Below are 60948 nucleotides of genomic sequence, written 5' to 3' on the forward strand. Positions count from 1 at the left end.
GAATATTAGCCTTAGGGTTCTATTCAATCTGTATCATGGAAGTTCAGCGTTACAGTGTGATTTAAATTTAAAGGCAATGTTCCGCATTAGTGGAGACTGCATTCTTTTTATATTTTTTTATATTTTTTGGGAGACTGAATTATTGGTAAACTCTAGATATGTCGGCTCAATCGGAAATTACCTTTACATTTTTATCGCACAATCTGTAATGCTTCAGCGATACAGACTGAATAGAACCCAAAATTGAAGCTTACCTAATTTAGCCCAGCAAGACTAGCTCAACTTTAAATGGCCCTTATAAATGTTCTCATTTGCTAATTATAACCATGATGAGAAAATGGTGTAAAACATTTACAATGTATTGAAAGATAAGAAAGAATACAAACCCCGAGCGCACATAATGACATCATATATCATTGTCATCACAACCATGTTACAGAAAGGTACATTTACATTGTGTGTTCGCTTATATACCCAGCTGCTCCTTGCTCCTACAATTCTCCTCTCGTAGGAGTGACTTGTCCATTTCCCCAGCAACGGCCAGACTATTTCTTGCTGCCTGGGAAGGAAGAGGCATGTGGGCATGAGGTGCCCTGCCTTGGGTCAGAGGCCAGTGCCAACGCAGACAGCACGGTCTAGTGCTCTGCATGGATGGAAGGAGAGAGAACAGAGGGGAAAGGAGAAGGAGGATGTGCAGTGCTCTATGGGGTGTGATTAAGCAGACTTCAGTCCCCTCTGGGCCTATGGAGGGAGGAAGTCAAACGTGGTGAAATGCATCTGTTGGTGGAGGGAGCACCCTATGGCCACGTCTCCCCCATTTAACAGCTGTAACTGGCAGGGTATTGTCATAGTCGTATTTCTTTATGAATGTAATATTTATCATATAATGCAGTAGAGGATACATGGTTACAAGTCTACACATACTCTCAGTTAACACCGTAAAGAGATTCATCCATTACAGCGAATAAGGAAATGACATGCTTAATGGAATGTTTAAACTCAAGATATACTGTAGACTTAGTATGACTGAAGTAATGTTGACTTATAGAAATAAAGAAACACAGTTCATCACACAAATATGATTACGAATGAAGCATCACTTCAAGTTCCCCAATACTAAAAAAGAATCCCTTTAACAGGCAGATGCATACTCTATAGCACAACAATTAACTTTTTACATGGAGGCGGTAATTAAAAACAAATCTTAAACAGTAAGGGGCAGTTTCTCGGACACAGATTAAGCCTAGTCCTGGAATAAACAGTAACCTGAATAGAGAATCTCCATCGAAACCATTTTTAGTCCAGGACTAGCCTTATTAATCTGTGTCCGGTGAACCGTGCCTAAGACATTGCAAACTGGTTCATATGGTACCTGGGCTTGAGGCTGTGATGACGTCTTGTTGTGTGTAGGAGGTCCAGCGTCCATGGTGGTCAAGGGGCATCCATGGTCAATAAGCAGTTGATGGGTAGGAGTTGTGTAAGTCAGTTCAGGCACATAATTCGAGCCGTAGACAGTGGGCACCTGAGCCTTAACCAGTCCCATGTCAAAGCACACAGCCGATACAAGGGTAGAAGAAATTCCTATTATAGCTAACTGGGATTCCTCACCTAGTTCATATGAATTTTGCTTCAGAATAGTTACTGTATTAAAGTAACTACATATAGGGGGGATGTATAATACTAACTTGTTAGCATCATCTTGAGTTATTGCCAGCAGATACTTATGAAGACCCCATACTGTGCAATTGTAATAGACAACGGATTAATGTTCCCGCAGGTTTCTGCTAAGCTCTCTAAGGACCCTGAAAAAGACCACTCAGAGATGCCATGATGAATCGGTCTCTTGTTTTCATTAACTCTACTGTACAGTGACATCAGGGCAATTGGCTCTGTGAAGTGATGGCTCAGCCAGACCTTTGATCCTAATTCCCTCAATCTTAAAACCTTTTATTCCAATTCGTTGGTTTCAATAAAGAAATTGAATTTTCCATTCAACTTCAAAAAAAGTTGCGTAATTCAAAGAGATGACATGGAAGTTGGCAGTTATAAATCAATTCCCATGCAGTCACTCCTCTCGTCTACTCCTCTCTCCTCCCCCTTTCTCTCTATCACAATGAGTACTGATTAAATGAGGAAGTCACACTCTAAAAATGCACTTAAAGCACTATCTTTGTTCAGAGCAGCGGAGTGAAGCAGGGATCAGATCTGTTCTGATCACCGCAGCGCAACGGGGAGGTCAGTGTTCACTTAAGGAAAGAGAGAGGCATTACATCTCATTACAGCCCTGCCCTTTGACAAGTCCCACTCCACTGGGTGCATGGGAGACAGCACAGCACAGAACTACTGGGGCTGCTGCCATCCACACACACTAGTCTACTGAGAGACAATCTGAGGGGAATGTGAGATTCTGCCTGCCTGGCACAACAACTAAAAAACTAATGTTAACAGCAATGGGGTTTCTTATGACAAGAGATACATCTTTTGATTGCTAGCTCGACAGCTAGGGGCTGTTGTAGCAGCAGTCTGGTAATGGTGGGTGGCTCGATGTAATTGGTGTTTCTGTAATTTCAGATAATGTCAGCAGGGGTGGTATAACATCTGATTTGTGCTGACAACTTCATTCACTCTTTTGGCTTTTGGGTGATACTGTGTTTGTATACATTTGTCTCACTCATAAACATTAGCCACAGCTATCCCACTGGGCACAGATGTCAATTCAACATCTATTCCATGTTGGTTCAACGTAATTTCATTGAAATTATGTGGAAACAACATTGATTCAACCAGTGTGTGCCCAGTGGGATGTCATCACTGCATAGTTAAACTGGCACAGGTCTACAGCCACTGCAGAGATGCAACAGGTGGGCACTGAACATTGCAGTTAAAATGGGAGAAAACTCCCCACTTTATTGAGTTTTGTAAAGTGCTTTGGTAGATTTCTATCACTTACAGGCTGATGAGGACAGGACAGAGCCGTAATGGTGAATGGTAGTGCAGGGGTGCAGCAGTCACAGGAAAGAACACTGGGTACTGGGGGCACTGCCAAGCCTGCCCTGGGCCCCTCCGCTGTCCCCTCTGCCCCCCTACCAGCCACCATCTGTCACATATTTCTCCACTGGTCGTCACAACGAGAGCTGCTGATTGGGTGTTTATTTATTTCACCCTTATTTAACCAGGTTAGTCTCGTTGAGATACAAATATCTTTTTTAAAGAGAGAACTGGACCAAGACAGCAGCATCAACATATCCACTCCAGACAAACCAGACAAAGATATATGTTGTGGTGTTCTGTTCAGGTTCATAGGCAGAGGGGATCTCACAGCTGTACTCTTCCCTAATCCTTTAGGCTGACCTCTGAGAACCCTCCGATTGAAAAGCAGAAGGGAGGCTCTTAGCTGCTTTACATATTGTCCACTTCCATAACTCATTTACCATGTTCATTATAAAAAGGCACAGGCCACATCAGCTCACTTCCCCGTTTCGCATTTTAAAAAATAACAGTGGGAGACATAGGCTTTAGGTAAGATACAGTATGGTAACTACAGAGGATTGTCTCTCTCATTCCTAGTCTTAGAAACTCATTCATAGTCCTAGAGAACATCAGTTAAGCCAGTCCCTATATTTTCACTATCATATTCCGTCGACCCTCAGAACAGGGCCTTGGCTTTAATATTATGGATGGACACTTACAAGAGGAAAATTAATACAGGGATAGGTTAAAGTGGAGGAAAGAGGGGGCAAGAGGGAGGTTCGGCTGTGTGCTTGTAACTAACGGGTCTTAGAAGGCACAGGCGCAAACCACTGCTACCACTACTATGTTGCCGATGGTTGCAATGACGGCTACCCAAAGCCAGATGGCGTCACTGGAGTACTTGCCCTCCTCTTCCACCTCGGTCGGCCGGGAGAAGTTGGCGTTGAGGTTGGAGGTGGAGGTCTGGAGGGACGTGTTGCCATTGTACGGGGAATCCATGAATGCCCCACTCACAGACGGAAAATGCTGAGGGACAAAAGAAAGAGGAGAGAGATGAGAAAATGACTTGGATCAAGGCCAGCATAATCGCCTATCAGAGATCAAGGCCAGCATAATAGCCTATCAGAGATAGCCTATATGTACAGCAGCTCTGTAACCCAACTGAATGCATTCAACTGAAATGTGTCTTCCGCATTTAACCCAACCCCTCTATATGTACAGCAGTTCTGTAACCCTGTGTCCAAAAATAGCATCTGGAGGGTAACAGATATCATAAGGTATCATAAGGTTGTAGGCCGTCAATGTAAATAAGAATTTGTTCTTAACTGACTTGCCTAGTTAAATAAAGGTTAAATAAAAAATAAAAAAATAAAAATGGTCCACTACTCAGTTATTGAAGTACTGAATACTAAATGTGTTTTTAAGGGTATATCAAGTTGAATAGCGAGAGGGAGATGAGACTAGAAACACATCGGTGAGACATGTAGGTAATTAGGAACATCCCACGTATAATGTGAACTGTATGACGTGAACAGAAATACCCTCAGTGCTGTGAGGGCAGACGGGGGAACACAAGAACAATCCAGAGCATCTGGTTAGTCACTGTGGGGTTTCTACCCTGTGTCCTATTCTGACGATCACAGCTGCATGACCTATATTATCTAACACAGTCAGGCATTGTCTCCTTCTCTCCTATGGGACTCACCAGTGTTTGTATATAAGATGTCCTCAAATAACTTACTGAGTCAAACTATACTACTCACAATTAAAACCCATTAACAATTTAAAGGTGCAGTAAAAAAAATAGTACTTGTGCTGACGTTGCTTCCAGAGGCAATTTGGAACTCGGTAGTGAGTGTTGCAACTGAGGACAGACGATTTTGACGCGCTACACGCTTCAGCACTAGTTGGTCCCATTCTGTGAGCTTGTGTGGCCTACCACTTCGCGGCTGAGCCGTTGTTGCTCCTAGACCTTTCCACTTCACAATAACAGCACTTACAGTTGACCGGGGCAGCTCTAGCAGGGCAGACATTTGACTAACTGACTTGTTGGAAAGGTGGCATCCTATGACGGTGCCACGATGAAAGTCACTGAGCTCTTCAGTAAGGCCATTCTACTGCCAATGTTTGTCTATGGAGATTGCATGGCGGTGTGCTCAATTTTATACACCTGTCAGCAATGGGTGTGGCTGAAATAGCCGAATCCACTAATTTGAAGTGGTGTCCACATACTTTTGGATATATTGTGTATTTGGAAGAACGTTCGGAGGACACGGCCAGATTTGTTTTCTGTCTTCTTCACCCGTCTTCACCTTGCCTGGCTTAAAACGCACATCCATTTATCAGCTAAGTCTGAGTTGGCCCTTCCTGCTCTAACATATGGCAGGACCAGCCAGACGGGACAACTGCACCCAGTGATGGCCCAATCATTTAGCTGTTCCTTGTCCCCGCGCCTCATTGCCCAGTCTAGATGGGGACAGGCTCGATCCATCAGGAAGGGACAGGTTCATCATTCTCTTCCTCCCATCTGCCACTTATAAGTAGAGAGAGGAAGCAGGAGGAACCACCGGGCTACCTCCACTACACCTCCTATCAGGAAGAGTGATCAGGGAGAACTTGGTGTCCACCAAAGTTTCAATTGAACAACAATTAAAGTTGTGTAGTGTTGTCAAACTGTCAGAAACCGTATCAGGGAAGCTCATCTGCGTGCTCATCGTCGTCACCAGTTTGGTGTCGTAACTGCATACTCACCAGACGTCACCCATTGAGCAAGTTTGGGATGCTCTGGATCGATGTGTACGACAGCGTGTTCCAGTTCCCGTCAATATCCAGCAACTTCGCACAGCCATTGAAGAGGAGTGGGACAACATTCAACAGGCCACAATCAACAGCCTGATCAACTTTACTCGAAGGAGATGTGTCACACTGCATGAGGCAAATGTTGGTCACACCAGATACTGAATGGTTTTCTGATCCACGCCCCTACCATTTTTTTAAATGTATCTGTGACCAACAAATGCATATCTGTATTCTCAGTCATGTGAAATCCATAGATTAGGGCCTAATTAATTTATTTAAATTGATTGATTTCCATATATGAACTGTAACTCAGTAAAATCTTTGAAATTGTTGCATGTTGCATTTATATTTTTGTTCAGTGTATCTTACGTCTATTAAAACAGCTGGACATAATGACGTCACACCCCCAAAATAATTGTGTTGAATAAAAATGTTGTGGTTGAAGTGTTTCCATTACCTATTTAGGCAAATTGCGCATTAATAAATTGGCAACATCCTGTATGCCCTCCCACCGATCTGTTTCATGTCTCAGGTATCCTGCATGGATAGAATGCAATAATTGACTAATATTTGCCATATCTAATCATTATAATATCTAATCATTATAATGTGCCAATGTATCGCACAGCCTAGGTAAGTCTGTGCCATGGTGAAACTTTCACTCCTGAAATAATTGGATGGTGAAACTTGCCAGCCAACCAGGAAAGCAAGGCGAAGCAATTCAGTTATTCTTGAAGGTCAGGACAATCCTGGTCTTGCAAATATTTTTTAAATAGTTAAACATTTCTATTTTGCAAGCAGTAGGCATTTAGAATTAAATGTAGAGTGGAGCTTATACAGTAATTACTTGATGACTGTCACGCTCTGGCTCCGGGACTGTGTAGTTTGAGCCAGGGTGTATTCATTTGGTTGTGTTGGGTATAGGGTGTGTTCATTTGGTTGTGTTTGGTTTTGGTTGGTGTGTCTGGTCTCGTCATGTGACTCCCAATCGGAGGTAACGAGTGTCAGCTGTCGGCTCGTTATCTCTGATTGGGAGCCATATTTAAACTGTCAATGTTCACCTTAGGGTTGTGGGTTTTTGTTCCGTGTTCAGTCGTTGTTACTGTGGACTTCACGAGTCGTCTTTTGTTTTGTATTTAGATACTTTAATATAAATAAAGTCATGTTCATTTCACACGCTGCGCCTTGGTCTACTACTCCTTACCCAGACGATCGTGACAGAAAAACCCACCAAAAAAGGACCAAGCAGCGTGTCCAGGAGCAAGGAGACTGGACATGGGAGGAAGCGCCGGGTAAGGAGATCGAGAGGCTGGCGATGGCCCAGGTGGGCAAATCGTGGTCCTGGGAGGACATGCTCGGGGGCAAGGGACCTTGGGGGAGGATCAAGGCCCTGGCGAGAGAGGAGCAACGGCGTCAGCAGGGCCATCGTCGGAAGGACGAGAGGCAACCCCAAAAAGTTGTTGGTGGGGGGCACATGGCTTGGGCGGCTGGGCAGCAGGAGGCTGCCACAGGGAGACGTGGAGAGAAGGCTACCGGATTGCGGGAGCCATTGGCGAGTAGAGGGAGGGAAGTAGTGGAGGCACGGCGTGAGAGACTGAGGTGTGTTACCAGTCCGGTCCGGCCCGTTCCTGATCCCCGGTTAAGGCCAGTGGTGTGTGTTCCCAGTATGGACCGGCCTGTTCCTACTCCACGCACCAAGTCCACGGTGTGCGTCGACAGCCCTGTCCGGCCTGTTCCTGCTCCACGCACCAAGTCCACGGTGTGCGTCGACAGCCCTGTCCGGCCTGTTCCTGCTCCACGTACCAGACCTACGGTGTACGTCGCCAGCCCAGCCCGGCCTGTTCCTGCTCCACGCACTAAACCTACGGTGTGCGTCGCCAGCCCAGCCCGGCCTGTTCCTGCTCCACGTACCAGACCTACGGTGTGCGTCGCCAGCCCAGCCCGGCCTGTTCCTGCTCCACGCACTAAACCTACGGTGTGCGTCGCCAGCCCAGCCCGGCCTGTTCCTGCCACCCGCACCAAGTCTACGGTGCGCGTCGCCAGCCCGACCCGGCCTGTTCCTGCCACTCGCACCAAACCTACGGTGCGCGTCGCCAGCCCGGTCCGGCCTGTTCCTGCCACCCGCACCAAGTGTACGGTGTGCGTCGCCAGCCCGACCCGGCCTGTTCCTGCCACTCGCACCAAGCCTACGGTGCGCGTCGCCAGCCCGGTCCGGCCTGTTCCTGCCACCCGCACCAAGTCTACGGTGCGCGTCGCCAGCCCGACCCGGCCTGTTCCTGCCACTCGCACCAAACTGACGATGCGCGTCGCCAGCCCGGTCCGGCCTGTTCCTGCCACTCGCACCAAGCCAAGGGTGCGAGTCGTCAGCCTGGTCCAGCCCGTTCCTGCTACTCGCACCAAGCCAGGGGTACGAGTCGTCGGCCTGGTCCAGCCCGTTCCTGCTACTCGCACCAAGCCAAGGGTGCGAGTCGTCAGCCTGGTTCAGCTCGTCCCTGCTACTCGCACCAAGCCAAGGGTGCGAGCCGTCAGCCTGATCCAGCCCATTCCTGCTACTCGCACCAAGCCAGGGATGCGAGTCTTCAGCCTGGTGAGGCCTGTTCCGGCTCCACGCACCAGGCAAAGGGTGCGTATCTTCTGCCAGTTCCGGTCCATTCCTACCTCACGCGCCAAGCCAGGGGTGCGCGTCGGAGGTCCTGATCCAGCAAGCTGGGTCAGATCGGACCGGGGGCACTACGGGGGGAGTGAAGTGGGGTGGTGGTCAAGCCCGGAGCCGGAGCCGCCTCCGAGGAGCAACACCCACCCAGCCCTCCCCTATTTTGGGGTGTAGGCGCGGTCGGAGTCCGCGCCTTTAGGGGGGGGTACTGTCACGCTCTGGCTCCGGGACTGTGTAGTTTGAGCCAGGGTGTATTCATTTGGTTGTGTTGGGTATAGGGTGTGTTCATTTGGTTGTGTTTGGTTTTGGTTGGTGTGTCTGGTCTCGTCATGTGACTCCCAATCGGAGGTAACGAGTGTCAGCTGTCGGCTCGTTATCTCTGATTGGGAGCCATATTTAAACTGTCAATGTTCACCTTAGGGTTGTGGGTTTTTGTTCCGTGTTCAGTCGTTGTTACTGTGGACTTCACGAGTCGTCTTTTGTTTTGTATTTAGATACTTTAATATAAATAAAGTCATATTCATTTCACACGCTGCGCCTTGGTCTACTACTCCTTACCCAGACGATCGTGACAATGACATCACGTGCCCCGTGTACTTTCAAAAGTACAATCGTCATTTATTGGAAAAACAGTTTCCATCATAATTTGTCACAATAAAGAAGTTAGACAAAATAAAAATCCACCCCTGTCGAACGGATAAAAATGTTGTTGATCTTTAGAAAATGTCTCCTATATCTGCCGTTTCCATTACACATGTCGCAATGATTGCTTTTGCTTTTGTCGAATAAATCAGGGTTAATGGAAACCTGCCTAATGTCTCTCAATGGTAAGGATGTGTCTAAGGCCTTCTGCTACTGTGAAAGACCACAGAGACACAGACCCGGTGAGGGAATGAGACAAGTTACTTTGATTGGCTCACAATGAGCTATGTCTGTCCCTGGAGGCCAATGAGAAACCTATTAAAACAGACAGAAGGAAGCAGCAAATTAAGACTTGAGGTTCATCAATAGAGACCGCTGTTAGGAGTTGTAATTAATACTCTCTAACAAGGCAATGGGAAAAGATCCAAGCATTCACTGGCAGGCCGGGGAGCCTAACTGACAGGCTTCTGTTTCCTGTCACAGAGGAGATCCCAGCTAAATAACAACCATGTCTTTGATTATGTCATCCCAGTTTTATTTCAGTGTGCTATTAAACCCCGGGAGGAACACGCAGGGTGTAAGGGCACCACAAGGCCACCAGAGAGGTGTGGCGTCATGACAGGGATGATCAATGTTGACGTAAATAACATACAGGCCCCGAAGCTGTGTTGTTTTGTATGATGATCACACACACATCAAATCAAATGACCAGCTGCCTCCAGCTTTGAGTTATTGTTTTTTGGTTTATCCAAATGCTATTCACCAGACAATGATTACAGTTACATTTACATTTTAGTCATTTAGCAGACGCTCTTATCCAGAGCGACTTACAGGAGCAATTAGGGTTAAGTGCCTTGCTCAAGGGCACATCGACAGGTTTTTCACCTAATCAGCTCAGGGATTAGAACAAGCTACCTTTCGGTTACTGGCACAACGCTCTTAACCACTAAGCTACCTGCCGCCCGTTGGTGGTATCAGGTGTTTAACTGTGCTGAAGTGTGTGCCAAAAGTGTGTTCCACTGAGGCAACTAAAGATGAACTGTCCACCAAAACGTATATCACAGTCAACAAACATCTGGGTCCCAAATAAAGCTCTGATGGTACTCCACAACATTCAGACCCCCGTATAGAGTAGGACACTGGATATTCATAGCAACTCCTTTCAGCAAAGTTAATAACCTGCTTAGGTTCCAGGGAAAGTTCTGAAGGTGTCATTCCATCCATACATGCGCTATATGTAGATTGACCAATCACCATGCATACCACAAAGGGCCTTAAGACCTTACACTTTTCCCGACTACTTAACTTAGTTTAAAAGCAACCAGAGGTGATGTGACCTGCCGCGTTTGGATGGAAGAGTTGTCTGCGGACGTTGTCACTGAAGTGGAGGCAGGGTGAGAGTTCTCCATTCAATTCTTCTTTTAATGATCAGTCGGTCTGATAACGTCTCCCTCACCTCACCAATTATCAGTAAAAATAACAAAACCTAATCTAAGGCTCAGGTACAGCCATGGTGTCAAAGCGAAAGTTCTAAACAAGGACATTTCTTACAATGGAAGATTATTTGTATTATGGAAGATAATATCCAAGACAATATCCAATATAGATTGGATGATATCCAAAATCCAATATCCAGATGGTTTAGATATCATCTTCTAAGAGAGAATAGAAAATACCAACTCACATGGTCACACAGGGGAGGCCTGTGTGAAGGATGACTGAACATATTTATAAAACATCATGAACATCATAGTTATTCATGTATGCATAGCAGCACTTAAGTGACCTCTTACCACAAATATTCATCATATGTCTCCATTTAAGTGTTGTGCTCCAGATACTCATTTTTCCAATAGGGATGACAGGGAAGAAGAACTAAGATGCAATTTAGACTAGGAACAATAATTTATAAGAAACCTTTAAAAGGAGCTTTTTTACAACCAAATTTATATTTTTGTTGCGACTCGAGCGATACCTCTCCATCCAGTCTACAGGTAACTGCCAAAATAAAGGAAACAATTGAGTAAATGAGGGGTCCAGAAACTGCTTGTTTTTGAGGAACTTACCCTAACCAGCGATTAATTTCCTCATGTCCGGAGGCTCTGAAAAAACATGAACAAATGATCCAAAACACCCAAATACGTCATTTTCTAAACGCTCTCAGTATAGTGATGCAGGTCTTTAGATGTTGTACACATGGAATTGTGTCATTCTGAACTTTTCCCGCAACGTTATATTCCATTTTGTGCAACACGAACCGTTTCCCCTATCCGGCTGTTCCATTCTCCGTATAACCTGCTGCTACAGGTAACTTTCAAAATAAAGGAATCACCAACATAAAATGTCTTAATAGGGCGTTGGGCACCACGAGACACCAGAACAGCTTCAATGCACCTTGGCATAGATTTTACAAGTGTGGATGCACCTACTTCCAATATACTTTGTACCCCTCATTTACTCAAGTGTTTTCTTTATTTTGGCATTTACCTGTAGACTGGACGGAGAGGTATCGCTCGAGTTGCAACAAATTGGAATATAACGTTGTGATTAAGGTTCGGAATGAAACTATTTCATGTGAACAACATGCATCACTATAATGAGAGCTTTCAGTTTCTAAAAATGAAGTTTTGGGGTGTTTTTGGAGCCTTTGTTCAGGTTTTTTCAGAGCCCCCATACTGCACAATGACGATTACGAAATGAATCGCTGGTTGTGGGTACATTTCTCAAAAACAAGTGAAATTGTAACAAAAATAAATGCCATTTACATCACATTTAGAATTGTTTGTAAAAAATATTTATAAAATCTCCATAAACCTCTTAATATGTATATTTAATTAAAGTGCCAAGATTTTCAGAGAATAAAGGAAGGCCCTTGAAGAGATCTGAGTGCTTGTAGTTCCCCTTTTTGTTTTCATAGTTAAGACTGAGCCCGAAATAACTATATGTGGTTGAACTATCTATATATCCTCATTACCCCATATTGTATCGCAACATCAATGAGTAAGACAACTAGCAGTTGTGACCTATTGGTCTTGTTTGTTTACAGTTTGAATGCAAAGTCATGCTTCTAATTCCAAACATCTTAAGACATAGGGATGTGTCAGAATAATTCTGAGAATAACATTTCAAGGTCAACACACAGTCCCTGGTCTAATGATTTATTTACCACGTCTTCACTCTCACGAGAGAGAAATGACTGACATAAATGGGAATGTGGTCAACCCAGCAAAAATGGAAGTGATGGTTATATCAGCTTAAATGTTAATACCACCATGTAAAGTCCGTCATGAGAGTCAGGTCATTAGTCTACCAGCTTAGAAGGCTAAAAGCCTAGGTCATTTTGCCATGCATCACTAACTTGCCAATGCATTTCACAATTCACATGCACCAATCGTACTTTGTTTAGCATGTCCCAAACATGCTCTGCCCATGTGTTCTTTCTTCAATGTGCATTACAATCACAAGGCAGAGTGATTGAAAGCTCAAGAGCCGCTTCAAGTGAAACTAACTGCACTGTGAACCAAATACCCCACACTGTCAGCCAAACAAGCAAAGTACAAAGTTGAGTTGTGTTAGAGGATGCAGGGACAGCGAAATAAACAAAGTCGAGGGTCGACCCAAGGAAACGGGTGATGGGGACGACAATATTTGAGGAGGGGGAAGAGAGTGGGAAAAAGAAGAGTGCAGGAGTACCTACTGTAGGCTGTTTCAGTAGACTTCTCTACCGCTTGCTGAATCACCGAAGGCTGCGCTGTGAATGTTGATTCGCCACAGAGAGGGGGATTAAAAGGAGAGCGCTGTACTCAGACAGCACTGAGCAGCGATTGGATCAGTGCACAGAGACTAAGTCATGACTGTGTGTGTGTGTGTGTGTGTGTGTGTGTGTGTGTGTGTGTGTGTGTGTGTGTGTGTGCATGAGGGAGGGACAAAGGGAGCAGAGGAACAGGGGTGAGTCTATAATTTAGCAGTGGGATTTCAGTAAACACATTGAGGTCAATCTACAACGATGTGGTCGCTTAGAGCTAACTCTCTGGGAATCTAAAGCCCAAACAAACAAAGTCCACCTGGTCCCTGTCCAAACCCTGGATCTGACATGTGTACAGCCACACTACGTCACCATTTCCCCAGCCGTCCCCCTTTTCAAATAATATCATCATTACACTAATGTATAAAGCCTTGCAAAGACAGTTGACACAATGGACAACTGACATGCACAATGGACATCCTGACATGCAAATTGCTGTGGGCTTTGGCTCTGATGGACAAATAAGGTTAAACTCACTGTTCCATTCAGAGAAGGGGAGAGAAGGTGGCTAATCAGGCCATGGAGCGGTAGTTGCATTATGATCTTATGTAATATTACTTGGTTGAGAGGAGATGGAGTCACATGAAAAGAGCCTGTGGTGATCTTTCATCAACCTGAGCCCTCTGAGCCAACGTCAGTGAAATGATCGTGAATCGGGGGGAGCTCATCTTGGAGAAGGTGTGGGGTCATACTAATGGGCAGTATTTAGGTTGAATGTATTTGAAATACATATTAAATAACTTTTGAGTATTTTGTAATTTGTATTTCCCTGGCCTGAACTACAGTCCAGTGTATTTTGTAACAAGATACTCTATAGAACTGTATTTTGTATTTTGAAATTTCAACAGTCCTGATAGAAAATGATATAGGGCCTATTCCTAAAATAAGTTGAAATTGAAAAACACTTTGGTGTTCACACATGTATTTGTTCGATTTACAACTGCACAGGACATTTGACTTAAATAGTCTATAAAAAAATCTTATACTACTTTCAATTTATTTTCTGTATTTTAAAAATGTATTGTTGACAACAGTATTTAGTATTTTATTTTCATACATTTTGATTGATCTTTTCCCATCTCCAGTCATTCAAATGTGGTCTTGTTTGGAGGTGGAGCTAATTAGAATAATAATACCCTGCATGCTTTGCAAGTTTTTTTTATTTATATTTAGGTCATTTAGCATCCAGAGCAACTTAGTCAGTGCATTCAACTAAAGTAGGTAAACAACCACATCACAGTCATAGCAAGTCAAATGTTTTTGTTCCCATTACTGAGAATGTTGTTGAGGTTAAGGGGGGAAATTGCTAATGTATATTGAAAATACAAGATACAGTACTTGTATTTTAATTAAATACAATACTTCACAAAAGTATTTGGTATTTTATTTTGATACATTAGGCTGTGTTGTAATTGTATTTCGTAAATATCTGACACTAATATTTAGTCAGCATCGTGTTTAAAAGGGGGAGAGAAAAAAACAAGTAAAGGAAAATAAGAAATGTTTATATGTAACCACCAGGGAGTTGCGCCTGCATTAACATGAATTATGGATGCCGTCAAAAAAAGAAGCTAAAATATTCAAGGCACCAATTACGTAATGACATTCTCCGCTGGGAAACAATGGACCAACTCTCTCTCTACTGTCACATGTTAACAGCATCATCACAGCTCCTTCTACCTCTGTCATACATTTATGACAGGGTGGGTGTTAAAAATACATTGACACCCACAAAAACAAGCCCACTTTGCTACAGTACAAAGAAAGCCCTTTTACCCAGAGCCAACATTTTACAGTGCAATTAGCCAGCTCTAAAGTGCTGTTGTGTAGAATAAATTGCACTCTCCGTGGGCTTGTCTCCACAGCCCCTTCTGATAAGCGAGGGGTAAAGGCTGCAGAGCAAGCAGATGTTTTCCCCCTCTGTAACATCTGTCTGAGCGATAGGTAATCAGTTGCAGAACTTTACGGTTTGTCCCATTTTAGTAGTACACCTCAAAACAAGGTGGTGGAAACATTTAAAAGGTAACAGCATCGGTAAGAGAAAAGGCATCAAAGTCTACAATGGAGTCTTGGGCATACTTATTCTTCAAAAATGTGGAATATAAATATTGTATGTTTCATGCAGCTTCAGCTAAAAAGAGATGAGCCCTGGGGCGAATAGTGTAGCGTTCTGTTGTCTTAACTGTCAATGTGACAAAAAGCATACACAAAACAAATAGGAAAAAGCGCTGACCCAGTTTCCTATAGATAGATTACCCCAGATGAAAAGTGTAAAGCACTGACACTGATGAATTTCCGACACTGATCTAAACAGATTTTGGGAGGGATTATAACTGTCCATCTAAATGTCCTTGAGGGTGAAAGGTTGTCTTCATGAGGTGACAGACACAACACTGGGCTTGTCTACATCACACCAGTCTCTCCCTCCACTTAAAGTCCAATCTCACTGATATGGCATGTCAATGTCTCGGTGTGTAGCCTACTCTTGTAGTGAGCCATATTGTCCTCAATTTGCTCTCAGAACATTCATTGACAAAAACGTACAGGAAATAAAAATGGACGTGTGTTCTCTTTTATTGAAGAGCCCCTAACCAGTTCAAGGGAATTGCACTCCGAACATGACAAGTGACTGGATTTCGCCTGGAGCGAGGGGAGAAAGGATGGGGTACACAGTGCTTACTGTCTGACTTGTTTTACCCCACTTCTAAAAACCCACTGTGCTCTACAGTGGACTTCAACTGCACACCCATAAGCACACACACTCACAGTCAGTGGTGTAATGTACTTAAGTAAAAATACTTTAAAGTACTACTTAAGTAGTATTTGGGGTTATTTGTACTTTACTATTTATATTTTGGACAACTTTTACTTCACCATATTCCTAAAGAAAATAAATGTACCTTTTACTCCATACATTTTCCCTGACATGCAAAAGTACTTGTTACATTTTGAATGCTTAGCAGGCCAGGAAAATGGTCCAATTCACCACTTATCAAGAGAACATCCCTGCTCATCCCTACTGCCTCTGATCTGGCGGACTCACTAAACACAAATGCTTCGTTTGTCAATTATGTCTGAGTGTTGGACTGTGCCGCTGGCTATCCGTAAATAAAAAAATAACAAGAACATTGTGCCGTCTGGTTTGCTTAATATAAGCAATTTGAAATGATTTATACTTTTACCTTTGATACTTAAGTATATTTTGCAATTACATTTACTTTTGATACTTAAGTATATTTAAAACCAAATAATTGTAGACTTTTACTCAAGTAGTAATTTACTGGGTTACTTTCACTTATACTGGAGTCATTTTCTATTAAGGTATCTTTACTTTAACTCAAGTACTTATTCAACCACTGATCACAGTACTCTCTCTTACACAAACACACACAAACACCGGTCTTTCCACTCACTTTAATCATACTTGTCCTGAACCTAGTCCAGTCCTTCTCAAATAGTGGGGCGCGCCCCCCTGGGGGGGCTCGGAGCGATGCCAGGGGGGGCGCGTGTGACCCCGGGGAACATGCTTTTTTTTGCCGCAGGGAGTAGGGTTTTTTTGCACCGAACAAGAGCACACAGCACAGAGCAGGAGATATGAAGTGCAGGTAACAAACCCTTAAGAGACACCATGGAAAAATATTTAACAGGGATGAAAAGAATGGCGGAGAGAGACGGAGATAATGAGACAAACGTAAGTCTCCCGAAAGCCAAGACGAGGAAATATGACGAAGCGTATGTAGCGCTTGGCTTCACTGTGACTACGGTGGGAGACGAGGAAAGACCGGTATGTTTACTGTGTCTAAAAATGTTGGCAGCGGACAGCATGAAGCCAAATAAATTAAGGCGTCACTTAAAGACATTACACCCCAATCACCAGACCACTAAAAACAAGAGTCTTCTCTGCTATCTGTGAGGAGATGGGAGCTGAACATCAAGCTGTGCTGTTTCACAGTGAAGCAAGGTGGCTGTCACGAGGAAAAGTCTTGTTCCGAGTTTTTGAGCTCAGAGAGCAGATAAGAATGTTTTCGGAGCAGGAGCACAAGTATGACCTCGCAGAAAAATTTAAGGATGAGAACTTCCTGGCAAAACTGGCCTACCTGAGTGACATATTTGGAAAGCTAAATTAACTAAATCTACAACTTCAAGGGAAAGATAAACACCTCCCTCAGGTCACAGACAAGATCAACTCTTTCACTCGAAAGCTTGCAATGTGGGGCAGGCGACTTGATGAAGGAAAGACTGATTCATTCGAGAACCTGCATGAATTTGTTGACACTACTGACTATGATGCCACCTCAGTGATTCCATATATTAAGGAGCATATTTCATCACTGATGGGATTCTTTAAAAAGTACTTCCCTGAAAACAGTTCCCAATATAACTGGGTGAGAGATAATTTCAATGCACCAGCTCCAACTGGTTTCAGCTCTGCAGAGGAGGACCAGTTCATTGATATGACGTCTGACTCATTACATTACATTTTAGTCATTTAGCAGACGCTCTTATCCAGAGCGACTTACAGTTAGTGAGTGCATACATTATTTTTTTATTTTTTCATACTGGCCCCCTGTGGGAATCGAACCCACAACCCTGGCGTTGCAAACGCCATGCTCCAACTGAGCTACATCCCTCCACATTGAGACTGTGGTTCACATCACAGACACTGAGTGAATTCTGGCTGAGTGTAGAGAGGCAGTATCCACTCTTAGGGCAGAGGGCCATGGGCATTCTTCTTCCTTTTGCAACATCTTATCTTTGTGAGACTGGCTTCTCTGCTGTTGCTGCACTGATGACCAAGTACAGGTCCCAGCTAAACATTGAGCAGGAGCTGAGAGTTGCAGTATCATGCTTCAAACCCTGCTTCGAAAAGCTGTGCACTGCAAAACGTGCTCATTGTAGCCATTAATCCTGACTTCCTCATTTAGATTTTTTTTTTTATCAGCACATTGTTTTATTCATTTTTGTTTTATAGGTCAAAGTGTTTCATATATTGTGCTCCTGAGTTCATGTTGCTGATCAATTTGAATGTATTATTATTTATTGATTATATATTTTATTTTTCAGTATCAAATGATCAAAAAATGTTTACAGTTTAAATAAGGATTGCATTTTTTTTTTTTTTCAGGCAAATTATGCACTTTAAGTATTTTCTGTTACAGACTAAAAAACAATGTTAATAAAGTTATTCTTTGTTGTAAGTTGATCTATATTTCTTTCTTTTTTCTTTTTAAAAATGTTAATAAGGATACAATGTTATGCAGAGGTGTACTTATAACAATTTTATAGACAAATTATACTATTTACAGTCGCGCTGGAGAGTTGGGGGGCGCGAAATGTTTACTTCTTCCTAGGGGGGGCGTAACAGAAAATAATTGAGAAGCACTGACCTAGTCTATTCAGCTCAATTTGCTAACACCCTCTCTGTCGAACTGACATGTCAGCACTGTTAAGCTTTTCTACACACGCATGTTCATCATGCTTGAGAGAACTACTGAGCTGAGAACATCACATGAAATGTATTTATATACATGTATACATTTCATTGGTGGGAGATGAGGCTGCTACACAATAATTGTTTAGAGTTATCAAGTAATTTTTTAAGGAACATTACAGCACTAAAACCAAGTCTCACATAAATGTTCTGAACATGTAGTCAGAGCAAAACACTTTAGATTTGACTGTATTTTCCTTCACAGCTTTACCTAAAGCCAAATATGTTAATACAACTAATATTGCAGACAATCCATCAAAGGGCCCATGTTTGGATTTCAGGTCAGGTGGCGTTATGCGTTCAAAAGGAGGATGTGATGATGTCCAATGTTTGTTCCATGTGATGGTGGATAACAATGGTGATTCTCCTGTACTAAAGTAGCTCTCCTCCATTATTGGTGTGTATGTAAACCTATGGTCTGTATTAAGCACTAGGGTAGAATGTCCACAGGCATTCTGAGGGAATCAGATTCCCATAATTCATCCTCATCTTTTCAAGGCCTGAAAAGCTCCCAAATCTTCTCTCTTCCCAGTGAGCGGCACAAAGCGTTGTCCATTACTCCACCGCTGTCAGATTATGTGATGTGTGTGTGGATGGATGATTCCTTTCTTTCGTGAGAGAATTACCGTAGATTATTTTGGTTAACACGGGGGTTTGTCATCTCCTCAAACAGGGCTCTGGGTTGTATAAGCAACATAATCTGCTCCTCTGTGTTATCCCCTATTAATTGGACAGGTTTGTCATGCTATCGACCCTGACGACATGAGAGAGCGCATGTATTTGATTGCCATGCAAATCCAATGAGAACAAGCAGAGTCAATTTGCCCTGCCATTGTTTGGATCCGTCAAACTCGGATGAGCCAGTTCCCCGTGAGATAAGATGGTACACGGCTCTTCATTTCCCAATGGGTGGCTTAGGGAAGGCACTGAGCATGTCATCTGACTGTTTTCAATAAGAGTAGAGGGATGTAAATGTCACCTATGGTTCCTATAGTGCAGGGATGGGCAACTGGCAGAGAGCAGGCCATGCCCCGTTTTGTAGGCCTGCAGATCAATATCCCAAAAAATGAAAAATATATATTGTATATAAATATATATTTTATTTATATATTGAAACTCAGTCAAGATCCTGAGGCCCATAGTCATGCCATTCATCCGCTGTCATCAACTCCTGTTTCAGCATGATAATGCACGGCCCCATGTGGCAAGGATCTGTACACAATTCCTGGAAGCTGAAAATGCATAGTCACTAGACATGTCACCCATTGAGCATGTTTGCGATGCTATGGATCGACGCGTACGACAGCGTGTTACAGTTCGCGCCAATATCCAGCAACTTCGCACAGCCATTGAAGAAGAGTGGGACAACATTCCGCAGGCCACAATCAACAGCCTGATCAACTCTATGTGAAGAAGATGTGTCGCGCTGCATGAGGGAAATGGTGGTCACACCAGATACGGACTGGTTTTCTGATCCATACCCCTACCATTTCTTTAAGGTTTCTGTGACCAACATATGCATATCTGTATTCCCAGTCATGTCAAATCCATTGATTAGGGCCTAATGAATTTCTTTCAATTTCTAAATGTGGTTGTTCATCAGCAGTGTTTCTCTTATGTCAGTCACTGACAGTCGCTCAATTAGCCTATGTCAGCTAATCATTTTTTTGATTTGTAAATTAGTCTAGCCAGCTATCTAAACTTGTAGCAATCATAGTCGAATTACCGACTGGGGTCACTCTCGGGGGACGTCCAGCAAAATGTAACTTAGGGCCCTCAAAAGGCTAGGGCTGGCTCTGACTGCATGTGTGGGTATGGATGTGGATACGCAGAACCAGCGAGCCAGTGCGGCCCCTCATGATGATTTTTTGTGGCCCCCACCCCCATTAAAGTTGCCCATCCCTGCTCTTGTGAGTCAGTGGATAATATACAACTTCCAGACTTATTCTTTTTTAATTTAAGAAGTTATCTGACCATTTTCTCCACTACATATTATCTAGAGACATTAAACTCTCAGATATCAAACACTTGATTACGACTATACAGTCGGCACGTGCAACCTCTACGAGAGGGTTGTATACATAAGTGGCGCGTGTTTGAGGGTTGGTGTCAAGCTAAAGGAGTTTCTCCTTTTCAGAGCTCTTTGGTGGGTCTGCTGGTCAGTCAGCTGAGGTTAAGGTACACGGATGGAGAGTGGAGCATGGCAGATTTTGAAGGTGAATAGTCTCAAAGACATTGACTGACCAACATAATTCTTCATCTTACAATTTAAGGAATTTGATGATATAACCATTGCTAATAATCCACACTAACCACGTACGTTTCCATTCAAATTTAATGCGAGTAAAGTCATACCGTATAAAAAAAATCACAACAGCTGTGATGGAAACAGGTAGTTTCTGTACAAGAAATGTCAACAGATAATTTGTTCGTTCGACATGGTGGGATATTTCTGTGTCGGTAAAATTAATAAAGCGAGAAATGGTGGTGGAAACGTTGTTATGCGCAAATATTGATTTAACCATCTTATTGAAGTAAACTTGGAGTCATGTTATGATATGGTGTGTGGTCCTCCCACTATGACTCAGGAAACCATACAGTTTATTAGGCTACTGATGAAATAAGTTATGACGAACTTCACAGGGTGGTGAAAGTGCACAGTGACCTTGATGCTCCTCTCCAATTAATATTGAGGGTCTTATTCTGGTGACATGATGATAGATGCTTGACTGCCGTTAGACAAATAACGTGCCAAGACCAGAGTAGGCACATTTGCTATTCAACACAATCGTTTGTGACAAAACTATCGGTAGAGTTGAAAATGTGATGGAAACACATTTAACTTTAGATTTTTATTTGGTGCATGAAAGCTTAAGTGAAAAAGTACATTTTGTGTGCACTACGTCACTACGCACTGATTTTTATCCACAACAAGTCCATTTGGTGGAAACACACCACTGGTGGGAAAATGTGCATATTTTCTTTATTCCGATTATTTGCATGAAAATCTGTCGCCAATTGGATGGAAACCTAGCTACTGACTCCTCAGATGCAGCTGTTAATCGGTATTGGTCTGAAAGAGCGGCATTAGACGTCGGACACCCCGGACAGAACAAAGGAACGGGACATCAAAAAGCAAAGGCAGCGTTGACAGAGACAGGTTAGTTTATAAATGTAAACAAATCCATACATTTTAAATGCAGTACTGCATTTGGAAAAGTTGAGACTTGTTCCACTGCTTTTAGTTCGTGTGCTTCTTTATTTTGTAAAGATTTTTTGAGATTCCAGTGTTCAAGACCGTTTGTTTATTGGGCAGAATAAGTTATTGTCTCCTGTAATTTCACAGGCTCTGGCCAGTCAGTCAATTGAACTCTCTGCTGAAGAGAAGCACTGATTTGGGGGGCAACTGAAGACATGATGTCTGATGTGGAGACAGACCCAGAAGACCCCGATGCATCTTTGATAACCTTCCCACCCTGGCGCTCCCCTGAGTTTGAGGACCTAATTGTGTCAGCAGACACATGTTTGGATTTCTAGTCAGGTGGCATTGTGCATTCAAAAGGAGGATGTGATGATGTCCAATGTTTGTTCCATGTGATGGTGGATAACAATGGTGATTTTCCTGTACTAAAGTAGCTCTCCTCCATTATTGGTGTGTATGTAAACCTATGGTCTGTATTAAGCACTAGGGTAGAATGTCCACAGGCATTCTGAGGGAATCAGATTCCCCTAATGCACCCTCATCTTTTCAAGACCTGAATAGCTCCCAAATCCTCCATTACTTCACTCTTCCCAGTGAGCGGCACAAAGCGTTGTGTCCATTACTCCAACGCTGACAGATTATCTGGTGTGTGTGGATGTATGATCCCTTTCTTTTGTGAGGAAATTAACCGTAGATTATTTTTGTTAACACAGGGTACTGTCTTCTCCTCAAACAGGGCTCTGGGTTATAAACGCAACTTCATCTGATCCTCTATGTTAGCCCCTATTAATTGAACAGGTTTGCCATGTTATCGACCCTGATGATGAGAGACCGCATTTATTTGATTGCCATGCAAATCAAATGAGAACAAGCAGAGTCAATTTGCCATGCCATTGTTTGGATCCCAAAGAGACAGGATCCGTCAAACTGATGCGCCAGTGCCCCAGGAGGTAAGATGGTAAGGGGCTCTTTATTTCTCACTGGGTGGCTTAGGGAAGGCACTGAGCATGTCATCTGACTGTTTTCAATAAGAGTAGAGGGATGTAAAAGTCTCCTTTGGTTCCTCTAGTGTAGGAATGGGCAACTGGCAGCCCGCAGGCAATTCCCCCCTTTTGTAGGCCTGCGGATCAATATCTCAAAACAATATACAGTATATACACTGAATATATATCTATATATATGTACACTGCTCAAAAAAATAAAGGGAACACTTAAACAACACAATGTAACTCCAAGTCAATCACACTTCTGTGAAATCAAACTGTCCACTTAGGAAGCAACACTGATTGACAATACATTTCACATGCTGTTGTGCAAATGGAATAGACAACAGGTGAAAATTATAGGCAATTAGCAAGACACCCCCAATAAAGAAGTGGTTCTGCAGGTGGTGACCACAGTCCACTTCTCAGTTCCTATGCTTCCTGGCTGATGTTTTGGTCACTTTTGAATGCTGGCGGTGCTTTCACTCTAGTGGTAGCATGAGACGGAGTCTACAACCCACACAAGTGGCTCAGGTAGTGCAGCTCATCCAGGATGGCACATCAATGCGAGCTGTGGCAAGAAGGTTTGCTGTGTCTGTTAGCGTAGTGTCCAGAGCATGGAGGCGCTACCAGGAGACAGGCCAGTACATCAGGAGACGTGGAGGAGGCCGTAGGAGGGCAACAACCCAGCAGCAGGACCGCTACCTCCGCCTTTGTGCAAGGAGGAGCACTGCCAGAGCCCTGCAAAATGACCTCCAGCAGGCCACAAATGTGCATGTGTCTGCTCAAACAGTCAGAAACAGACTCCATGAGTGTGGTATGAGGGCCCGAAGTCCACAGGTGGGGATTGTGCTTACAGCCCAACACCGTGCAGGACGTTTGGCATTTGCCAGAGAACACCAAGATTGGCAAATTCGCCACTGGCGCCCTGTGCTCTTCACAGATGAAAGCAGGTTCACACTGAGCACATGTGACAGACGTGACAGAGTCTGGAGACGCCGTGGAGAACGTTCTGCTGCCTGCAACATCCTCCAGCATGACCGGTTTGGCGGTGGGTCAGTCATGGTGTGGGGTGGCATTTCTTTGGGGGGGCCGCACAGCCCTCCATGTGCTCGCCAGAGGTAGCCTGACTGCCATTAGGTACCGAGATGAGATCCTCAGACCCCTTGTGAGACCATATGCTGGTGCGGTTGGCCCTGGGTTCCTCCTAATGCAAGACAATGCTAGACCTCATGTGGCTGGAGTGTGTCAGCAGTTCCTGCAAGAGGAAGGCATTGATGCTATGGACTGCCCGTTCCCCAGACCTGAATCCAATTGAGCACATCTGGGACATCATGTCTCGCTCCATCCACCAACGCCACGTTGCACCACAGACTGTCCAGGAGTTGGCGGATGCTTTAGTCCAGGTCTGGGAGGAGATCCCTCAGGAGACCATCCGCCACCTCATCAGGAGCATGCCCAGGCATTGTAGGGAGGTCATACAGGCACGTGGAGGCCACACACACTACTGTGCCACATTTTGACTTGTTTTAAGGACATTACATCAAAGTTTGATCAGCCTGTAGTGTGGTTTTCCACTTTAATTTTGAGGGTGACTCCAAATCCAGACCTCCATGGGTTGATAAACTTGATTTCCATTGATAATTTTTGTGTAAATTTGTTGTCAGCACATTCAACTATATAAAGAAAAAAGTATTTAATAAGATTATTTCATTCATTCAGATCTAGGATGTGTTGTTTAAGTGTTCCCTTTATTTTTTTGAGCAGTGTATATACACTTTTTTTATTGAAACTCAGTCGGGGTCTCAACTTACTGTTCAGAGTTAGCAGTGTTTCTCTTGTTATGTCAGTCACTCAATTAGCCTATGTCAGCAAAGAAAAAGTAGATTGGTAAATTAGCTGACTAGACTATCTAAACTTGTAGCAATCATGGTCGAATTACCGACTAGAGGGACCGCATTGATGTTTTTAGGGCCCCCAAAAGGCTAGGGCCGGCTCTGACTGCATGTGTGGGTATGGAGGTGGGTACGCAGAACCAGCGAACCACTGCGCCCCCTCATGACGAGTTCAGATTTTTTGTGGCCCCCACCCCCATCAAAGTTTTCCATCCCTGCTCTGGTGAGTCAGTGGATAATATACAAGTTTTAGACATATTCTTTATCAATTTTAGAAGTCATCTGACTATTTTATCCACTACAAATTCGCTAGAGACATTAAACTCTCAGATAAACATTTCCCAAAAGGTAGAATATAAAAATGTTATTGTCTGATTTGTTAGACAAATATTTTTGTTAATAATCCTTCGATTGCTGTAAGCGGTTTAAATGGCCTTGGTTCAGCTCCCAGAAAACAAAGACATTAACCAAATCGAGTTGAAAGTAGTAATGCTCTCTTTTGCTAAAGTTATTAGCATAGGAACATTGAGTCATTTCGCATGAGATTAGTTTGCGGAAGCATTTAAAGTACAACCAATTATGTTTTCTATGGAGACTGATGTGTCATTGTCAAAATGGACCATGAAGAATAACAATTCCACTGTTAATGTGGACACTAAATATTTATATGATCTTGTAAGCCACCCCCTGATGAATTTGTATTAGGTGTTATGACTAACTCAAGAGTGCAGGTTACATATACAATTAGCATTAGAGTAGTTCAACCATTATGTATCCCAATCCTTCTCAGCTGCAATGTGACTCATTTAGTTACATTATTAATGCTTCATCACCCTATCTAACCCCAGTCCCCCACCCTTTCAATATGCCCCCCATCCAAAAGTCCATGGAGCATAGAGGAATTACAGTCTGGACAGAGGATGTCTATGGTAGAAAACAAGGACGTCTGGTCCAATGCTTGTAAGCCACAATCATTTACTCGTTATTTGCTGTGATGGCCAGAGGACTGAGAACTAAGGACAGAGACAGATGAAGCTGACCGGAAGTTCACATAAACCCGAGAGATAAGGCCACACACTGAAACATACTTATCCTCACTGTTGCTTTCTTATTTACTCTACCTCATTCACATACAGTGCATTCGGAAAGTAATCAGACCCCTTGACTTTTTCCACATTTTGTTACTTTACAGCCTTATTCTAAAATGGTTTAAATTGTTTTTTCTCCCCCTCATCAATCTACACATAATACCCCATAATGACAAAGCAAAAACAGGTTTTTAGACATTTTTGCAAATGTATATTTTTAAAAATGGACATATGACATTTACATAAGTATTCAGACACTTTACTCGGTACTTTGTTGAAGCACCTTTGGTAGCGATTACAGCCTCAAGTCTTCTTGGGTATGACGCTACAAGCTTGGCACACCTGTATTTGGGGAGTTTCTTCCATTTTTCTCTGCAGATCCTCTCAAGCTCTGTCAGGTTGGATGGGGAGCGTCGCTGCACAGCTATTTTCAGGTCTCTCCAGAGATGTTCGATCAGGTTCAAGTCCGGGCTCTGGCTGGGCCACTCAAGGACATTCAGACTTGTCCCGAAGCCACTCCTGCGTTGTCTTGCCTGTGTGCTTAGGGTCGTTGTCCAGTTGGAAGGTGAACCTTCGCCCTTGTCGGAGGTCCTGAGTGCTCTGGAGCAGGTTTTCATCAAGGATCTCGCTGTACTTTGCTCTATTCATCTTTCCCTTGATCCTGACTAGTCTCCAAGTCCCTGAAAAACATCCCCACAGCATGATGCTGCCACCACCATGCTTCACTGTAGGGATGCTGCCAGGTTTCCTCCAGACATGACGCTTGGTATTCAGGCCAAAGAGTTCAATCTTGGTTTCATCAGACCAGAGAATCTTGTTTCTCATGGTCTGTGAGTCCTTTAGGTGCCTTTTGGCAAACTCCAAGAGGGCTGTCATGTGCCCTTTACTGAGGAGTGGCTTCCGTCTGGCCACTATACCATAAAGCCTGATTGGTGGAGTGCTGCAGAGATGGTTGTCCTTCTGGAAGGTTCTCCCATCTCCACAGAGGAACTCTGGAGCTCTGTCAGAGTAACCATCGGGTTCTTGGTCACCACCCTGACCAAGGCCCTTCTCCCCCGATCGCTAAGTTTGGCAGGGCAGCTAGGTCTAGGAAGAGTCTTGGTGGTTCCAACCTTCTTCCATTTAAGATTGATGGAGGCCACTGTGTTCTTGGGGACCTTCAATGCTGCAGACATTTTTTGGTACCTTTTCCCAGATCTGTGCCTCGACACAATCCTGTCTCGGAACTCTACGGATTATTATTTTGACCTCATGGCTTGGTTTTTGCTCTGACATGCTCTGTCAACTGTGGGACCTTATATAGACAGGTGTGTGCCTTTCCAAATAATGTTCAATCAATTGAATTTACAACAGGTGGACGCCAATCAAGTTGTAGAAACATCTCAAGGATGATCAATGGAAATAGGATGCACCTGAGCTCAATTTCAAGTCTCATAGCAAAGGGTCTGAATACTTATGTGAAGAAGGTATTTCAGTTTTTTATTTTGTATACATTTGCAAACATTACTAAAACCCTGTCATTATGAGGTATTGTTTGTATATTAATGGGAACGCCAATCAAGTTGTAGAAACATCTCAAGGATGATCAATGGAAAGGTCAATTTCGGGTCTTGTTTACTTATGTAAATAACATTCTGTTTTTAATTGTAATAAATTTGCAAACATTTCTAAAAACCTGTTTTCGCTTTGTCATTATGGGTATTGTGTGTAGATTGATGAGGAAAATATTTTATTTAATCAATTTTAGAATAAGGCTGTAACGTAACAAAATGTGGAAAAAGAGAAGTGGTCTGAATACTTTCCGAATGCACTGTATGCTCTGCACTCTCACTCACATGCACTTACTTGGTCACATACATGTACATACACACACAAACGCAAGCACATCTACGCACGCATGCACATTCTGAAGGGGATTGTTGGCCTGTGACAGTGAATCTCTTGATGGAGGATGACCTAGTACATTTCAAGTGCACTTCAGAGGACCATGATTACAAGTCACTGTCAGCTACCATCGTCCTCCACCTTTATCCACTGTGTGCCTTGTTGTGCCACAGACATTATGGTAAATCTCTTTGGCTCAACTAACAAATTATTTCCTTCAATCACACTTAAGCATGATCTGTCAATACAAGCAGGATCTGTCAATACAAAAACTATGCCACTGTTCCTCGTGTGCACACGTGGACAAAAACTAAAACGGGGAGAAACATTTCCTCACTTCCAGTTCAAGAATGAGGACTATATACTAAATAAGTTTAAAATTGTGTCTATAGACATTTAATAAGCATAGCACTCGATGGCTTTTGCTGTCAAACGTGTGTTTCTATAATTATACCAGCTTGGCAATGGAGCAGATGCACTGTATAGGCCTGTGCCCTACTTAAGCAATCTCATGAACATTCCTCCACTTGATTAAAAACTGCCCAAAGAAAGAAGTTGATTAAACTATTTCCAGATGCTTATGCCCTTCCATCAAGTTCACTCAGGTGTAAAATCATCCCAATAATGGAGGAGATAGTTTGAGTTTATATGCCTTAACTTTTGAAAATTCAAACTTCTAACTTTTACATAACGATTATCAAAGCAATAACTTATTTTGAAAGAGGAATCAAAGTACTTTAAGCATATGTTCTCTTTCAGTCTCCTCCATTTCCACTAACTGAAGTTACTGTAAGGATTTTTTTTCCTAATAATAGTGTAAAATTAACAACTGTACAGAAAGACTTGTAAGGGTCAAATTGCAGGGGAGGAACTTCTTGATGCAATTAAAGCCTCCTAGGGGTATGATACTCGCTTCGGGTGTGAGAGGTCCGGGATTCCATTAAACCCACCGAACCCTGCTGCACTGAGCTCTCTGAGTTTTGATGGTAGGTTGTGAGTTTGGGTGACTTGTTTAGTTTGTGTGTATTCAGGAGGCTGCTGTATACATTTACATTTTAGTCATTTAGCAGACGCTCTTATCCAGAGCGACTTACAGTTAGTGAGTGCATACATTATTATTATTTTTTGTAATTTCTTTCATACTGGCCCCCCGTGGGAATCGAACCCACAACCCTGGCGTTGCAAACACAATGCTCTACCAACTGAGCTACATCCCTGCCGGCCATTCCCTCCCATACCCTGGACGACACTGGGCCAATTGTGCGCCGCCCCATGGGTCTCCCGGTCGCGGCCGGCTACGACAGAGCCTGGATTCGAACCAGGATATCTAGTGGCACAGCTAGCACTGCGATGCAGTGCCTTAGACCACTGCGCCACTCGGAAGACAAGATGGCTGCCTCAGCCATCTCCAAGTTCATTGAAGCGCCCTCTGTTGATAGTTTGGTGAGGTTTCGGAAAATATATATTTTCGCTATTGCTAACCATTATGGATTTTGGTGCTAGTCAGGGAGGGTTTAGTGAGAGAGCAAATTCTCTCATTTCAAGACAAGGAGCGGGAGGCTTCAGGAGAGGAGACGGGTAGACCATTCGATGCCAAGTCGGAGGACAGGACGGAGGAAGGGGTTGCTCGTACCCTCCTTACATTGCCCCGATTTGATCCTTTATCTTCTGCTTCAGGTCGTTCAAGCGGGACCGCTAGGCTAAAGGTGAGGCTGGCCCGGTTAGAAATGGAGCAAAAAGATAGAGAGACAGATGCGGTTTGAACTTGAAATTAGGAAAATGGAAATTGAAAAGGAAAAGGGGGTGAGAATCCGACAACTGGAGCTAGACGCTGGCTTCAGTGCGACTCCACAAACTGCTTATCATCAAGCCCACTTTGAAAATATAGCGTTAGTCCCTCCATTCCGAGAGTCGGAAGTTGATTCCTATTTCTTTGCTTTTGAGCGTGTGGCCGCTGCACTACATTGGCCACCCGAGGTTTGGCCGCTCCTGTTACAATGTAAATTGTCAGGGAAAGCCCAGGAAGTAGTAGCTGCTCTCTCCCTGGAAGACAGTTTACAGTATGATACAGTTAAAACTACCGTGTTGCAGGCTTATGAGTTGGTGCCTGAAGCTTATAGACAGCGCTTCAGGAACCACAAAAAAACATCTCACTGTACTTTTGTTGAGTTTGCAAGGGACAAAGATTCTTCTCCGTACAATAACGGCTAAGACTGTCGTGAAGGTACTAGTAAAGTTCTTCTCTACGTTTGGACTCCCTAAAGTAATCCAAACTGATCAGGGATCCAATTTTATGTCAAAGCTGTTCTCTAATTTGTTGAAGACGCTGTGTATTTCCCATCAGGTCTCCAGTCCGTATCATCCAGAGAGTCAAGGGGCTCTCGAACACTGGCATCAGACGCTGAAGGCAATGCTACGCAAGTATTGCATGGATACCAGTACCGCTTGGGATGAGGGGGTGCCCTTTGTCCTATTTGCTAGTAGGGAAACAATACAAGTTCTTAGGGTTCAGCCCTGCTGACCTTGTGTTTGGACACACCCTACGGGGTCCGCTGAAAGTGTTGAAGGAGCATATCTTATCTCCTACACCCAGTAGTGCCCCTAAAAATGTGTTGGATTATGTCAGTAAAATGCGGGAGAGACTGCACGCTGCATGTGCGTTAGCCCAAAACTCTCTCCTCTACTCAAAAACTGAAAAACTCCAGGGCTGGATGGCATACCAATTGAGGTATATGAAACATTTGTTGATCTACTCAAAGATCCACTATAAGCATGTTTTAACCACTCCTCTAAAAATTGTAAACTATCAGGTACTCAGATAGAAGGTTTGATTTCACTCTTACTGAAACAGGATCCAGGTGGTAAGTATAGAGGCCCCTTACACTTCAGTGCTGTGATGCAAAAATCCTAGCAAAATGCATAGCACATAGAATTAAAAAGGTGTTGTTGGATATTATCCATCCTGCTCAGACAGGTTTTTTTTAGATGGAAGATACATTGGATATAATATAAGACAAGTACCTGAAACAATAGAACACTATGAAAAATCTAGGAAACCAGGTCTGGTATTCATAGCAGATTTTGAAAAGGCTTTTGATAAAGTATGACTAGAATTTATATATACAGTGGGGAGAAAAAGTATTTGATACACTGCCGATTTTGCAGGTTTTCCTACTTACAAAGCATGTAGAGGTCTGTAATTTTTATCATAGGCACACTTCAACTGTGAGAGACGGAATCTAAAACAAAAATCCAGAAAATCACATTGTATGATTTTTAAGTAATTAATTTGCATTTGCATTAATTGCATGACATAAGTATTTGATACATCAGAAAAGCAGAACTTAATATTTGGTACAGAAACCTTTGTTTGCAATTACAGAGATCATACGTTTCCTGTAGGTCTTGACCAGGTTTGCACACACTGCAGCAGGGATTTTGGCCCACTCCTCCATACAGACCTTCTCCATATCCTTCAGGTTTCGGGGCTGTCGCTGGGCAATACGAACTTTCAGCTCCCTCCAAAGATGTTCTATTGGGTTCAGGTCTGGAGACTGGCTAGGCAACTCCAGGACCTTGAGATGCTTCTTACGGAGCCACTCCTTAGTTGCCCTGGATGTGTGTTTCGGGTCGTTGTCATGCTGGAAGACCCAGCCACGACCCATCTTCAATGCTATTACTGAGGGAAGGAGGTTGTTGGCCAAGATCTTGCGATACATGGCCCCATCCTCCCCTCAATATGGTGCAGTCGTCCTGTCCCCTTTGCAGAAAAGCATCCCCAAAGAATTATGTTTCCACCTCAATGCTTCACGGTTGGGATGGTGTTCTTGGGGTTGTACTCATCCTTCTTCTTCCTCCAAACACAGCGAGTGGAGTTTAGACCAAAAAGCTCTATTTTTGTCTCATCAGACCACATGACCTTCTCCCATTCCTCCTCTGGATCATCCAGATGGTCATTGGCAAACTTCAGACGGGCCTGGACATGCGCTGGCTTGAGCAGGGGGACCTTGCGTGCGCTACAGGATTTTAATCCATGACGGCGTAGTGTGTTACTAATGGTTTTCTTTGAGACTGTGGTCCCAGCTCTCTTCAGGTCATTGACCAGGTCCTGCCGTGTAGTTCTGGGCTGATCCCTCACCTTCCTCATGATCATTGATGCACCACGAGGTGAGATCTTGCATGGAGCCCCAGACCAAGGGTGATTGATCGTCATCTTGAACTTCTTCAATTTTCTAATAATTGCGCCAACATTTGTTGCCTTCTCACCAAGCTGCTTGCCTATTGTCCTGTAGCCCATCCCAGCCTTGTGCAGGTCTACAATTTTATCCCTGATGTCCTTACACAGCTCTCTGGTCTTGGCCATTGTGGAGAGGTTGGAGTCTGTTTGATTGAGTGTGTGGACAGGTGTCTTTTATACAGGTAATGAGTTCAAACAGGTGTAGTTAATACAGGTAATGAGTGGAGAACAGGAGGGCTTCTTAAAGAAAAACTAACAGGTCTGTGAGAGCCGGAATTCTTACTGGTGGGTAGGTGATCAAATACTTATGTCATGCAATAAAATGCTAATTCATTACTTAAAAATCATACAATGTGATATGATAAAAATTACAGACCTCTACATGCTTTGTAAGTAGGAAAACCTGTAAAATCGGCAGTGTATCAAATACTTGTTCTCCCCACTGTATATTGAGAGACGAAGAGCGAGATATGAGAAAAATAGAAAATATATAACTCTCAACTTTGATCTGATGGTCCTAGAGCGATGCACAATTCAGAATGCCCCATGGTTCTGCAGACGTGGAGAGATGTGATAAGAACTCGGACGGGGACTTCAATAACTATTCTCCAGTGTTGCTCTGAAAGACCAGTGCTGGATCATACCTGGAGGTGCATCCTTAGCTTCAGTAGTGCTGTGGATACTGGATATACCAATTATCTTTGTCTCTAAACCCATCTCTTCTCACTCAAAATCAGTGGTCTAAGGGAGATATCTAAATTGGCAATTACTACAGTCACACCACTCGCAAGCTTGGCTATTGTAGTTAAACTAACAATGTGATACTGTAAGTTGTAAACATGTCAGTGTGTCCAGCCTAATGTATTGGTCCAGTCCAGTCAATATTGCTTGCCTTCATGAAAGTTAGATAGCTGCTTGGCAACAGAACATGCAATTTACACACAGTTCCACTATATTTACGTAAAAGGCCCCCTGAAATGTTGCATGGGGATAAGGGCAAGACACATTCTGGGAACTATTTAGTGATTCTCGTGGGTGAAACACTTCGGAAATTGCTTAAAATATTATTTGAAGATGAGTTGACAAGAGGGATTGGAACAAATTGCTAAAAAAAAAGATGTGAGCAAGCGCTTTCTCCTAAATTCCAGGAAATGACTCAGACAAACTATGTAGATCCTTTCATCATGTTTTTGGACAGTGTCTATGGGGGATATTATTTTAAGATAATCATGTTTGTCTATGTACTTTATTATTCCCTTCAAAGGCTCATTTTCAAACTGCTAAGTGTGTGTGTATAGATGTGCTACCTTGTCAGATGGGGGATATTATACTGAACAAAAATATAAAAGCAGCATGTAAAGTGTTGGTCCCATGTTTCATGAGCTGAAATAAAACGCAAAACAAAATCACTCACAAAAAGCGTATTTCTCTCGAACTTTGTGCACATATTTGTTTACATCCCTGTTAGTGAGCATTTCTCCTTTGCCAAGATAATCCATCCACCTGACAGCTGTGGCATATCAAGAAGCTGATTAAACAGAATGATCATTACACAGGTGCACCTTGTGCTGGGGACAATAAAAAGCGACCCTAAAATGTCCAGTTTTGTCACACAACACAATGCCACAGATGTCTCAAGTTTTGAGGGAGTGTGCAATTGGCATGCTGACTGCAGGAATGTACACCAGAGCTGCTGCCTGAGAATTGAATGTTCATTTCTCTACCAAAAGCCACCTCTGTCATTTTAGAGAATTTGGCAATACGTCCAACCGGCCTCACAACCTCAGACCACTGGCACGCTGGAGAAGTGTGCTCTTCACGGATGAATCCCGGTTTCAATTATACCGGGCAGATGGCAGACAGCGTTGTGTGGGCGAGCGGTTTGCTGATAATGTTGTGAACAGAGTGCCCCATGTTGACGGTGGGGTTATGGTATGGGCAGGCATAAGTTACGGACAACAAACACAATTGCATTTTATCTATGTCAATTTGAATGCACAGAGATACGGTGACGAGATCCTGAGGCCCTTTGTCATCCCATTCATCCGCCGCCATCACCTCATGTTTCAGCATGATAATGCACAGCCCCATGTCGCAAGGATCTGTACACAATTCCTGGAAGCTGAAAATGTTCCAGTTCTTCCATGGCCTGCATACTCACCAGACATGTCACCCATTGATTGAGCGTGTTTGGGATGCTCTGGATCGACGTCTAAGACAGCATGTTCCAGTTCCCACCAATATCCAGCAAATTCGCAGAGCCATTGAAGAGAAATGGAACAACATTCCACAATCAACAGCTCTACGCGAGTCATGCTGCATGAGGCAAATGGTGGTCACACCAGATAATGACTGGTTTTCTAATCCACGCCCCTACCTTTTTTTTAAAGGTATCTGTGACCAACAGATGCATGTCTGTTTCCCGATCATGTGAAATCCATATATTAGGGCCTAATTTATTTATGTCAATTGACTGATTTCCTTATATGAACTGTAACATCTTTGAAATTGTTTCATGTTGCATTTATATTTTTGTTCAGTGTATACACCTTTCAAAAAATGATAAGGTGGGTAATGTCAAATGTTGCAATAACCAGCAAGATTACAGGAAACCTCTCAACTTCAAAAGGAATTATGCAATAGTACTGGGTATTTACAGTGCATTCAGAAAGTTCAGACCCCTCCCTTTTTCCACATTTTGTTACGTTACAGCCATATTCTAAAATTGATTAAATAAAACATTTTCCTCATCAATCTACACACAACACCCAATAATGACGAAGTGAAAAGAGGTTTATACATTTTTGCAAATGTATTACAAATCAAAAACACAAATACCTTATTTACATAAGTATTCAGACCCTTCGCTATAGGACTCGAAATTGAGCTCAGGTGCATCCTGTTTCCATTGATCATCCTTGAGATGTTTCTAGAAATTGATTGGAGTCCACCTGTGGTAAATTCAATTGATTGGATATGATTTGGAAAGGCACACACAGCTGTCTATATAAGGTCCCACAGTTGACAGTGCATGTCAGAGCAAAAACCAAGCTATGAGGTCGAAGGAATTGTCCGTAGAGCGCCAAGACAGGATTGTGTCGAGGCACAGATCTGGGGAAGGGTACCAAAACATTTCTGCAGCATTGAAGGTCCCCAAAAACACAGTGGCCTCCATCATTCTTAAATGGAAGAAGGTTGGAACCCCCAAGACTCTTCCTAGAGCTGGCCGTCCGACCAAACTGAGCAATCGGGGGAGAAGGGCCTTGGTCTGGGAGGTGACCAAGAACCCGATGGTCACTCTGACAGAGCTTCAGAGTTCCTCTGTGGAGATAGGAGAACCTTCCAGAAGGACAACCATCTCTGTAGTACTCCACCAATCAGACCTTTATGGTAGAGTGGCCAGACGGAAGCCACTCCTTGGTTAAAGGGCACATGATAGCCCACTTGGAGTTTGCCAAAAGGCACCTAAAGGACTCAGACCATGAGAAACAAGATTCTCTGGTCTGATGAAACCAAGATTGAACTCTTTGGCCTGAATGCCAAGCGTCATGTCTGGAGGAAAGCTGGCAACATCCCTACAGTGAAGCATGGTGGTGGCAGCATCATGCTGTTTTAATGTTTTTTAGCGGTAGGGACTGGGAGACTAGTCAGGATCGAGGGAAAGATGAACGGTGCAAAGTACAGAGAGATCCTTGATGAAAACCTGCTCCAGAGCGCTCAGGACCTCAGACTGGGGTGAAGGTTCACCTTCCAACAAGACAATGACCCTAAGCACACAGCCAAGACAACGCAGGAGTGGCTTCGGGACAAGTCTCTGAATGTCTGTGAATGGCCCAGGCTGAGCTCGGACTTGAACCCGATCGAACATCTCTGGAGAGACCTGAAAATAGCTGTGCAGTGACGCTCCCCATCTAACCTGACAGAGCTTGAGAGGATCTGCAGAGAAGAATGGGAGTAACTCCCCAAATACAGGTGTGCCAAGCTTGTAGCGTCATACCCAAGAAGACTCCAGGCTGTAATCGCTGCCAAAGGTGCTTCAACAAAGTACTGAGTAAAGGGTCTGAATACTTACGTAAATGTTTTTTGTTTGTTTTTCTTTGCCCAAAAAAATCTACAAACCTGTTTTTGCTTTGTCATTATGGGCTATTGTGTGTAGATTAATGGGGGGGGGGGGGGGGGGGGTAATGTAACAAAATGTGGGAAAAGTCAAGGGGTCTGAATACTTTCCGAATGCACTGTACACACACTGATGTCTGTGAAAGGTAAATGCAGTGACAAATCTGCATGATCATTAGGCTGTAATTTCCATCTAATTATAACTGTATGACAATGATTATGCTTATTATTAGGCTGTTAATAGTAGTGGTGGTATGCCAGTAAAGTAGTAAGTTGTCGGGTTTATACTCAATAAAAAAGCACAATTTCCCTAATGGAACAGTTTGCCAGAGGTTATCATTTTCCCGCAGCCATTCATTAACCGACAGCAAGAAATAGCCTAATCCCTTTGAGTCCCGCTGCTGCACAACACCGCGTATCATGTCGGTCACCTGTCTGCATCCAAATGCCACTCACCTGTCCTGAAGTAAGTGAGACACTGCAGACTACTGTTGCCCCACACGTGCTATGATTTAGGCAAGATTGAAAGACAGAAGCCTATCCGAAATCTCATAACAAGTGTTAACTACATTACTTTGATTAGCGTAATTGTAGCCTTAACACCGTGATGTCATTGAGCTCTAAAATATTACAGTTAGAACGGAGGGTTTCTTACCTGCGCTGAAATCAAGGATAACTCCATCATTAGGTTACTGTGGTTCGGAAATCGACAGGCTGTTAGAAAATAATATACACTAACAGTGTGTAAGATTGAGTAAAAGGAAAGCTTCGTCTTCAGCGAGGTCTCAGCAGTGGTGCACTCTACTATGCTTCCCTGGCACAGCGCGCTCTTGATTCGTCTAAACGCACTTAATGGAAGAGCTTTTTTTCCCTCTGCCGGAGTGGATTTGTGCTGCAGGCGTGCATGGCAACCTTGCAGAATTATTGATGCAAGTTTGCCTTTGACAGTTAAACTCTTTTGACACTTCTAACCCCTACATCCCCTTCCTCTTTTCCTTCAGATGTTTTGAGGGGAGGACATTCTATTGGAGATGGATTTACATCAAATAGGCAAGCTCTGTTATTCCCCCATGTAACCAGGGTTGGACTGGCCATCTGGCATTTTGTGCAAATGACAGATGTGCTGGTCCATTTTTAGCCTAGTGGGCCTGTCGTCACTTATAATAATAAGTGGGGCCTCAATGAACAAAAATATGGGCCAGTGTGGGGGCCTTAAGGGGGAAAAAAATCCCAGTTTATCAGAAATGCCAGAGATTATTACTGGTTCCAGTCCACCCCTGCTTCTAACAGACATAGAAAACATGTTGATGGGGTCATTTTAGGCATGAGTTTTCAGAGGGATATTACCCAGATTTACCCTCATAGACCTGTAGTAAGCTAAGGTTACACATGGATTAAGAAATGATGTTGTTTCATGCAGACCTAGAAACAATTGGAAAATAAAATGTATTGGTCATCATCATTTTGATATCAACTATAACCAGGTTTCCATCCAACCTTTTGATGCAAGTGAAGTAGCCTACATGTTGGTATAAATCATTTCCAAATGTAAACAAAACAAAATACACTAGACAAGGTGGGATCTTTTTATGTCAGTCAAATTAATTATGACAGAAATGACAGCAGAAAGGCTTTTATGCGTAAATATTGATATGCACTGATTAATCCATGATTAAACAGTATGATTATTACACAGGTGCACCTTGTGCTGGGGACAATAAAAGGCCACCATAAAATGTGCATTTGTGTCACACAACACAATGCCACAGATGTCTCAAGTTTTTAGGGAGAGTGCAATTGGCATGCTGACTGCAGGAACGTCCAACCGGCCTCACAACTGTAGACCACGTGGATGGCGTCATGTGAGTGAGCGTTTTGCTGATGTCAACGTTGTGAACAGAGTTCCCCATGGTGGCGGTGGGGTTATGGTATGGCAGGCATAAGCTAAGGACAACAAACACAATTGCATTTTATCGATTTGAATGCACAGAAATACCGTTTTGAGATCCTGAGGCCCATTGTCGTGCCATTCATCCAACGCCATTCATCCAATGCCACAAGGATCTGTACACAATTCCTGGAAGATGAAAATGTACCAGTTCTTCCATGGCCTGCATACTCACCAGACATGTCACCCATTGAGCATGTTTGGGATGCTCTGGATCGACGTGTACGACAGCATGTTCCAGTTCCCGCCAATATTCAGCAACTTTGCACAGCCATTGAAGAGGAGTGGGACAACATTTCACATGACTGGGCAGGGGCGCAGCCATGGGTGAGCCTTTGGAGGGCATAGGCCTACCCACTTGGGAGCCAGGCCCAGTCAATCAGAATGAGTTTTTCCCCACAAAAGGGCTTTATTACAGACAGAAATACTCCTCAGTTTCAACAGCTGTCCGGGTTGCTGGTCTCAGATGATCCCGCAGGTGAAGAAGCCGGATGTGGAGGTCCTTGGCTGGTGTGGTTACACGTTGTCTGCGGTTGTGAGGCAAGTTGGACATACTGCCAAATTCTCTAAAACTATGTTGGATGCGGCTTATGGTAGAGAAATTAACATTAAACAGCTCTGGTGGACATTCCTGCAGTCAGCATGCCAATTGCATGCTCCCGCAAAACCTGAGACATCTGTGGCATTTTGTTGTGTGACAAAACTACACATTTTAGAGTGCACTTTTATTGTTCCCAGCACAAGGTGCACCTGTGTAACGATAATGCTGTTTAATTAGCTTCTTGATATGCCACACCTGTCAGAGGGATGGATTATCTTGGCAAAGGAGAAATGCTCACTAACAGGGATGTAAAGACATTTATGCACAAAATTTTAGATAAATACATTTTTGTGCGAATGGAAAATATCTGGGATCTTTTATTTCAGCTCATGAAACATGGGACCAATACTTCACATGTTGCGTTTATATTTTTGTTCAGTATATATTTTTTCTGATACCTTAACGATAAAGCCTTGTCTTCCTATTTTATTTGATTCAGCAGCCCTAGCGCCGGGAAGGCAAAGTGTTCCCATTTTGAGCCATTTCATCAATCAATCAATCACATTTACTTATGAAGCCCTTCTTACATCAGCAGATGTCACAAAGTGCTATACACAAACCCAGCCTAAAACCCAAACAACAAGAAATGCAGATGTAGAAGCACGGTGGCTAGGAAAAACATCCTAGAAAGGCAGGAACCTATACAGAAACCTAGAGAGCAACCAGGCTCTGAGGGGTGGCCCGTCCTCTTCTGGCTGTTCCGGGTGGAGATTCAAAGAGTACATGGCCATTAAGGCCAGATTGTTCTTCAAGATGTTCAAATGTTCATAGATGACCAGTAGGGTCAAATAATAATCACAGTGGTAGTAGAGGGTGCAACAGGTCAGTACCTCAGGAGTAAATGTCAGTTGGCTTTTAATAGCCAAGCATTCAAAGGTCGAGACAACAGGTGCGGTAGAGAGAGAGAGTCGAAAACAGCAGGTCAGGGGGCAATGTAGCACGTCCGGTGAACAGGTCAGGGTTCCATAGCCCCAGGCAGAACAGTTGAAACTGGAGCAGCAGCTCGACCAGGTGGACTGGGGACAGCCAGGAGTCATCAGGCCAGGTAGTCCTGAGGCATGGTCCTAGGGCTCAGGTCCTCCGGGAGGGGAGGGAGAGAGGGAGAATTAGAGGGAGCACACTTAAATTCACACAGGACACCAGATAAGGCAGGAGAATTACACCAGATATAACAGACTGACCCTAGCCCCCCGGCACATAGACTATAGCAGCATAGATACTGCAGGCTGAGACGGGGGGGGGGGCAACCAGGCAGGATAGAACCTCACCCACTTTGCCAAAGCACAGCCCCCACACCACTAGAGGGATATCAACAGACCACCAACTTACTATCCTGAGACAAGGCTGAGTATAGCCCACAAAGATCTCCTCCACCGCACAAGCCCGAGGGGGCGCAAAACCAGACAGGAAGATCACGTCAGTGACTCAACCCACTCAAGTGATGCACCCCTCCTAGGGACGTCATGGAAGAGCACTAGTAAGCCAGCGATTCAGCCCCCATAATAGGGTCAGAGGCAGAGAATCCCAGTGGAGAGAGCGGAGCCGGCAAGGCAGAGACAGCAAGGGTGGTTCTTCGCTCTAGTGCCTTGCTGTTCACCTTCACACCCCTGGGCCAGACTACACTCAATCATAGGACCTACTGAAGAGATGAGTCTTCAGTAAAGAATTAAAGGTTGAGAACGAGTCTGCGTCTCTCCCATGGATAGGCAGACCATTCCATAAAAATGGAGCACTATAGGTGAAAGCCCGGCCTCCAGCTGTTTGCTTCGAAATTCTAGGGACAATAAGGAGGCCTGCATCTTGTGACCGTAGCGTACGTGTAGGTTGGTACGGCAGGACCAAATCGAAGAGATAGGTAGGAGCAAGCCCATGTAATGCTTTGTAGGTTAGAAGTAAACCTTGAAATCAGCCCTAGCCTTAACAGGAAGACAGAGGCTAGCACTGGAGTAATAGGATCACATTTTTTGGTTCTAGTCAAGATTCTAGCAGCCGTGTTTAGCACTAACTGAAGTTTATTTAGTGCTTTATCCGGGTAGCCGGAGAGTAGAGCACTGCAGTAGTCTAATCTAAAAGTGACAAAAGCATGGATTAGCTTTCTGCATCATTTTTGGACAAAAAGTTTCTGATTTTTGCAATGTTACGAAGATGTAAAATAGCTATCCTTGAAATATTCTTGATACGTTCGTCAAAAGAGAGATCAGGGTCCAGAGTAACGCTGAGGTCCTTCATAGTTTTATTTGAGACGACTGTATAAACATCAAGATTAATTGTCAGATCCAACAGCAGATATCTTTGTTTCTTGGGACCTAGAACTAGCATCTCTGTTTTGTCCGAGTTTAAAAGTAAAACATTTGCCGCCATCCACTTCCTTATGTCTGAAACACAGGCTTCCAGGGTAGGCAATTTTGGGGCTTCGCCATGTTTCATCGAAATGTACAGCTGTGTGTCGTCCGCATAGCAATGAAAGTTGACATCTACCAAGAGGTAGAATATATAGTGAAAACAATGGGTCTGAAGGTAGGACTCTGCCTACCCGGCAGGCCCAGAGAGGAAATCAAGCTCACCTATAGGTCTACCGCTGGCCAGTCGGATACACTATATATCCAAAAGTATGTGGACACAGCTTCTAATTAGTGGATTTGGCTATTTAAGCCACACCGTTGGTGACAGGTGTATAAAATTGAGCACACCGCCATGCAATCTCCATAGACAAACATTGGCAGTAGAATGGCCTTACTGAAGAGCTCAGTGACTTTCAATGTGGCACATAGGATGCCACCTTTCCAACAAGTCAGTTCGTCAAATTTCTGCCCTGCTTGAGCTGCCCCGGTCAACTGTAAGTGCTGTTATTGTGAAGTGGAAATGTCTTGGAGCAACAACGACTCAGCCGCAAAGTGGTAGGCCACACAAGCTCACAGAACGGGACTGGCGAGTGCTGATGTGCGTAGCACGTAAAAATTATTTGTCCTCGGTTGCAACACTCACTACAGAGTTCCAAACTGCCTTGGGAAGCAACGTCAGCACAACAACCATTTATCAGGAGCTTCATGAATTGGGTTTCCATAGCCGGGCAGCTGCACACAAGCCTCTGGAGAGATGAATCACGTTTCACCATCTGCCAGTCCGATGGACTAATCTGGGTTTAGCGGATGCCAGAAGAACACTACCTGCCCCAATGCATAGTGCCAAATGTAAAGTTTGGTGGAGGAGGAATAATGGTCTGGGGCTGTTTTTCATGGTTCGGGCTAGTTCCAGTGAAGGGAAATCTTAACGCTACAGCATACAATGACATTTTAGACGATTCTGTGCTTCCAACTTTGTGGCAACAGTTTGGGGAAGGCCCTTTCCTGTTTCACCATGACAATGCCCCCGAGCACAAAGTGAGGTCCATACAGAAATGGTTTGTCGAGGGCCTCCCGAGTGGCGCAGCGGTCTAATAATAATAATAATAATAATAATAATATGCCATTTAGCAGACGCTTTTCTCCAAAGCAACTTACAGTCATGTGTGCATACATTTTTACGTATGGGTGGTCCCGGGGATCGAACCCACTACCCTGGCGTTACAAGCACCATGCTCTACCAATTGAGCTACAGAGCTCTACCAATTGAGCTACAGAGGTCTAAGGCGCTGCATCGCGGTGTTGAGTTGTCACTACAGTCTGGGGTTCGATCCCAGGCTGTGTTACAGCCGGCCGTGACCGGGAGTCTCATAGGGCGGAGCAAATTGGCCCAGGGTCGGGAGGGTTTGACCGGGGGGCTTTCCTTGGCTCATCACGCTCTAGCGACTCCTTGTGGCGGGCCGGGAGCATGCAAGTTTCCTCCGACACATTGGTGCGGCTAGCATCCGGGTTAAGCGAGTGGGTGTTTAGAAGCAGCGGGTTTTGTTTCGGAGGACGCATGACTCGACCTTTGCCTCTCCCAAGCCCGTTGGGGAGTTGCAGCGATGAGACAAGATTGGATCGCAATTGGATATCAATATACAGTGCAGTTTTTTCTATTTTGTTGCATTGCAACCTGTAATTTAAATTGATTTTTATTTGGATTTCATGTAATGGACATTCACAAAATAGTCCAAATTGGTGAAGTGAAATGAAAGAAATAACTTGTTAACGGAAGAGCATATGTATTCACCCCCTTTGCTATGAAGCCCCTAAATAAGATCTGGTGCAACCAATTACCTTCAGAAGTCACATCATTAGTTAAATAAAGTCCACCTGTTTGTAATCTAAGTGTCACATGATCTGTCACATGATCTCAGTATCTATACACCTGTTCTGAAAGGCCCCAGAGTCTGCAACACCACTAAGCAAGGGGCACCACCAAGCAAGCGGCACCATGAAGAACAAGGAGCTCTCCAAACAGGTCAGGGACAAAGTTGTGGAGAAGTACAGATCAGGGTTGGGTTATAAAATAATATCTGAATCTTTGAACATCTCATGGAGCACCATTAAATTCATTATTAAAAAATTGAAAGAATATGGCACCACAACAAACCTGCCAAGAGAGGGCCGCCCACCAAAGCTCACGGACAAGGCAAGGAGGGCATTAATCAGAGAGGCAACAAAGAGACCAAAGATAATCCTGAAGGAGCTACAAAGCTCCACAGCGGAGGTTGGAGTATCTGTCCATAGGACCACTTTAAGCCGTACACTCCACAGAGCTGGGCTTTACGGAAGAGTGGCCAGAAAAAAGCCATTGCTTAAAGAAAAAAAATAAGCAAACACGTTTGTGTTCGCCAAAAGACATGTGGGAGACTCCCCAAACATATGCAAGAAGGTACTCTGGTCAGAAGAAACTAAAATTGAGCTTTTTGGACATCAAGGAAAACACTATGTCTGGCGAAACCCAACACCTCTCATCAACCCGAGAACACCATCCCCAGAGTGAAGCATGGTGGTGGCAGCATCATGCTGTGGGGATGTTTTTCATCGGCAGGGACTGGGAAACTGGTCAGAATTGAAGGAATGATGGATGGCGCTAAATACAGGGAAATTCTTGAGGGAAACCTATTTCAGTCTTCCAGAGATTTGAGACTGGGACGGAGGTTCACTTTCCAGCAGGACAATGACCCTAAGCATACTGCTAAAATAACACCTTGAGTGGTTTAAGGGGAAACATAAACATTTCTTGGAATGGCCCAGACCTCAATCCAATGGAGAATCTGTGGTATGACTTAAAGATTGCTGTACACCAGCGGAACCCATCCAACTTGAAGGAGCTGGAGCAGTTTTGCCTTGAAGAATGGGCAAAAATCCCAGTGGCAAGATGTGCCAAGCTTATAGAGACATACCCCAAGATACTTGCAGCTGTAATTGCTGCAAAAGGTGGCTCTACAAAGTATTGACTTTGGTGGGTGAATAGTTATAAACACTCAAGTTCTTATTTTTATTTTATTTTTTAATTTCATTTGGGGGTAGATCAGCTTAATATTGCAGATATATTGTAACTTCCATCAATGTAATTGTCTGCATCACTTCCCCCATGTTTTTTATATATCTACTCTCCTTTATTCCTTTTCAACCCCGCCATTCTTTAACTACTTGGGGTAAATTAGTGAACAACAATGCCCAGGCCTCTACTTCCAGCCTATACTTACTATCTACACCTTATGGACACAGTCAATTTTACAATAATTCTATTTTATTTGTTTTTGCTCCTGAACTTCTTCTACTCTCAACCTCTCCGATCATTTTCATGATGTCCATCCGGTTTGCTTCTATATGCCATATCTTTCTAACTGTGCTCTTTCCCAAAAGCTCCCAACATACAACCTATATACTTATTATGGACACAGTATGCTTACATTATTAGTTATCTTGTTATTATTTGTTGTTATTTGTTATTAGTCCCATCCTTCAACTCCATTCAATACCTCCCATCTACAGTGGAAGGAACAAGTATTTGATACACTGCCGATTTTGCAGGTTTTCCTACTTACAAAGCATGTAGAGGTCTGTAATTTTGATCATAGGTACACTTCAACAGTGAGAGACGGAATCTAAAACAAAAATCCAGAAAATCACATTGTATGATTTTTAAGTAATTAATTTGCATTTTATTGCATGACATAAGTATTTGATACATCAGAAAATCAGAACTTAATATTTGGTACAGAAACCTTTGTTTGCTATTACAGAGATCATACGTTTCCTGTAGGTCTTGACCAGGTTTGCACACACTGCAGCAGGGATTTTGGCCCACTCCTCCATACAGACCTTCTCCAGATCCTTCAGGTTTCGGGGCTGTCGCTGGGCAATACGGACTTTCAGCTCCCTCCAAAGATTTTCTATTGGGTTCAGGTCTGGAGACTGGCTAGGCTACTCCAGGACCTTGAGATGCTTCTTACGGAGCCACTCCTTAGTTGCCCTGGCTGTGTGTTTCGGGTCGTTGTCATGCTGGAAGACCCAGCCACGACCCATCTTCAATGCTATTACTGAGGGAAGGAGGTTGTTGGCCAAGATCTCGCGATACATGGCTCCATCCATCCTGCCCTCAATATGGTGCAGTCATCCTGTCCCCTTTGCAGAAAAGCATCCCCAAAAATGATGTTTCCACCTCCATGCTTCACGGTTGGGATGGTGTTCTTGGGGTTGTACTCATCCTTCTTCTTCCTCCAAACACGGCGAGTGGAGTTTAGACCAAAAAGCTCTATTTTTGTCTCATCAGACCACAAGGCATTCTCCCATTCCTCCTCTGGATCATCCAGATGGTCAATGGCAAACTTCAGACGGGCCTGAACATGCGCTGGCTTGAGCAGGGGGACCTTGCGTGCGCTGCAGGATTTTAATCCATGACGGCGTAGTGTGTTACTAATGGTTTTCTTTGAGACTGTGGTCCCAGCTCTCTTCAGGTCATTGACCAGGTCCTGCCGTGTAGTTCTGGACTGATCCCTCACCTTCCTCATGATCATTGATGCCCCACGAGGTGAGATCTTGCATGGAGCCCCAGACCGAGGGTGATTGACCGTCATCTTGAACTTCTTCCATTTTCTAATAATTGCGCCAACAGTTGTTGCCTTCTCACCAAGCTGCTTGCCTATTGTCCTGTAGCCCATCCCAGCCTTGTGCAGGTCTACAATTTTATCCCTGATGTCCTTACACAGCTCTCTGGTCTTGGCCATTGTGGAGAGGTTGGAGTCTGTTTGATTGAGTGTGTGGACAGGTGTCTTTTATACAGGTAACGAGTTCAAACAGGTGCAGTTAATACAGGTAATGAGTGGAGAACAGGAGGGCTTCTTAAAGAAAAACGAACAGGTCTGTGAGAGCCGGAATTCTTACTGGTTGGTAGGTGATCAAATACTTATGTCATGCAATAAAATGCAAATAAATTACTTAAAAATCATACAATGTGATTTTCTGGATTTTGTTTTAGATTCCGTCTCTCACAGTTGAAGTGTACCTATGATAAAAATTACAGATCTCTACATGCTTTGTAAGTAGGAAAACCTGCAAAATCGGCAGTGCATCAAATACTTGTTCTCCCCACTGTATCTCTTAACACCATCCATATAGAATTTCTATTTGCCATATATATTTCAACCGTACTGTGATGTTTTATATAAGTTCTGAACCTTTCTATTCTCATTGCTCCTACAGATTGTGAATTAAAAATAAACATTTTTGCTAAAAGTATTATTATATTATTGATCGATTGACTATGACTTTTCAGATCACCCAGTAATGCTATCTGCAAGGTTAGCTCCAGGTAAATATTGCAATCCTTTAGCCATTCCTGCACCTGTGTCCAAAAACAAGCTACAAATGGACAGAACCAAAACAAATGATCTAATGATTCTGTCTCTTCACAGCAAAATCTGCAGAGCTTGGAAGATTGTATCCCCCATATAAATAACATTCTATTGGTAGCATGAATTTTATATAATAATTTAAATTGAAAGATTCAAATTTTTGAATCCGGTGTCGTTTTGCGTGTCAGTTCATGAACACTATGCCATGGGATCGGTACGTCAAAAATATCTTCCCAACTATTTTGCAATCTATATGGGACGGCTGTCAATCCTTTGGTCCTTAAGTGAACTGATATACTTTTTTATTTATCACAGTTTTCCTTAACCAATTATGTTCTTTAATGCAAGGCCGACAGACAAGTTCCTTACTTTCTCCCCCTTCCACTTTCCTCTTCCACTTTTACGGTAAGGCTGCAATTATTTGATTGTAATTTTGGGTAGAGCAGACATTTCCAAATGTTTTTGTTAGCTGCATGTGCGACATAACTCCACCAGTCCTACCGATGATATCATTTACGAAGATTATACATTTTTTTAACATTCTGTCCAAAAATAAAGTTTTTTTGTCAATTAGTATATTTGAATTTAACCACAATATTTGTTGAATTTTTTGTTCTGTCGTTTCTGGAGGATTAAATTGAAATTGCAACCAACTTTCTATGGCTTGTTTTAGAAATAGTGATATTTGGGAGATTATTTCCTTTTCAAATAACTGAAAATGAGTGGTTCTAATCTGAATAAAGGGAAAAAGGCCATTCTTGAACATTGGGTGAGACAATCTTACTAATTTGCTTGAGAACCAGTTCGGATTTAAGTATAACTTTTGTATGACTGAAGCTTTTAGTGATAGGTCTAATGCTTTAATATTTAATAATTTCTGTCCTCCGAATTCATATTCATTATATAAATAGGCCCTTTTAATTTTGTCTGGCTTGCCGTTCCAAATAAAATTGAATATTTTTTTCTCATATAATTTAAAAAACTGTTCGCTAGGCGTAGGCAAAACCATAAGAAAATTGGTAAACTGGGATAATACTAAAGAGTTAAATCAGAGTTATTTTTCCACAAATTGACAGGTCTCGCTACCTTTCCATGGTAGCGAGATCTTATCTATTTTTGCTAACTTTCTATTAAAATGTATTGAAGTGAGATCATTTATTTCCTTTGGGATATGTATTCCGAGTATATCCACATCACCATCAGACCATTTTATTGGTAAACTACATGGTAATGTAAAAATTATATTTTTTAGTGATCCAATACGTAATATAATACTTTTGTCATAATTTGGTTGTAATCCAGAGCGGTTAGAAAATGTATCTAGATCCTCTATGAGGCTGTGGAGGGATTCTAGTTGTGGATTTAAAAGAAAACATGAATCATCAGCGTACAATTACACCTTTTGTTTTTAAGCCCTGGATTTCTAATCCTCTGATATTATTATTGGATCTGATTTTAATAGCTAACATCTCGATGGCCACAATAAATAGATATGCCGATAGTGGACAACCTTGTTTCACTCCTCTTGACAGTTTAAAACTTTCGGAGAAATAGCCATTATTTACTATTTTACACCTAGGGTTACTATACATGATTTTGACCCATTTTATAAGAGATTCTCCAAAATTGAAATGCTCCAGGCATTTATATATAAACTCCATTCGTACTTTATCAAATGCCTTTTCGAAGTTTGCTATGAATAGCAGGCCTGGTTTCCCATATTTTCCATAGAGTTCTATTGTTTCCAATACTTGCCTTATATTATCTCCAATGTATCTTCCATGTAAAAAACCTGTCTGATTAGAATGAATAATATCCGACAATACCTTTTTAATTCTATGCGCTATACATTTTGCTAGAATTTTTGCATCACAACACTGAAGTGTAAGGGGCCTCCAATTTTTTAAATAGACTGGATCTTTATATTTTCCACTTGTATCCTGTTTCAGTAATAATGAGATCAGACCTTCTTCTTGAGTGTCAGATAATCTACCATTTACATAGGAGTGGTTAAAACATGCTAATCACGGTCCTCTTATTATTTCAAAAAAGGTTTGATATACCTCGTCTGGTATGCCATCCAACTCTGGAGTTTTCCCGGACTTAAAGTCTTTAATTGCATCCAGAAGTTCCTCCTCTGTAATTTCACCTTCACATGAGTCTTTCTGTATGGCTTTTAATATTACATTATCAATAGAAAAAAAATCTCTACAATTAGCTTCCGTTAGAGGAGATGGAGGCGACTGAAAATAAAACATATGCTTAAAGTCCTTTGTTTCCTCCTTCAAAATATCATTTGGTGAATCATGGGTGACTCCGTCAATTGTAACCAGTTTCATTAAGTTCTTTTTGGTAGCATTCCTATGTTGAAGATAAAAAAATAATTTTGTGCATTTTCCCCCATATTCAATCCAGTTTGCTTTATTTTTATAATATATTACAGTTGATCTTTCTTGAATAAGTTTCTCCATTTCTTTTTGTTTTTCCTCTAATTTATTCTGAGCCTCTATGTTACAGTTTTTATTGCCATCTATCTGTTCTGTTAGACTTTCTATTTCCTTTGTTAGTATAAACTCTTTTGACCTAAATTGCTTTTGTTTTCGAGATGAGTACTGAATTGCATGGCCTCTAAAGGCACATTTAAAGTTGTCCCATACAATAAGTGGATTTGCTGTACTTATGTCGGAAAAAGTCAGTTATCAATTCCTTTGTTCTAATTATAAATAAATTATCTTCCAATAGGCTTTGATTACATTTCCAATATCCTCGCCCACGTGGAAATTCAGTAAGAGTAATGTATATGCCAATTATATGATGGTCCGACCGCATTTTGTCCCCTATCAACACTTTTTAAACTTTTGGTGCCAATGAGAATGAGATAAGAAAGAAGTCCATACGACTAGCTTGATTGAGTCTCCGCCATGTATATCTCACTAGATCAGTATATGTAAGCCTCCATATATCTACTAGTTCTAATGTATCCATGACATTCACAATTTCCTTAAGAGCATGTGGGTGATTGTTTGTTGTGTGATTTCCTTTACGGTCCATTGAGCTATTTAAAACAGTATTATAATCCCCCACCATAATGATATTGTCTTGAATTGCTTGCAGGGTTGATAATTTATTATATATATTGTCAAAGAAGTGTGGATCATCATTATTTCGTCCGTAAAGGTTAATGAGCCATATCTGTTTATGGTCCAATAACATATTTAAAATAATCCATCTACCTTGCGTATCTACTTGGACAATTTGCACTTTCGGATCGAAATTACTATTAATTAATATCATCACCCCTTTTGAATTTCTTTGCCCATGGGAGAAGTATATTTCCCCTCCCCATTCCTTTTTCCACGCAACTTCATCTCGAATTGTTGAATGAGTTTCCTGTATACTATAGATATTATATTCCTTCTCTTTGAGCCATGTAAATATTGTTCTTCTTTTGTTATTATCAGCTAAGCCATTACAATTATAACTGGCTATACTTATTTCACCATACACCATAATGAGATACAAGTTTCAAGTTTATTTATGATTATATATGTTTGTAAATTTACCAATAAAAATACCGTAATGATTGAGTGTCCATATAGCTGTACCGTGATATTTGCATTGCTACTGAGTAACCCTTCAATTGTTCTCCACTAATTCCCCCGCTAAAGCCCCTCCCCATCCCAAGTTGAGCCGTCATCCCAGTGATCGGCATCCCACCCACGTCCCTCCGGTTCCCTAAGGCCCCATCCATCGAAAACAGCACACAGTTCCACCCACAAAACAGAAGCAGATTAACCGCCAAAAGCATTTCCAATGCTGTCACCTCTATATATATACAGTGGGGAGAACAAGTATTTGATACACTGCCGATTTTGCAGGTTTTCCTACTTACAAAGCATGTAGAGGTCTGTAATTTTTATCATAGGTACACTTCAACTGTGAGAGACGGAATCTAAAACAAAAATCCAGAAAATCAAATTGTAGGATTTTTAAGTAATTAATTTGCATTTTATTGCATGACATAAGTATTTGATACATCAGAAAAGCAGAACTTTAATATTTGGTACAGAAACCTTTGTTTGCAATTACAGAGATCATACGTTTCCTGTAGGTCTTGACCAGGTTTGCACACACTGCAGCAGGGATTTTGGCCCACTCCTCCATACAGACCTTCTCCAGATCCTTCAGGTTTCGGGGCTGTCACTGGGCAATACGGACTTTCAGCTCCCTCCAAAGACTTTCTATTGGGTTCAGGTCTGGAGACTGGCTAGGCCACTCCAGGACCTTGAGATGCTTCTTACGGAGCCACTCCTTAGTTGCCCTGGCTGTGTGTTTCGGATCTTTGTCATGCTGGAAGACCCAGCCACGACCCATCTTCAATGCTCTTACTGAGGGAAGGAGGTTGTTGGCCAAGATCTCGCGATACATGGCCCCATCCATCCTCCCCTCAATACGGTGCAGTCGTCCTGTCCCCTTTGCAGAAAAGCATCCCCAAAGAATGATGTTTCCACCTCCATGCTTCACGGTTAGGATGGTGTTCTTGGGGTTGTACTCATCCTTCTTCTTCCTCCAAACACGGCAAGTGGAGTTTAGACCAAAAAGCTCTATTTTTGTCTCATCAGACCACATGACCTTCTTCCATTCCTCCTCTGGATCATCCAGATGGTCATTGGCAAACTTCAGACGGGCCTGGACATGCGCTGGCTTGAGCAGGGGGACCTTGCGTGCGCTGCAGGATTTTAATCCATGACGGCGTAGTGTGTTACTAATGGTTTTCTTTGAGACTGTGGTCCCAGCTCTCTTCAGGTCATTGACCAGGTCCTGCTGTGTAGTTCTGGGCTGATCCCTCACCTTCCTCATGATCATTGATGCCCCACGAGGTGAGATCTTGCATGGAGCCCCAGACCGAGGGTGATTGACCGTCATCTTGAACTTCTTCAATTTTCTAATAATTGCGCCAACAGTTGTTGCCTTCTCACCAAGCTGCTTGCCTATTGTCCTGTAGCCCATCCCAGCCTTGTGCAGGTCTACAATTGTATCCCTGATGTCCTTACACAGCTCTCTGGTCTTGGCCATTGTGGAGAGGTTGGAGTCTGTTTGATTGAGTGTGTGGACAGGTGTCTTTTATACAGGTAACGAGTTCAAACAGGTGCAGTTAATACAGGTAATGAGTGGAGAACAGGAGGGCTTCTTAAAGAAAAACTAACAGGTCTGTGAGAGCCGGAATTCTTACTGGTTGGTAGGTGATCAAATACTTATGTCATGCAATAAAATGCAAATTAATTACTTAAAAATCATACAATGTGATTTTCTGGATTTTTGTTTTAGATTCCATCTCTCACAGTTGAAGTGTACCTATGATAAAAATTACAGACCTCTACATGCTTTGTAAGTAGGAAAACCTGCAAAATCGGCAGTGTATCAAATACTTGTTCTCCCCACTGTATATATATATATATATATATATATATATACACAACTATAAAAAAATAATATATGCATATCCTATTTTCCATCATTATCAATTAATATGCGTAATAATGTCGGCAGTTCATGCGTAGGATTTTAACATATAACCCGGATTGCCATTGTATTACATTTTATTTATTGATAAGCAATTATTATCCTAGCAAATAATTCCTGCGGTCCATCCCATACCCCCCCCCCCCCCCCCCCCCCCCACCCTCCCCCCTCAACATCCCCACCCCCCCACAACAGATGCCGGACAAACACACACGCACATACTTACATACTCCAACACACTCAACCCCCCTCCTCCACAATCCACCATAAAATCATATACTCAACGGCTGTTATATCCCAGAGCCCAACTCAAGAAAGGACCTGATTTACGAGTGCACATACAGTTAAAGCTGATTGAGAAAGCATGCAGATTGAGCAGAAATTGACAACAATGTGAGATTTGATCAATCTACTTAATCTATGTCAAGTCCTAGGTGATGGAGATCAGATCCACCCTCTTCACCTGAGACACAAACACTCTGATCCCCTGTTGTAACCATTTTCCCAAGCATCTCCGTGCAGTCAGACAATTGCTTATTTTGTGCCACCTGGGCCACAATGATAAACCCCCTCTCTGATTGTCCGAATGTGACTCCCTCCCCATGGGTTACTACAGCCAGTGTTGCCAGCACTGCCACTACCTGGGTGGGGGCACCCCACTGGAATCCCCACCGGCTAGGTAAAAGGTCATCAAGGTTCTCATTAGCAGCTTTGAGAATTTCCTTGTATATAATGTTCTCCCATCAGGGGGCTCTGGCTTTGTAGGACCAACCCTGCCAGGCAGGCTCAGAATCTTGAGGGGGCGGTGCTGCTCAAGTAGGTCTCTGACCGCATTTATTTCTCTGTTTAGGCTGCATACTCACAGCAGGTCCATACATTTAAATGTCTTATTTGTTGTTTGTTTCACAATAAAAAATATTTTGCATCTTCAAAGTGGTAGGCATGTTGTGTAAATCAAATGACACAAACCCCCAAAAAATCTATTTTAATTCCAGGTTGTAAGGCAACAAAATAGGGAAAATGCCAAGGGGGGTGAATACTTTCGCAAGCCACTGTATATATATATATATATATACAGTGAGGGAAAAAAGTATTTGATCCCCTGCTGATTTTGTACGTTTGCTCACTGACAAAGACATGATCAGTCTATAATTTTAATGGTAGGTTTATTTGAAAAGTGAGAGACAGAATAACAACAACAAAATCCAGAAAAACGCATGTCAAAAATGTTATAAATTGATTTGCATTTTAATGAGGGAAATAAGTATTTGACCCCCTCTCAATCAGAAAGATTTCTGGCTCCCAGGTGCCTTTTATACAGGTAACGAGCTGCGATTAGGAGCACACTCTTAAAGGGTGTGCTCCTAATCTCAGCTTGTTACATGTATAAAAGACACCTGTCCACAGAAGCAATCAATCAATCAGATTCCAAACTCTCTACCATGGCCAAGACCAAAGAGCTCTCCAAGGATGTAAGGGACAAGACTGTAGACCTACACAAGGCTGGAATAGGCTACAAGACCATCGCCAAGCAGCTTGGTGAAAAAGTGACAACAGATGGAAGAAACACAAAATAACTGTCAATCTCCCTCGGCCTGGGGCTCCATACAAGATCTCACCTCGTGGAGTTGCAATGATCAGGAGAACGGTTAGGAATCAGCCCAGAACTACACGGGAGGATCTTCTCAATGATCTCAAGGCAGCTGGGACCATAGTCACCAAGAAAACAATTGGTAACACACTATGCCGTGAAGGACTGAAATCCTGCAGCGCCCGCAACGTCCCCCTGCTCAAGAAAGCACATATACAGGGCCGTCTGAAGTTTGCCAATGAACATCTGAATGATTCAGAGGAGAACTGGGTGAAAGTGTTGTGGTCAGATGAGACCAAAATCGAGCTATTTGGCATCAACTCAACTCGCCGTGTTTGGAGGAGGAGGAATGCTGCCTATGACCCCAAGAACACCATCCCCACCGTCAAACATGGAGGTGGAAACATTATGCTTTGGGGGTGTTTTTCTGCTAAGGGGACAGGACAACTTCACCGCATCAAAGGGACGATGGACGGGGCCATGTACCGTCAAATCTTGGGTGAGAACCTCCTTCCCTCAGCCAGGGCATTGAAAATGGGTCGTGGATGGGTATTCCAGCATGACAATGACCCAGAACACACGGCCAAGGCAACAAAGGAGTGGCTCAAGAAGAAGTACATTAAGGTCCTGGAGTGGCCTAGCCAGTCTCCAGACCTTAATCCCATAGAAAATCTGTGGAGGTAGCTGAAGGTTCGAGTTGCCAAACGTCAGCCTCGAAACCTTAATGACTTGGAGAAGATCTGCAAAGAGGAGTGGGACAAAATCTCTCCTGAGATGTGTGCAAACCTGGTGGCCAACTACAAGAAACGTCTGACCTCTGTGATTGCCAACAAGGGTTTTGCCACCAAGTACTAAGTCATGTTTTGCAGAGGGTCAAATACTTATTTCCCTCACTGTATATATATGTATATGTCAAAAGTTTGGACACACCTACTCAGTCAAGGGTTTTTCTTTACTTTTACTATTTTTCACATTGTAGAATAATAGTGAAAACATCAAAACTATGAAATAACACACATGGAATCATGTAGTAACCAAAAAAGTGTTAAACAAATAAAACTATATTTTATATTTGAGATTCTTCAAATAGCCACCCTTTGCCTTGATGACAGCTTTGCAAACTCTTGGCATTCTCTCAACCAGCTTCATGAGGTAGTCACCTGGAATGCATTTCAATTAACAGAGAGATCTTTGATGAAAACCTGCTCCAGAACCTCAGACTGGGGTGAAGGTTCACCTTCCAAAAGGACAACGACCCTAAGTACACAATCAAGACAACACAGGAGTGGCTTCGGGACAAGTCTCTTAATGTCCTTGAGTGGTCCAGCCAGAGCCCGGACTTGAACACGATCGAACATCTCTGGAGAGACCTGAAAATAGCTGTGCAGCAACGCTCCCCATCCAACCTGACAGAGCTTGAGAGGATCTGCAGAGATGAATGGGAGAAACTCCCCAAATACAGGTGTGCCAAGCTTGTAGCGTCATACAAAACAAGACTTGAGTCACCTGGAATGCATTTCAATTAACAGGTGTGCCTTCTTAAAAGTTAATTTGTGGAATTTATTTCCTTCTTATTGCGTTTGAGCTAATCAGTTGTGTTGTGACAAGGTGGGGGGGGGGGGGTATACAGAAGATAGCCCTATTTGGTAAAAGACCAAGTCCATATTATGGCAAGAACAGCTCAAATAAGCAAAGAGAAACAACAGTCCATCATTACTTTAATAATATAATATAATATGCCATTTAGCAGACGCTTTTATCCAAAGCGACTTACAGTCATGCGTGCATACATTTTTGTGTATGGGTGGTCCCGGGGATCGAGCCCGCTAGCCTGGCGTTACAAGCGCCGTGCTCTACCAGCTGAGCTACAGAGGACCACACATGAAGGTCAGTCAATACGGAAAAATTCAAGAACTTTGAAAGTTTCTTCAAGTGCAGTTGCAAAAACCATAAAGCGCTATGATGAAACTGGCTCTCATGAGAACCGCCATAGGACTGGATGACCCAGAGTTACCTCTGCTGCAGAGAATAAGTTCATTAGAGTTACCAGCCTCAGATATTGCAGCCTAAATAAATGCTTCTCAGTGTTCAAGTCACATCTCATTAAATAGTACCCACAAAACACCGGTCTCAACGTCAACAGTGAAGAGGCGACTCCGGGATGCTGACCTTCTAGGCAGAGTTGCAAAGAAAAAGCCATATCTCAGACTGCCCATCTTTTATTTTTATTGGCCAGTCTGAGATATGGCTTTTTCTTTGCAACTCTGCCTAGAAGGTCAGCATCCCGGAGTCGCCTCTTCACTGTTGACGTTGAAGACTGGTGTTTTGCGGGTACTATTTAATGAAGCTGCCAGTTGAGGACCTGTGAGGCGTCTGTTTCTCAAACTAGACACTCTAATGTATTTGTACTCTTGCTCAGTTGTGCACCGAGGCCTCCCACTCCTCTTTCTATTCTGGTTAGAGCCAGTTTGCGCTGTTCTGTGAAGGGAGTAGTACACAGCGTTGTACGAGATCTTCAGTTTCTTGGCAATTTCTCACATGGAATATCCTTCATTTCTCAGAAAAATAATAGACTGACGAGTTTCATTTTCAGCCTGTAATCGAACTCACAATTGCTGATGCTTGAGATACTCAACTAGTCTCAAGAAGGGCAGTTTTATTGCTTCTTTAATCAGCATAACAGTTTTCAGCTGTGCTAACATAATTGCAAAAGGGTTTTCTAATGATCTATTAGCCTTTTAAAATGATCAACTTGGAATAGCAAACACAACGTGCCATTGGAACACAGGACTGATAATGGGCCTCTGTACGCCTATGTAGATATTCCATAAAAAATCTGCAGTTTCCAGCTACAATAGCAATTTACAACATTAACAATGTCTACACTGTATTTCTGATCAATTTGATGTTATTTTAATGGACAAAAAAATTGCTTTTCTTTCGAAAACAAGGACATTTCTAAGTGACCCCAAACTTTTGAACAGTAGTGTATATACAGTGGGGAGAACAAGTATTTGATACACTGCCGATTTTGCAGGTTTTCCTACTTACAAAGCATGTAGAAGTCTGTAATCCAGAAAATTCACATTGTATGATTTTTAAGTAATTAATTTGCATGACACAAGTAATTTTTCCAACAATTGTTTACAGACAGATTATTTCACTTATAATTCACTGTATTACAACTCCAGTGGGTCAGAAGTTTCCATACACTAAATTGACTCTGCCTTTAAACAGCTTGGAAAATTCCAGAAAATGATGTCATGGCTTTAAAAGCTTCTGATAGGCTAATTGACATCATTTGAGTCAATTGGAGGTGTACCTGTGGATGTATTTCAAGGCCTACCTTTAAACTCAGTGCCTCTTTGCTTGACATCATGAGAAAATCAAAAGAAATCAGCCAAGACATCCTTGGGAGCAATTTCCAAACACCTGAAGGTACCACGTTCATCTGTACAAACAATAGTACGCAAGTATAAACACCATGAGACCACGCAGCCGTCATACCACTCAGGAAGGAGACAAGTTCTGTCTCCTAGAGATGAACGAACTTTGGTGCAAAAAGTGCAAATCAATCCCAGAACAACAGCAAAGGATATTGTGAAGATGCTTGAGGAAACAGGTACAAAAGTATCTATATCCACAGTAAAACGATTCCTATATCAACATAACCTGAAAGGCCGCCCAGCAAGGAAGAAGCCACTGCTCCAAAACCGCCATAAAAAGCCAGACTACGGTTTGTCATGCACAGATGAAACATTATGTAGCCTTAAAGAAGACCTGGGTAAGGCCAAAATGTAATAAATATGCACACTTTGATCATTTCTGAATTATGCTTTTAGATACAAAATGTCAGATATATGTCAACAATCCTTCCTTCAAAGGACTATTCTCTGGATTAAATTGTGAAAATATTTTGTGGTCTGGGTTTCGTGTGGAATCACACTCTGTACTAAGATTAGAGAAAGAGGCCTCATGAGTATAGAAAACATTCCTCTCGGGGTTACTTTGAAGGGACGGTAAAGCTTTCCCCTGTTGGTGAAACGATTACATATAGAGAAATCTTCTGAAGATTCAGAAACATGTCACCCTTTCAAAACAGATTTAACTTTAGGGTATTCAGTGGTCTTCTTCAAAATTTCCATTTGGGAATGGAATTGTTTTAAAAGACAGACCTTCTTGAAGCCTTGTGTAACTTACGAAGCTTGGCATGACAGCTGTCCATTAACGTACATGAATTGAAATTATCACTGCATGAACCAACGTCTAAATATAGTCATTTTATAAAATTTTTTGTTTTCACCCCCTTGGCACTTGCCTCCATGTTAGATAATCATGATGGCCACCTTCCCTGAAGCCCAGATGCCCAGTGTACAGTTTTCAGTGGCTTTTCAAAAAGGAGTCTTTACCCATTCACCCCCCTTAGTTTTTAATTTCAAAAGAGAATCGGTCATAAAAAGCCTTTCAGTTTTTGCCTGAAATGTCTAAAATCCTGTTATTTTCCACAGGGAAACTGGTGAATGCTTCAGTGATTTTCAAAAACAGATCTGTCTATTTAGCGCACAAGGACATATTAGCAGAGATTCTCTTCACAAAGAGCTTACACCTCTAGCCACTTATTGTACATGTCTCCCCTCAATAAGTTGTACATTTTGATTGATGTTTGGATTTGGAAAAGCATTGACTGATTTTGGATTATGAGAGGAGGAAGCTGCATGTGGCGCCTGACTGAATCTATGAACAGAACATTATTCAACTGCCAGGACACTCACAAACATGTTTTTATTGGCAGATAGATTGCCTCTCTCACTTCCAAATGAGATGCTTCTCCCACAAGAATACATGATAAACAAAAACAAACATTAAACTGGTCACTGATGTGTGATGTGTAAATCCTTCCCTTTGGCATTGGTTGAAAGGTCTGGAATGTAATGTAGCATGTTATCAGAACTATTGTAACTTCAATGACCTGACTCCCGGTAGGCCTAGTATGGCTTGGTTACATGTCACTATCTATCTCCTCGTTCCAGGTAAGGTTCATGATGTAGCTCGACAGAATCTCCACATTACATCACTAGATTCACGATGATGACTGAATGGATTTGGCCTAGTTAGTGTCACAGGTTTAGAAGTCACTGTCATTTCTTTGTTCGTGAAGGCGATGCTCTACTGAGCAAAAACCAGGAACGACACACATTGAAGTTACACTCCCCTACATATTTATTTGGACAGTGAAGCTAAAACTTTTAATTTGTCTCTATACTCCAGCATTTTGAATTTGAGATCCAATGTTTCATATGAGGCGACAGTACAGAATGTCACCTTTTTTTGTTATTTTAGGGTGTTTTCATACGTATCTGTTTTACCGTTTAGAAATGAAAGCACTTTATGTATCTAGTCCCCCCATTTGAAGATGTCATAAGTGTTTGGACAAATTCACTTAGATGTGTATTAAAGTAGTCAAAAGTTGAGTATTTGGTCCCATATTCCTACGTATGTCAAACTTGATTCTGGCGCACACACATCTAAGTTCCCATTCTTTGTTGTTGCAGTTGCATGAGTGTGGCTGTCTCAAATACTATGCCCCAACTTTTTTGTTCAAGTAACACCATGTTTGTTGAGTTTGTTTTGTGGATTATCTTAAAACCCTTTTGAGTTGGATTTGTACTAGAATCTTCTGACAGGTCCCCTACGCCAAACCTTATTCTATTCACATGTAACACACATTGTGCTGCTGCTTCTAGTCTTGACATCCAACTGAAGTACAGTATTTTCTAATTGCTCTGCCAATGTGTAGATACCTGAGATGGAGTCTGTCTGAGAGTGTGAGCCACAGCTTTAGACCTCTTCTCTTGCCATCTTCTGTATCTCCCTTTCTGTCTAAGATTAATGGGAATCGGGTCAAATTCATTAAAACCTGAATCGATATCTGTCCTTAAGCTCTGTGCCAAGGGCACTGTATCCCTAAAGTGGGAGTGAGAGTCACAGAGCAGATCAGGAGGGACTTACCCTTTGGCAAACAGTAGTATTCCTCTCACTTTCAGTTATTTGAAAAGGAAATAATCTCCCAAATATCACTATTTCTAATACAAGCCATAGAAAGTTGGTTGCAATTTCAATTGAATCCTCCAGAAACGACACAACAAATAATGCAACAAAAATTGTGGTTAAACTCAAATATACTAATTGATATAAAACCATTATGTTTTGACAAAATGTTTAAAAAAGGTATAATCTTCGTAAATTATATCATAGGTAGGACTGGTGGAGTTATGTCGCACATGCAGCTAACAACAACATATGGAAATGTCTGCTCTACCCAAAATTAAAACCAAATAATTGCAGCATTACCGCAATAATGGAAGAGGAAAGTGGAAGGGGGAAAAAGTAAGGAACTTGTCTGTCGGCCCTGCATTAAAGAACATAATTGGTTAAAGAAAATTGTGATAAATAAAAAAGTATACCAGTTTCATTTAAGGACCAAAGGATTAACAGCCGTCCCATATAGATTGCAAAATAGTTGGGAAGAGATTTTTTGACGTACCGATTCTGTCACGACTTCCTCCGAAGCTGCCTCCTCTCCTTGTTCGGGCAGGCTTTGGCGTTCGTCGTCACCGGCCTTCTAGCCACTGCCGCATACATCTCATCATTCCATTTGTTTTGTCTATTACACACACCTGGTTCATATCCTCTCATTAGTATGTGTATAAGTGTTCCCTCTGCCCCCTTGTCCTTGTGGGTGATTGTTTAATGTGAGGAGAGAGTAGCTCGGTTGAGCTACGTGTATTGTGTATTGCCGGGGTATATTTTCCCCGTGTGCCTGTTTTGTTCCAGTGCGCCTGTTTTGCGCACTGGACTGTTTGACACTATCCTGCGTAACTCTGTATTCCGGAATAAACTCTGTATTCTGTGATTTACCCTCCTGCGCCTGACTCCCTCAAATCACCCATCACAGAGTCCATGGCATAGTGTTTATGAACTGATACGCAAAACGACGCCGGATTCCAAACATATAATTTTTCAATTTAAATGATTATATAACATTCTTGCTACCAATAGAATGTTATTTATATGAGGGATACAAGCTTCCCAGATTTTGCTGCAAAGAGACAGAATCATTAGATCATTTGTTTTGGTACTGTCCATTTGTAGCTTTTTTTTTGGACACATTTACATTTTAGTCATTTAGCAGACGCTCTTATCCAGTAAGTGAGTGCATACATTTTTCATACTGGCCCCCCATGGGAATCGAACCCACAACCCTGCAAGCGCCATGCTCTAACAACTGAGCTACACGGGGCCTACACAAGGACACAGGTCCAGGAATGGCTAAAGGATTGCAATATTTCCTTGGAGCTAACCCTGCAGATAGCATTACTGGGTGATCTGAAAGTCATAGTCAATCGATCAATAATATAATAATACTTTTAGCAAAAATGTTTATTTTCCATTTACAACCTGTAGAAACAATGAGAATAGAAAGGTTCAGAACTTTTGTAAAACATCACAGTACAGTTGAAAATATATGGCAAATAGAAATCCAATATGGATGGTGTTAAGAGATAGATGGGTGGTGTTGAATGGAGTTGAAGGATGGGACTAATAACAACTAACAACAACTAATAACAACAAGATAACTAATGTAAAGCATACTGTGTCCATAATAAGTATATAGGTTAGAGGTTGAGAGCTTTGTGAAAGAGCACATTTAGAAATATATGGCATATAGAAGCAAACCGGATGGACATCATGAAAATGATCGGAGAGGTT

At 42.7% G+C, this 60948-nt stretch overlaps 1 protein-coding gene across 1 annotated transcript; it reads right to left on the minus strand.

Moving 5' to 3' along the window:
* Positions 1-3666: 3666 nt before the first annotated feature.
* On the minus strand, positions 3667-36450 carry LOC311101244 (uncharacterized protein C14orf132; the record flags this gene model as incomplete). Its single annotated transcript, XM_084142358.1, has 2 exons — positions 3667-3996; positions 36421-36450. 2 exons carry the CDS (start codon positions 36448-36450, stop codon positions 3778-3780), a joined length of 249 nt encoding a protein of 82 aa, XP_083998484.1. The 3' UTR covers positions 3667-3777.
* Positions 36451-60948: the final 24498 nt, after the last annotated feature.

This window comes from Coregonus lavaretus (genome assembly GCF_964263955.1).
Source record: "Coregonus lavaretus genome assembly, chromosome: 26".
Classification (NCBI taxonomy): Eukaryota; Metazoa; Chordata; class Actinopteri; order Salmoniformes; family Salmonidae; genus Coregonus; species Coregonus lavaretus.